Here is a 70767-nt window from a genome sequence, read left to right on the forward strand (position 1 = left end):
CTCTGAAGGGCACAGCACTTTACCATATCCTGGGAGAAACACTCAATGCACCAGTCGAGTTGCATTTGAAATGATCCTTTCCAGCCTGATACTGAGCTCAGCTTGGAGAAGGACACAGGACACAGGGCTATTGCTGGGGCTGGACAGACCACTGGGTGGATGGTGTGGTGCCCAGCCCTGCCCTGGGGGCCTTGTGAGGCTGGATCTTTTCATCTCGCCCCTGGTAGACTATACCCCAAACCTGTGGCTCGAGTTCCTTTCCTTCTTACCCCTCTCTCACTCGCTGTCCATACCCAGAGGCCTGGGTATGGCAAAGAAGGAATCGCAGCCTGCCCCGAGTGGCCGAAGTCCACCGAAGCTCTGCCGTCAGCCACCAAGGTCGTCCTTGCTGGGCCACATTTGAGGTCAAAACTGATGGTGTCAGCAATAGAAAATGGCAAAGCCACCTGCCCCAGGCCGTTTGCCCACCAGCTGGGCTCCGCCTCAGAGTGTGTCCTGCCAGCTCAGGAAGCCCAGGGGCACCTGCCCGGCAGGGGGTGGCCGTGGTCCGTCAGCAGTGCTGCTCGGCCTTCTCAGGTTGACTGTCCTCCTGAGCCAGCAGCGTGGAGGGAGCTGTGACCAGATGAGGATGACGTGCCCCTGCCCTCTCCGCTGCTAAGCAGCGCCTCCATCTGAACACATGGGCAGTTTTAAATGCCCCTTTAAGAAACCCAAGGTCCAACACAGACGCTCTCCCTGCTGTGACAATCCCCCGCAAGTCCCTCCACAGGTGACTGCCAGAGGTGCTTCCCACCCTCCTCTGCTGGTGGACATTCCATCTGTGACTCTGCAAGGTGAAGCTGACACTGGAAGGAACACTGTCCTCTGGTACCTGTCCCCCCAGGATGGGGGCCACAGGTGGAATGAAACCAGGCCACTCCTGCGGAGGCTCTGGGGGCTGGCACCCATGCTGGGGAGTGCGGGGAGCCCCACGCGCCCTCCCTAGGCCGCACCCTCCAGACTCCAGGAGCCAAGGCTGCCCACGTCGCCTGCCCCTCCCTTCGCATTTTCAGCCTGGCAAACCGGGTTGAATGGGAGAAGTCTTGGCTGGGCATTCCTGCCGCGGGGGCCTGTTTCCTGGGCAGAGCCCTGGCTGAGCCTCTTCTCTGCTCCTGGCTTGTTCCTGATGCACCCCACAGCCTCAGGGACCCAGGGGCTTGAGAAACCCTGAAGCCTCAGCCAACCCCGAACATTCTGCCTCAGTTGGCCCAGCTGGGAGGGCCTGGGTCCCTCACTGGGTCTCTTTATGTGCAGCAGGGCTGACGTCTCTGGGTCGGTGGCTGAGGTGGGCCCCGGGTCGCACCCTGCTCCCCCCACTTCTTAGCTCTGTGACCTGCCGCAGACCACCTGACTGCTCTCTGTCCCTGTCTATAAAGTGGGACAATAAAATCTACCACGGGATTGTTATAAGGGTTAATGGTGCCACCCAGGCAGCTCTCAGCCCAGTGCCCACCCCCCGGGGCAGCGGCACTGGTCCATGTTCACTGACCACTTCTCTGCTTGGACGGCAACCCTCAGGCCGTGGCTGTTGCCCAGAGGTCTCCACATGGTACCACACAAGCAGGGCGCTCGGTGGCCCGGGTGTCCAGGAGGTCAGTTGCGTCCAAGGTCTGTCCCTGCCTAGTAAACTCTTCTGGGAGGGTTCCGAGTGATTCTGTCTGTCTGGCCTCATTTCTCACATCTCTAGGACATTTCCTCAGCCCCCAGCCCCGTCCTGTGGAGGACCCCTGCAGGTCTGCACCCAGAGGGCCGAGGAGGCCCTGGTTCTACAAATGAGAACCTCCAAATAAGGAAATGACTCAAAGGGAAAGTGCAGGTGGTCAGTCAGGGATGACGGGCCTCAGGACCGCGGCTGGTTGGGGTTTCTTCCCGTGTGACTGGCTCCCCTGGTAAGGAGACGGCACCCGCCTCCCCCGTGAGCCTCGCAGGCCTCAGCCCTGTCTGCACCCTGCACACCCTGCCAGCCGGGAGCCCGGAGCTCACTGTGAGCCCCATGTCTCTCTTCCCCACTGAGAGAAGGCTATCGCTCTCAAGGTTCTGCTCATCTTCCCTTGCTCTTTCCAAACCCACCGGGCAGCCGTTCCTCCTCAGCCACGTCCACAGGCCCCCCCAGGCCCCGGACTTCTGCCAGAACGTCACGGCCCACCTGTGAAGACCCAGCAGCCTCCTGGGTCCCAGGGGACCTGCCCCTGTGTGGAGCCTCAGGACAACACCCGGCACCCGCACACCCCCAGAGCAGCGATTCGGCCCAGCACCCTGTCCCACCTGTGCCCTGTCTGCACCCAGAGGGCCTCACCAGCCCTTGAAGCTCCCAGAGAAGGACCTTGCTTTGAATCCAGCGTTTCACTCAGAGCTCAGCACACAGTGTTCACTTGATAGACCAAGGGGCGAAGTGAGTGAGTGGACACTCTCACCCATTCCAAGGGAGCGGGCTTTATTATTTAATAGCCTGGTTTCTAAAATAACTGATTTATTTCGAGGCCAGGATAATGAGTGGACTCCAAATCTCCTTTTTGGCTTATTTGTGGACTGTGAGGAAAATAACGTGATGCTCAGAGTCTTCCAGAGCATGTGCCCAGCGTTCATGGGCTCCTAAACAATAGTCGCCTTCAAAATGCCTCTCTGCCAGGTGTGGTATCACACATCTGCAATCCCAGCTACTGGGGAGGCTGAGGCAGGAGGACGGCAGCTTCAAGGCCAGCCTGGGCAGCTTAGAGAGGCCCTGTCTCAAAATCAAAACTAAAAAGGGCTGGGGATGAGCCTGGGTTCAATCCCGGGTACCACAAAAACACACAAAAGGCCTCTTCCACGCGTGGGTTCAGGACAGGGCGTTGCCAGCCGCACTGGGTGGCCTCCCCGAGCCCACATCCAGAACTCATTCTTCTTGTGAAACTGAAAGTCTGTCCCCATTTGACGCTGACTCGCCCCACACCTGGTACCCCCACACTTTCCATTTCTGTGGCCGTGACCCCTCAGTTCAGAGGGTGGAGACGCACTGCAGGGTCCGGGTCCATCTGGTGACCAGACTGTGTCACCAGCATCACGTCTTCACGCTCCATCGGCCACAGCAGGTGGGACATTTCCACCCCTTGAAACCAAGTCTCTCTGATGCCCCACCAGAGCCGTATCGTCCACTCACTTGTCCCTCGAGGGTCGCAGCCTGCTTGTGCCTCTGGCTCTGTGAAGGAGGCTGCTCTGAACGGTGGGCAGCGTCTCCGTGGAGCAGGCCTGGAGCTCCTTCAGGCACACGGGGGGTGGACACGCTGGGCCACGCGGCAGGCTGGTTCTGGGGCCGTGAGCTGGGGGGGCTGCCTGCTCCCCTCCGGGTGGGATCGGGGGCTCCAGCTCCTGTCTTACCTCCTGGTTGGGGGGGTGATTCACAGCAGCATCCTGATGGCTGTGAAGTACAGAGATCCTTCCTTGGACACCAGATGTGCTTTGTGTCTTCAGGGACAGAGTCTGTATTCTCACATTCTAGTCTCCTACTGTCCTGCTAGTCCCTTTGGGCTGAGGACAGCCTTCAGACACTGGGGACAGAGCGCTCACTCCTCCAGGCCGGGGCGACAGGCTCCCTGTCTGGCAGAGTGGGGAGGCTGCTCTCTGTCCCCGAAGTGGGCTGGTGGCAGGGTCTGCTCCTGGCAGACGGGGCCGGGAGTCTCCTGGCGCCTCCTTCAGAAGGGCACAGCTCCCTGGAGCCCTGGAGACACACCTCCCAAGGGCCCAGGTCTTCCTCCTGTCACACAGCAACTGGGGGACAGCAGCCTTCCACGGCTGCTCCTTCTCCCTCCTTGCCCTTCTCCTTGCCTGTTTTCACAAGCTCATATCTCGATCTTCCGTATGTCCAGCTGGGAGCTGCTATCAGACACTCGGAGAAAGCAGCCGTGTTCGGCCCTGCAGCCTTTGCCCATTTTCATGGTGCAAATCCTCCCCATCACGGCTACCAGCTGGCTCCCCAGGCCCTGGGCACCTCCCAGTGGCCTCTCCAGGACACTTCTGCTTCCCCTCCCCGCCCCCGCCAGTGGCCCTCAGTGCCTGGAAACCTTGTGCATGCTGCTCCCTGCCGCTGCCACCATGCAGACAAGAAGGTGGGGACAGCACTGGAGCAGCACAAAGGTTTCCTGCAGAGCCTTATGGGAAAGCGGGAAAGCGTCAGAAGGAATTGTCAAGGACAGACGCAGGGCAAGCCAGGGTGGGGCAAGGGGCCTGAGATCCTCTGGGAGCGCTGCTTGTTGCCCCATGGAAAGGACTTTTGAAAAGATTCTGCCGGAAAGCTCTCCTTAAAGGCCCCCAAAGGCCAGCTCCACCCGGCCACCCAGGAGAAAGATGAGAGTGACCTGAAGAGTGAACTGCTAGTAAGCAGAGAAGGACCCACAGCAAGGCCCTGGGTTTCTTGAGAACTGAAAGGAGGTGACAAGCCGTGGCAGGCAGGGGGCCAGGTGTGCTAGAGCTGAAGTCCAGGCTCCTCCAGGTTCGGGGGGCCTGATGACCACAACCACTCTGTGTCCACGTCTGCGGTGATGCTCCTGTGCCCGGAGGGTCCTGTAAAGACAGCATTGAACACAGGGGCCTCCCCTCGGGCAAGGCTGGTGAGGCAGCAGCTTTGGACGTGTTTAGGAAGCACTAGTTTCTGTCCCTCCGTCATCAGACTCACTGTGCCACCTCGTAAGGAGTGAGGAACGAATACATCTACAAATAAGGGGAATTGAGATTATTTGGGGAGAATTTTCTAAATGTAAAACTTATAAATGAAAGAAATGCTAACCCCAAACTGCAACATTATATACTTTATTCAACAAGTAACATGAGACCCTGTCGGGTTTCTGTCTTAATGTCCTAGTGGGGACGGCAGCGTGAATGTTGGGCTTCGTCTCCCAAGTTAACCCCACTGGACACAGCACAGGAGGGACCACGGGGAGGCTGCACCCCTCCAGCACCTCAGGAGGGTAACAACTGCCGCCGCCCCTTGCTGTCTTGCTTCTCGGTGGCCTGAGAGCGATGGGGTGGGCGGGCAGATCCTCGAGGCTCGCCTTGGTCACTGTGTCTCCGTGTGGCTCACCTTCGGCCTCTGGCCTGGCACAGGGCGCAGGCTCTGCGAGTGCTGTGACCCCGCAGCGTGTGGACCGGCTCTGCTCAGCAGCAGGACCAGCTCCGTGTGCACTGCTCTCGATCCAGGCTGGCACGTTGCTATCAAAATGAAACTTATCAAGAGAAAGTAGGTTTCCTCTGGAGCCCCAGGCAGGGCCTAGAGAGCCCAGGCTGCTTTCATATCTGGATATTTATACTACACTTTTTTTTTTTTACATATATTTTTTTTTTATTTTAATTCTAATTTTTTTTATTGGTTGTTCAAAACATTACAAAGCTCTTGACATATCATATTTCATACATTTGATTCAAGTGGGTTACTTTTAACACAGGAAACCCGCAGCCAGCCCTTGCCACAGCCGTGCCCACGCAGCCCATGCACGAAACGTGCCAGGGTTCTGGGTGCTTTTGCCTGCTAAAGCGCGTTAAAGATCTGCCTAATGAGGTGACTGTGCTTGAAACTCCTGAATGCTGGCAGAGAGACCCGTTAGGCCTGTCAGGAGACGGGGTGGGGACACGCTGGACACTCTTCTGGGAAAAGGATTCCTCAGGCGGGCAGGCAGACTCTGGTTCCCCAAGCCACCTCAGGGGCTGGAAAGCTGCCTCCGTGGAGGAAAGCCCGACCTCCAGCCTCCCTCTCCTCACTCCGACTGAAATCCGACGTGGTCCTATGTCCTTTTGTAAAGATGGTGACATTTTATTCTTCTGCCCCCTCCATTTAAAGCCATTAGAGTGCTTATTTTACTCCAAAACTTCTCGGGTTTTGTTTGTTTGTTTGTTTGTTTCAAACACCAGAATCCCACAATTTAAAGAATTGGCTGCTTGGGAAAGTGTGGTTATTTCTTTTGCCAATACCAAGTAGGGGTGGGAGGCCATGGTAAAAATGGAAGGGCACAAGCTAGGCACAGTGGCACATGCCTGTAATCCCGGTGGCTGGGGAGGCTGAGGCAGGAGGACCGTGAGATCAAAGCCAGCCTCAGCAAAAGATGGATGCTAAGCAACTCAGTGAGACCTGTCTCTAAATAGAATACAAAATAGGGCTGGGGATGTGGCTCAGTGGCTGAGTGCCCCTGAGTTCAATCCCAGGCACAAAAAGAAAAGAAAAGAAAAGAAAAGGGAACAAAGAATAAAAATGAAGGAGGCAGAATTTCCTGGAAACCTTGGTGACTCAGCAATTAAACCACCTGGCAGCTGTTCATTAGCAGACAGGCAGGCATTGGGCACCTCTGTCCTTCATGAGGGGGGACACTGCACCATCCAACCTGGCTGGAGGCCCCGGGCACTGATGGCAAGGGTTGGACCCTCTGCTCAGCCCACCCACTATCAATAAATGCCTGAGAGGGCTGGCCATTGGTGGCCCAGGTGGCCCCTGTCACCATGGCGGAGGAGCCTGGTGCAGCTGGAGGCTGCCATGTTTTTGCCTTGGTGTTGAGATGTGGGTGGGGCCTGCACTTCCCCAGGTGAGGAGCAGGAAGCCATACCTGAGACCTGAAGGTGAGATCTATGCGTCTCCTAGGGGCTCCTAGGCAACTTGTGTGCCAAGCACTGCACTCAGGCAGATGCCAGCCCAAGGCCTCTGCCCTCTCCACGCTGTGTCTAAAACGAACCCCGGCTTCAGAGTCACCACTTACAACACCAATCGCCAGAACAGAGGGGATTGCGGTGCCGCTCCGGTGGGACTGAATGTCTGGGGGAGGGAAGAAGACTGAAGCAAGACACACAGTATGTTGGGTGGGTCTCTAGGAGCTGGGCATGCAGCACTGAGAAGATGGGCCCCACCACAGAGCCACACTTTAGGACCTGAGGTCCTGCAAATATGGAGATCAGAGGAAATCCTAAGCACAGCCCGAACCAAGGAGCCAAGACAGCGGAGCAGGGCCGCACTTGGGTGGAGTGGCAGGGCCCTGAGAGCTGGCCTCCCTGAGCCTGGCAGGTGTGATAGGCGCCACAGGGCGCGGAGCATCAGGCAGAGCTCAGCGGTCCCCGGGCAGGGAAGACACACCTTCAGGAAGAACGGAGGCAGAGCTTGTGGTGGGGCCTTTGGGGGAGGGACCACGGGGGACACGTTGCCCAGGCTGGGGGAGCCCGAGGAAGGCCACACTTGGTAGGCGAGTGCTGTCCTCAGCCGGGGGTCCTGCAGCCCAGGGACGAGGGCTCACAGGGAAAGGAGAAATCCAGCGTGGAGTTGGAGCAGCTGTGCCGTCAGGGGTCACGAGGGGCACAGGGGTCACGGGGAGAGAGAGGAGGGCCCACCAGGCGGAGGCCAGGGGTCCCCCCAGGCCAGGCCAGCACTTGCAGGAGTTCCTGAGCGGCCTCCTTTGCTTCCAGTCCCACAGAGGACATGGTGACCCTCACAAGGACACTTGAGTGGGATGGCAGGGCAGGGCTGCGTCAGGTTCCAGAGTGGACAGGAGCACCAGCCCCGGCTGGAGGAGACCAGCCAAGAGGGGCTGCAGAGGGAGAAGGCGCGGAGGGGAGAGGTGGAGTTTGTTGTGCTTTTAATTTTAAAACAATTATTAATTATTAAAAAACCAGACCAATGCTTTTCTACATTTGGACACTGGACACTGGGGCCAGGGTGTAACACCTGCACGGAGGAGGGAGAGATGACCAGATGGCACCTGAGCCCAAGCAAGGTGGCCTGGCCGGGGTGGCTTTCTATCGGGGACCCCAGCTGTGACAAGCACAGACACAGGGGTCCAGGTGGGTCTTGGAAGGTGGCAGCGGTGCTCACATGTCCTCAGTGAACTGGCAGCCGGCGTTGGCGGTCACAAATGAGAGGGGAGGGGGCGTTGGCAGTCACCCGTGGGGGGGGAGGGGCGGGGGAGGAGCCAGTGGAAGGGGAGGGCAGAGGCTGGGGTGGGCGAGGCTGGGCACGGAGGGAGGACGCAGGCGCTGGGTGATGGNTCAGTCCCACCGGAGCGGCACCGCAATCCCCTCTGTTCTGGCGATTGGTGTTGTAAGTGGTGACTCTGAAGCCGGGGTTCGTTTTAGACACAGCGTGGAGAGGGCAGAGCTGGGTGGGCAGCTGGGCACGGAGGAGGACGCCAGGCGCTGGGTGATGGCGCCCTGTGCCACGCGGAATGCAAGCGGGTTGGGAGCTGGATCACGCAGGAGCGCCAGGGCACGGCTGGGGTGGGCGTTCAGACTAAGCCAGTTGCACTCCCAGCAGCAGGCTCCCAAGGTGGCCCTGCAGCCCCGCCTTCCGCCAACAGGGAAAGCAAAGACCAGAGCCACAGCCGGGAGCTTCCCTCGGACTCAGGTGTCTTTGGCCAGGGCTTCCAGAAGGTGGGACAAAGTCTGCACATGCACAGGAAAAGGGTCTGGTGGGCAGCTGTCCACCACCAAGATCAGAGGCTCTGGCTGATGGGGGTGACCAATGAGAGAGGGAAGGGGGCTCAGAAAGCTGGAGCAATGCCTGTTCCCACGGGGTGGCCTGGAGTCCCTGACTCCCAGCCACCGTCACCTCTGCCATGCTCTCCAAGGACAAAGGAAGAGAAAAAAGCCAGGCCATGGGGGCCAGTGAACAGTGGCTCTCAGGCAGGTGCCCTTGGCCCAGGCTCCTGATGTGACAGTCCTGGAGAAGAGCTCTCCTAAAGGCAGGCTGGCCCTCGGGCCTCTGGCCTTTGCTGGAAGCCCCTGTGCTCCCCCCACGGCTCCTCCGGACCCGGCAGGAAGGATGGTCACTCGCTCACCCATATGCCACACCTAGCCCCAGGCGTCCCCACAACGCAATCCTCCTGCCTCAGCAGAGGAAAACAGATTCAGATGCACCCGATTCTGGAAGTGAAGATGCTGGTATGAAATTTCCTTACATTTTTACTGAATTTTAGAATTTCATCTTCATTTACTGCTGAGTGGAGATGACATATAAATAGCTTTCTCTTAATTAGTTACAAGACCCCTAAAATTATCCCATAATATATATCATAAAATATATAGGTTCCCTATTCCTAAATCTCACTGTATATCATTTATCCTCATACGTACACATATACATATGGTGTGGCTGAAGCAAATACCTTAGAACCAAATAACAGCAGTAACAGTAAGTATATCTACGTGGCAATTTCCTAGTATATGAGTATTGTCAGTTATTTTAAATTAGTAATCTTTATAAAGAATTTAGACCATTGTTTAGAGAGTGCAGTGTAAGATTCTATTAATTTTATATATCTGCTTTACAAAATAAACGTTTAGATTTCCCCATTGAAATGCACAACAAGATTGTTCTCTGAACCGTGGAGCCCGTGAGCTCAGCAAGTCCAGTGCGGACGGCCGGAGGCCAGCTCCCACCACTAGAGGGCAGCCACGCCCAGGGCCGGGCAGATGTGGCCAGGCGCCTCCAGAGGCTGGGAACCACCCCGGCTGAGACCTCATCCGCCAGCCTGGAAAAGGGGCCAGCTCACTGTAGAGCCTGCATGTCAGGAAGGCACCCGAAATGTCATCTTCCATCCAGGAGTCCAGCCATCCTCAGCCGGTGGCAGGGAACAGGCTTGCTTAATAAAAGTGAGCGCTGGTTGGAGCTGGCGGGGAGCCTGGGAGGAGGCAGCCCACTGAGCCACCACCCTCCAGGGCCCTTCTTCACCTCCAAGGCAGCTTCCCCTCCCTTCGAAGTGAGCAGCAGAGTATTTTCTCAAAGTCTCTCCCTCACACAGGAACCACCCACAGATGAATGGATAAAGAAAATACGGCAGCGTACACAATGGAGGTTACTTAGCCATAGAGAGGAAGGAAGTCCTGCCATCCATTTGCAACAAATGGATAAAGAACATGAGGTTAAGCAAAGTAAGTGAGACACCGAATTAGAAGTTCCCAGCTGGGCTCGGTGGCTGGCGCATGCCTATAATCCCAGCGGCTCCAGAGGCTGAGGCAGGAGGATCGCGAGTTCAAAGCCAGCCTCCAAAACTTGGTGAGGGATTTAGCGACTCAGTGAGACCCTGTTTTTAAATAAAATACAAATTAGGGCTGGGTGTCCTTTAGTGGTTGAGTCCCCTGAGTTCAACCCCAGTACCCCGCCCCCCGCAAAAAGTATCCCATGTTTAAAAAAAAAAAACAAAACAAAATCTGAAAGAAAAGAGGAAGTACTGGGGGAAAGGAAGGGGTAGAAGCCAGGTGGCCATGATCAAGAAGCAATAAGGTGTGTTGGAAATGTCACAGCGAACCCACTAATCTGTGCAGTCAACACCTGCCAACAAACTTTTAAAAGGAAAAGAGAGGCCCTTTCCTTAGCAATCTGCCTTCCTGCCTTGCCCTTCCCCAGAGGACCTCCCACATGAGGACTCTGCCCCTGCTCGGGGCCATAACAACTCTGAATCATTTACATGCAGTAAAAATCAAAAATCACACTCACAAGGAAAAGGGGAGGGTTTCTGAGATCAGCTGACACACTTCCCAGACAGTCTCCCGCCTGGCTCCGATCACATGACTGACCTGAGGCCAGTAGGCTGGGGCAGAATGAGTTCCCCAACTTCCAGGTTTTGCCCTGAAAAAAAGGAACAGGCCACCTGCTTCCCCTTTCCCTCTTTCTGTTGGCTGGAATGGAAATGGGACGGGGGGGGGGGGGGGGTGGAGCAGCCCCTTGGCCGGGCGACAGCTGCGGGAGCAGCAGCACTTGGCTGGTTACCTTGGATCGTCTGGGGGACTACCTGATGCCCAAGGGGTTGGACAGACACAGGCCCTGCCTTTGGAGCTGCCATGGTCGACCTCAGAGAGCACAAGGGAATCTTGGACGAGCAATGCACTCAGGGAGAGGCGCACGCTGGACCCTGACATGGGGATACACGGCAGCAGGCCACGCAGCGCCCAGCAGAGCTACCCGGCAGGCGCGCCCGTCTCCACAGTCCGTGGCCTCTCATTCATCAGCCTGAGCACCGACAGTGAGCACCGAGCTTCTCCAAGAAGCGAGGAAGGTGGAGCCCCTCAGAGTCACTCTTCACGTGGGTCCCGAGGAATCACAGTGTCTCAGGTGTAGACACCCTGAACCCACCTGTCTGTACTGCAGGGTGGTGGGCAGGGGCTGGGCACCCACAGGCACCCCCTCAACTGCTTTCTGCTGCCACAGCGGAGGCCACCTTCCTGCGTCACCAAGAGAAGAGGGGCGTCTCTGCATTGAACATAGAAGTAACCCACTCCCCTACGGGCACCCATGGGAGAACCGGAGGGAGGAGAGGGGGACACGGGAAGGAGAGGCTGGCTAGGGTCAGGGGAGGAGGCTGCCCTGGGAGTCCTGAGGAGGAAGAGCCTCTGAGAAGCGCTGGGTGGCTGTGGTCTCCCAGGACCACAACTGTCCTTTGTCACCTTTCTGTAGGAGCATGCATCCGAGAAACTGAAGTGGGAAAGAATATTTGGAATATCAGGGAGGAAGAAGCCACATAGGAAGGAAGTCTCGAGTGTTTGAAATGAGGCTTAACATGCAACTTGCTCTGTCTGCAGAAGTCATGGTGCGGGCTGGATCCTGGCCCCCTTTCTTACGTTGGTAGCCAAGCCCCAGGATCTCACAGAGGGACTCTGTGTGGAGACAGGGTCTTAAGAACGTGAGCTATGTGGCCTCGGGTGGGTCTCACGCAGGGACCACCTGCCTGGTCAGATGCCAGCACAGCAGGAAAACACCGTCACCTGGCAGCGCCCTTTAGGAGCAGGCATGGGGCTGACCTGCTCAGGGGCGTCGCTCGAGACTCGCCTTCATCCATCTGAAAACAGGAACCACCCGGAAGAGCACATGTCCAGCCACACTGGATAAATGAGACGTCTCTGGGCCCATCGTCCACCACCAGGCTTGTCTTTGCAGACTGTATCAGCACACTGGTCATGACTTTGAAGGACATGGTGGCCCTGAATACCTCACTCTCTGGGCAGAGGATTCCTTGGGCTGAACACAGAAGCTGAAAGAAGTCCTACTTCACTAAAGCAGCTTTATTTTGCAAAGCCAAAAAGACAACTGAAATACAGACTTTGATGAATCTTAAAGCAAGTATTTTACATTATAGAGAGACGCAGTTAAAGCTTATAAGAACCGCATACCATCTCAGACACTGGGTGTGTCAGAAGTAAACATGTCAGGATTTTTGCAGTTCATGTCAGTACTTTTCTCATATGTGTTTGTATTTTTGGAATTCGGTTGATATTTTTCCATTTATGTTTACATAGCAATATAAAAAGTAGTTCTATGAGCTCTCCACACAATGGAAGAGAGTTGTTAAAGTCTGATTCCAAGCTAACCTCAGAATCTGGGTGAAGCTACTTTAAAGAAGTCAGTCTCAGGGGCCAACACACTTCTAACTCTACACTAAGTAAATCAAAGCTCTTCATCATCCAGTCCTTGACCACACGCCTTCTTCAATTCTATTAGGGAAACAGAAGAAAGTTTCTTTCTGCTTAAAAAAAAAAAAAAGTGTGCTATTCATAAAGTAGTTTAGAAATATCTAGCACTTCAAGCTGCCAAAATAAAATCCACTTTTATTACAATTTATCCAATGAATATTTTTTCTGCATGCTGCAAACTAAGGTAAGGCCTGGGGCCCTTACAAGGAAAGTTTATCATAGAGAACAGCATCTAGGGGAGCAAGAGTGAGCTGACGTGCTCCTGCCTGTGACACTGTGACCCAGTGACGGTCACACTGGCACCTACTCAGCCTCCGTCTTTCCCCGTGGCTGTTCCAGTTTATGAACACTTGGGTCTGTCTTTCTTCCACCTTTTGACCCCTGGCATTTCCTGAGTGATTCAGAGGGAAATGAGAATGTTTGCTACTGACAATTAGCAACAGAGAGCATCTGGGTAAGGAAATGTTCAGCGTCCACCTGACACGGGTTGCAGGGGCTCTGCTCGCTTCTTCAAACTCGTGGTCCTCTGTGCCACACAGGAGGGACTGGGATCCACGGCCGCTCCAGGAGAGTCTCTGAAAACCTTCACATTTGCAGACAAGTCACTTCCACATTTCCAAGGCCTGTTTGGTGGAACCCCAGCGCTGTGAGACCCGGAGCCGCCGGCCTTTCTTGTCAAGCACTTGGGGAAAGCTGCTGCAGAGTCCCCCGCCCCAGGCAGAGGGAAGGGCTGGGGGCACATGGACAGGGCCAGAAGCGCAGAGCCCGGCCCTGCCTGATTCGGGTTAGTTCGCTCACCGCCGTGCTTTGGGCCGGGCAGAGGATCTCTGTCTTCGCATCTCTCGGCGAGTTCGCCACTGGTCACATGGTGAAGGAGGACCCGTTGTCGTCCGCGGTCTCACTGGTCTGCCGGGAAGCAAAGGTCTCGGAGTACATCCGGGCGCAGGAGGAGCCTGCAGCCTTCGGCCTCCTCACACACCACATGTCCTTCATGATCTTCAGGAAGTAGTTCCTGAACTTCTGGCCCACAAACGCGTACAGCACCGGGTTGAGGCAGCAGTGCAGGAAGGCCAGCACCTCCGTGACGTTGTTGGCATAGCCCATGACCTTCTGGCCATGGCAAGTCCGGCCCGCCCTGCCCATCTGGGCAGCGGTCACAAGGAGTACCATGTTATGGGGGACCTGGCAAGCCAGGAAGACCAGGACCACGGCGATGATGACGCGGATGGCCCTGTGTCGCTTCGAGTTCTGAGCCTGCACCAAGGTCCTGGCGATGAGCAGGTAGCAGAGCACCATGAACACCAGGGGGATGAAGAAGCCGAACAGCAGCTGGAGCCCCAGCACCAGCAGCTTCCACGTGAGCGGCTCCGAGACCGACTGGTACCTGGGCTCACAGACGTCCCTGCCCTGCATGCTGTATTTCTGATTGAAGGTGAAGGTCGAGCTGGAGATGATGAGTGACACCACCCACACAGCCAAGCAGATGATCTTACTGTGCGCCAGCGTCCTGGAGCGGAGCCGGAAGGACTTGGTTGCCTGGACGATGGCGATGTACCGGTCCAGGCTGATGCAGGCCAGGAGCAGCATCCCGCAGTTAAAGTTGACCGCGTAGATGCCTTTCATCAGTTTGCACACGGCGTTACTGAACATCCAGGTGTCGGTAGCATGAGTGACGGCCCAGAAGGGAAGAGTGAGGACAAAGAGAATGTCTGCGATGGCCATGTTCAGGAGATAGACATCCGTCATGGACTTGGCCTTCTTATAAAAGGCAAAGGTGAGCACCACCAGAGTATTGCCCAGCAGGCCAAAGATGCAGATCAAGGAGTAAGCAACTGGCACGAAGACCCTGGAGAACTGCCGGACCTCCTGCAGGGAGCACAGCAAGGCTCCAGGGTCCTCCAGCGGCTCAGGGTAGTCGTCGGTTGGGTAGTAACTGTCAGTGGAGTTCATCAGCTCCTGCAAGGTGAACAGAGACAGCCATAGCACCAGTTCCAAAATCATGCCCCCTGCCCAAAATAAAACGGACTCTCACCTCTCCCATTGTGGTGGCCTTCTTGATCAAGACAGAAGACACAGGCCTGGTGTAGGAAGGGAAGTGGACGCTCAGCAGAGCCGGCTACCAGCAGGGCAACAGGAGGGCAGAGGTGAACTAGGGAGGCAAAAGGCACGGCAGTTACAGTGGGATTCTGGAGCCAGTGGTCCAAGGGCAGGCCTCCCTCCCCTGGAACCCAGCACAGCACGCTGTTGTACCTAACAGTGCCCACTCGGAGCCGGAGCCGGTCCCCAGGCTCCGCAGGGGGCCTCACAGCAAGTGCTGAATGCCTTCCGGGTGTGTGCAAGCAGCTTCAGGCAATACGTGAGGGAGTGGGGCTAACCACACATGGGTGGCCAGGGGCTGTCATTTTCTGATCCTGATCTTAGGGCATAACCAAGAGTGATATCAGAAAAAAACAGTTTGTGATCTACACAAAAATTTTCATGCAAAATTCAATATAATTACATAGAAGGAGATTCTACTGAGCACAATCTCTAAAACTAAGGATGTGTCTAGAAACTTGTGTTTTATGGTTCCAGACTTCACTATAGCTCAGTGACCATCACCCACGTGGGCCTTCGAGCGCTTCAGGAAGAATCTCTCGAGCTGTGAATGCAAGGGTCGTCCCGGAAGCACCCTGGAAAGACGCGGGCTAGGGAGATGGTGGGCAGGGACCCTCCCCCAGCAGACCTCTCAGCAGACGCCCCGTTTGACAAACACTGTCTGCTGGGCTGACATGTCGTCATCAGACATTCAAGTGCAGGAAGGAAGGGGTGAGGTGGCGTCCGTAGGCAAGGTGGTGGAGGAGGAGGCTCTGGTCTGGTCCCTGGAGAACGGGCAGGCAAGAGCCCAACTCCATCTCCCACACTCTTCTATTTCCTGATGCATCAGCTGCCACCCACCACCCAGTAAGATCCATCACCCAACTGCCACTCATGTTGCCTGCTTCCCTTCCCCGCCTCTTTCTCCTGCGCCTGCCTGTGGTCCCCCATGCTGCACCATGCCTTGCATGCAGTCGCTGGGATACCTAACCCTGGGGGATGGCAGGATGACATGGCCAGCCTGAGTGAGGTTCTGGGCTCAGTTCTAGACCTCAGTTCTCATGTGTGTTTGTGATACCCGGAGTCCTGCCTCAGGCCCGCGGCTGCTGCCCCTCAGTCCTGCTCCCGATGGAGACAGGGAGGCGTGGGGTCACTGCTCCAGGCAGTGGCCTGCGAGTACGGAGCTCTGAGTACAAGGAGCCCACAGGAGAAGCAGGGCATCCAGGCCCCCTGTTGCAAAGGCAGCTGAGGAGGGATTCCTATCGGTGAGATTATCTGATTAAATGGCAGCCAGAGCACCACTGCAGCCTGCAGCCTCCACCCACAATGGAGCACAGAGACCAACGCACCACGCTGCCGCGCAACCAGAAAAACCCACAAAATATCATCCGAGCCCTCAGCTATGAGCCAATAGGCATCACAGGGTTGTGGCCCCTGGCAGGGGGAGAGCTAGTGACATGGGAAATGACGTGAGCCCCACCAGTCCCACAGCAGAGTGAGAAGAGCCCCGAAGAGAATGGCAGCCTTGCTGAGCGGAGAGGAAGGAGCTGCATGCAGAACACTCAGGGTGCGGCTGAGGCATTTCTGCAGGAGGAAGCTACTCCACAGACACTGGACAAAGAGCTGCCAGAAGGGAGTGGGCAGACTTCACCCCCAGGAGGGACAGCTCCCCCCACCACTGGCCTGAGTGGCCACCCTCCTAACTCCGCGGCACCACACCGCACTCTCCAAAGGATGCGCCCCTGGGGTGTGGAGCTAATGTAGTTCTGCCCTGAAGGTGCCCTGGGCAGGACAAAGCTCGTACAGAGCTCCAAAGGACCCCTCCAATCCAAAGAATAGCCACATTCTAGAACAAGCCCAAGATTATGTAGAAAAATGCAATGAAAACCAACCCTCAATAATGAAAATTCACATATCAGGCGACCAAACAGAAATTTCCAAACACATAAAGAAAAAGGAAAACATGGCCCGTAATCTACGTGAGGAAACAGAAGAATGGCAGAGATGATAGAATCAGCAGAAAAAAAAAATCTGAGCAGCCTAGGTGCAGTGTGCAAAGGAAAGTCCCTCAAAAAAGTACTAGCTGATGGACTAGTCCACTTAGAAAAGGAAGGCCACCCAAGAAAAGACCTTCGGCTGGACAGCAGCAGCGAGGGCCTCGCAGGTGTGTCAGCTGAGGGTCAGTCACAGTTGGCTCTGACCTGGGAGCAGAGCAGGTGGGACCCAGGGGTAAGTCTCCTTGAGAGAGAGGTGACTGAGATGGCCAGTGGGAGGGCTGAGGGCCAGCTTCCACTGCCTGCCTCCACCCCACCCAGGAAAATGAGAGCCAGGGAAGACGCCAGGAATACTTATCAGAATATGCTAAAATTTCAGCTTGAAAACAACCGTCAGTACATGGGTTTAATTACAGGAACTAATAAAGTATTCTCTAAACACTGGGAAACATTTTGTTACGAGTTAACAGCTCTTTAAATCCAATCAGAGGGTTTTAAGGTTGGACTTCCTTTCATAAGTAGTGATGGCCCTCAGCCAAGGAGGAAAATGAAAGAAGTACTGCGCATGGGAGTGTGTACATGTGTATGTGTGCATGTTTATGACTGTGTGTGCAGGTGTACATGTGTGTATGTATGACCTCAGGCATGGAGATTTATGAGTATGTGTACAGATGTGTATGTATATGAATATTCATGTATGTGAATACATGTGTGCATGCATGTGTGTATGTGTATACATGCACTGTGTATGCATGGGTGTCTATGTATGCAAATAGGCTACATAAATGTGTGTATGCATGTGTGTTCATGTTTGTATATGTGTTTGCAGGTATGCGTGCATGATATATGCACAGCTGTTTTAATGTGTATGCAGGTGGATATGTATGTATGTGCAAACATGTGCATGCATGCATGGGTAGTTGTGTGTTCATGCATGTGTGTGCTTGTGTATGTGTAGGTGCATGTGCACGGGTGTTTGTGTGTACAAGTGAATGTGTGCATGTGTGCATGCATGTATAGGTGCATGTATATATGGATGCACATGTGTGTACTGTAAATTAGGGTCTAGCCCTATGTGAGTATTCAGATCACCACTTAACATCTATTACCTCTTTAACCTCATAAAAACTCCAAGATGAACTGTACCCATGTTGCAGATGGGAAGCCTTCAATTCCTCTGAGACTGCCACAGTGGTGCTTTGCACCCCTGCCTCTTATCCCCGTCTGATTCACTGTATCCACCAGCTCTTAGTGAAGTGATAGAAGTAAAAATAATGTACTTACTTTAAAACTCCTTACTGATGTCAGAATTTTTTAACTACATGTTCCATAAATAAATGTTCTGGATTCACTTGGGTCACTTGTGAGCTCCTTGTTACACTTTTATAAACATCAGTGGGGCCGAAAGTCTGGGCCAGCTTCCTTCTGCTTTTGAATGGGGGTGGTTAAGAAAAAGCCAGAAGGTTTTTTCCAGTGATTTGTTTACCATTCAAGAATAGTTTTAACTTCAACTTTACGTTTTGCACTTTCTTCCTGGTGCTGGTCCCCACAATTTCTATTTCCTGTCCTCCTTGGGCTTTGGAGGTGGCCCTGAAGCCTTCACTGTCTTTATGCACTCTTCCCTGGTCGGAGGTGTTGACCCCATCACCACCATGATTGTGGCATCTGAGCTCTGCCTGCATCACACTCCTGGAGACTCCAGTCCACCAGGTCCCTGGAAAAACTACCCTGTGGGCTCCTGCCAACCCAGCCTCGATTGCCAAGGCTCCCACCCACTGTCTGGCATGGCCTGAGTCCCTTACTGCTCCCAAGACATCTTAGCTGAATGTTAGTGTCTCAACATCTTTTCTGTGTGCTTGGTTTAGAAAGTCATAGCATTTCTAGGAGTGAGGTTGTATCTGAATGTTGGAGCCCCTGCTTAGTGTGTGCAAGGCCCTGGGTGTAGCCCCCAGCACTGCAAACCAAGAAAAAGAAAAGAAAAAATGGCATATCTATGCAGATGAAGCCCTGTAGAGACCTCCCGCATGAAGAAGCAGGGCCCAAATCATCGCCCAAGCTCCAGTATGAGGCAGTCACAGTAGAATCAGCCACTGTGCCCTTGGAAGAAGAGCAGGCTTCTGTAAAACACGCTCCTCTCTGAACACCATGGGACAGTGCCTTCAGGAAAGTGAAGTGTCTCCTTAGGTGTAAGCACGGCTGTCACACCACACCCAGGAGGGAAATCACTGCTCTCTAATGGGCCTGTTGTGGCTAGAGAGTCCAAGAAGCTGGGAAGGTTTTGAAGGATAGTAGGGGGATCTGGGCGTGCTCACCTCAGAAAGCGCTGAGATCCAGAGTGGGTGGCTGGCTGCACTCCCCTCAGGGACGGTCCAGGCCCAGCGGCCCCCGTGTGAGGACCATCCTGCCAACAGATGCAGTTTCCAATGCTCATTAAGAAAAGCACGGTGAGATACTAGAATCTCCGAGAGAAAACAGCTGAATTACCACTTCCTATTTAACAGCAACGCCTCTCTGCCCAGATGCGAATGGTTTAACCATGTACATCCCGAGGGTTTCAAGAGAATCACAGAACAGTCACATGACTTCTTAGAATCTAAGACAAACCATCAGTGCAGTGGGAGAGAGGGGGAGGCTGACTCTGCCTATGGAAGAAGAGAGTCACTTGTGGTGGTGAGCTTGCACTTGGTCTCCTGGGGACGAGGACACCTTGGCAGCTGCCTAGGAGGATGTGGGAATGTGTGGAGTGGCCGGGAGGCAGTGGGCTGGCTCTGGAGCCTAGATGTGTCCTGCTCCACCCCAAGAGCCATCAACCACAGAAAGAATGCTGGTGTCTTCCAGGCCACAGTTTCCCTTCTGTGGATCGAAGGCCAGTGTGGCCCCTACCTCAGGTGTGGGGGACAGGAGGTCAGAGCAGGTGAAGCCTGGGGCGGAGCTGGAGGAGAGCCACGCACACTGGCTGACTGCAGCCTGGTTGGGGTGAACACAGGAGTCCCTAAAGCCCGCGAGGTAGGCGGAGGTTGTCAGGTACCATCTTTAGAAATATCAGGGAAGCAGCGGATGGTGACCCACCCAGGAACTTGTTCTTAGTGGCAAACAGTTAAGAACATGGAGAAGGGACAGCAGAGTGGCGCGTGGCTCACCCTGGGTGGCTGCAGCCCGTCTCGGGGAGTGCTGGAGCTCCGCAGCCGACACCGGGAGGCGGAGCTGAGGGCTCACCCTCGCTGCTCCAGCCAGCACAGCCTCCGCCACCACCAGGCTCCTGCCCTGCACCCTGGCCCGTCCACAGCTTCTCTTGGGGATCGCCCCACGGCAGGGGTTCCCCTGTCCAGCCGGCTCTGGTCTTTCCCTGGCTTCTTGCCAAAGACCACTGTCCCCTCCGCCCGCTGTTTGCCTGACACAGGAAAAGCCCTGCTGTGTTTGAGGGGGTTGTGTGCCGTGGCCCAGGGTCCTTCTGCAGTTGCCCTGTCCATCCACTTGAGAAAAGTCCCTCCTTACCAAGTCGTGCTTCATTCTCTCTCTTCTGCGGGAGGACACTCACCTGCCCAGACCCTGGCGCTGGGTGAGAGGGAGGCCTGGAACCTCCCCTCGGGACTCAGCCCTCCCCCCTCCTCCTGTGGCCCCTGAGGCCTCAGCTTCTCGCTGGGGGTGAAGCCGCGGAAAAGGCGGTCACCCAGAGGCCTGCGCACCTCGCAGCGGAAGCAGCAGGCCGCGTGGGTGTTCAGGGACGTGGGCTGCCCCAGGCCGTCTTTCCTACCCCCGCCTCCTGCCTTCCCCTGGAATGGCCTTGGTCAGCATGCAGGTGGGAAAGCAAGGCCCGGGAGTCGCCTGCCTGAGGATGGAAAGGGATCAAAGCAGGGACATGACTGAGGACCAAGACAGGACATTAGGCAGAAAGCAGCTGAGGGAAGCAGGGGGGTGCCACCCGGAGGGGCTGCTGGCAGGGGGGCCCTGCTCCCTTCCCTGAAAGGAGGCTGCTGCCGCAGCTGGGCCACCAAGAGACGGGACGATGGGAAGGCCCCTCACCTCCTCCCACTGTGGTGGGGGGGAGCCCAGAGGACCTGGACTCTGCTGACCCTGCCTCCCAGCGCCACCTTCCTGGCCTCTGTGGGGCTCTGTGCCCGCCCCCAGAAAGCAAGCAGGTCCTTGTTTCCCCCGGGACCTGCCCACGTGGAAGGTCCTCCCGGATCCCGCTTAGCCCTCCTCACCTGTGAGGGGCTGAGCATGTGCACAGGCTCTGCGACGACATTGAAAGCAAGACACGCAGTCCGCGGTTAGACACTGCACACAGACAGCCCTCAGTCTGAAAACCTGGCTGTCACCTGAGCTGCCCACTCAGACAAAGGACGGGATGGCTGGGGGATTAATGACGGCCCTGGGGAACAGCTCTAAGAGGCGTGTCGAGGCACTCTGGGGCCATGCCCGGGCCTGGGCACGGCTGAGCAGGTCACCTCCTGGGCTGCACCCGGGCAGCCCCATCCCGGGAAGGCCCTGGAAAGCTGGGTGAACGCAGTCCTGGGCCATGCAGAGAAGGTGAACGGTTCCCCTGGGGTAAGGAGAAGCTGGTCCTCAGGAGGCTGTTGGAGGTGGGAATAAATAGATTGAGAATCTCCAGCAGCAAGTGTGTGAGAAACAGCTCTTCTGCCAGTGGGCGTGCTCACTGTGTGTATCCTGAAGGGATGCCGAGGGCTTAGTGGATTTTCAACTTTGTGACAATTTCAAGAGATGGCTGATACCTGAGGAGTGTGTGACTGTCAGAGTGGACACCCAACCATCCAGGGCCTGGCCCCTCACTGCCTGATGGCCCTGACCCACCACCTGCCACCCGCTGTTCACAGTATCTCTGAGCCAGATTGCAATCCTGGCAGCCTCCCGGCCCGTTGAACTGCATCAAAGGGGCCATCTGCCCTCCGCAGGGACAGGCACGGCAGGCAACCTGGCTGAGGGTCCTTGCCAAGTTCCCAGCCACAGCCTGTGTGCGGATGCCAGTGAGGTGAGGCACCCACAGCCCGGAGGAGCCTCAGAACCTCCCAGCCACCCTCTGGGATGCAGGAGGGACCCCAACTGAGAGCCCTGTCAACCCCCAACCAGCGAATCCTGCCACTGAGACCACATGGACTGCTGTTGGCAGCCTCCGGGCTGAGGGGGTCGGCCAACCCCAGCCCTCACCAGGCACTCAGCGCTTCTGAAGCAATGAAAATGAGCCGAGAGGAAATCAAGGCAAAGCCAGACTGCTTTCTTTGTGCAAAACAGGTGCACACCCTCCCCAGGGGAGCCGGGGCAGCAAAGGTGGGGAGTCAGTGGGAAGCAGCAGCTGGGTGGGACCTGCCTCTTTCCTCCAGGTGGACATCAGGGAAGACGGTTGGATAAGTCATGCCAGCGGATTCCCAGGAAGGAAGAAACCTGTTTCATAGAGGAGTCACAGCTGGCTGACTCTCAGATTTGGAACCCAGGGCCATTGAAAGCTACAGATCCTGTGTTCCCCGCACGGGGGCGGGTCTGGGGATGCTGACACCCTTCCTTGTCCTGCGCCCTTGGCTGAGGACTGTCCTCCAGGGCGGCCAGGCGAATGCCGCCCAGTGCGCCTATTGCAAATGGGGTTGACACCTGGTCACTGAGAACAGCACATACGTCACATGCTTAAAATATGTCACCTGCTTCTGGCCTCGCAGTCACTTACCCAGTAGGGAAGTCGAGGCCTGAACCCTCAGGGACACACACACTGACACACAGACACACACATTACACAGAGACACACACACGACACACAGAGAGACATACCGACACACACACAGAGACACACACATGACACACACACACACTGACACACATCCACAGACACACACACATGACACAGTAACACCGACACAGACACACACACATTACACACAGACACACATTACACACAGACACACATTACACACAGACACACACATTATACACACATACAAACACACACACACAGACGCACACGTGTGTGAGTGCGTGCTTGCATGAGCAGTGAGGCCATGTGCCATGGACCTTCTAGGTTGTGTCCTCACCCATGAGGTGCGGCTCTGAGGCAGCCTGGTGACAAGGGAAGGGCTGGAGCTGAGCTAGGAAGGTGACACAGTCCTGCCAGGGGAGGGGTCAGGAGGCAGACGGGGACCAGGAGCACGGGCAAGGCGGGTGGCAGGGAGGAACCAAGGCCAGCCGAGGGCAGTGGGAGGGCGGGCCGAGGAGCAGTGACTCTGCCACAGGCCCCTGGAGGTGGGCTCCTGCGGAGGCCGGGCAGTGTGGCGGGAAGCCCTGGTGGCCTGGCCTGGCCCTGCTGTGCCACTCACTCTGCTTCACTAGTCCTCATGGAGGGCCTGACAGCGCTGGGGTCCTCACTGTGTCCTGGTGCACAGCGGGAAGCCGAGCAGCATCCTCTCACCTGGTCATTGGAAGGGCCCAGGCCCCAAACCATGCTCTCTGGTCCCAAAGTCCAGCCATCCCTGCAATAAACTGGAAGAGGAAGTTTGGGAGGTAGTTCCAAAAGCCAGTCGGGAACAGGAGCGGGGAGAGTCCAAATGAAGCAGGATCCCCCAACCGGACAGAGGTGGGGGAGCCGGGCTGGAAACTTAAGTTTCTGACTTATATCTCATCCCTTTCAACTTAGAAAAGAGCTGTATTGACATAGAAGTGACATGTAGCACGAGCTGCCCACTTGATACCTTATTAGTGGGTCTCAGCAGGCGCATACTGTTACGGAGGAGAAGTCACGGAGACTCACGGAAAGTGGGGCCCCAACACAAGCGCTCCTGCCTCGACTTTCTGCTGTAATGGGAAGGAAATGGGCTTCGCTCAAGGACCCTGAGAAGGGAGGAGATGGAGGGCGTGTACCCAAGGCTCTGAGGTTCCCTCGACACCTCTCCAGGGCCACACCAGCCACGCCATTGCCCAGTTCACCCCTGGATGTCTGTCTCACCAGACAGAAAAGGGTAGGGGAGGAAAGACCCACGTGAGGCCCGAGGAGCGAGGAGCAGCTGCCTCACACGGCGTCCGGGCACACCACAGCCCCGGGGACTACTATTATGGGTCCTAAAGAGGCAGGGGACCTGCCGAGGAGCAGACGGCCGACCAAAGTTAGGGATGGGGACAGATGAGAACTGGCTGTGAGGACAGGTCCCTCAAAACCGATGCAGGGGCAAAAGGGAAGGGAAGGGAGGAAGTGGTTAAAGGGAAACCTGCAGAGGATTTGAGGATGGCAAAGTGACCTGCAGCAGGTTTCCCTGAGGACAGCCTCTCAGGGTGGGCATCCTGGGAAAGCTGATCTGTGGTGGCAAGAGGACCCTGCTGAGAACCCACACTGAGAAGGTACGCAAAGCCTTACAGAGGCACAGAGAGGTGGAGGACAGAGACAGAGATCATGGAGGAGGGAGACACAGAGAGGCGGAGGACAGAGGCACAGAGAGGTGGAGGATGGAGCCACAGAGAGGTGGAGGACAGAGGCACAGAGAGGTGGAGGACAGAGAGGTGGAGGACAGAGACAGAGATCATGGAGGAGGGAGACATAGAGATCATGGAGAAGAGAGCCACAGAGAGGTGGAGGACAGAGGCACAGAGAGTAGAGGACGGAGGCACAGAGAGGGGGAGGACGGAGGCACAGAGAGGTGGAGCACAGAGGCACAGAGACATGGAGGATAGAGACAGAGATCATGGAGGAGGGAGACACAGAGAGGTGGAGGACAGAGAGGTGGAGGACGGAGCCACAGAGAGGTGCAGGACGTAAGCACAGAGACTGTGAATAACAGAGAGATCACGGAGGAGGAGACACAGAGACCCCAGAGGATGGAGACTGCACTCTAACAACTACGCTCTCAGGAACCTGGAGCCCTGGTTTGGGATCCCGGCCCCTGATGGACAGCCCCCAACACTGAGAGGACATCAGAGCTCACCTGCGGCCAGCGCGTCAGGGCTGATGTTTCTCAGGCCTCCCGATTGCCATGGACTTCCTGGGGTGCAGAGACTCCAGGGGTAAAACCAGGGCGGTCCTAGCAATGGGCAGAGTGGTCCCTCTGGCCTCACAGAGGGGACGGAGTTGAGGATGGGGTGGGCAGCCCTGGCACTCTGCAGGGGAGGTCCCACTGGGGCAGAGGGAGAGGCTGTGGCACTGGGAACAAGACGGAGCAGAGAGCGAGGAAGACAGCTGCTGGAGTGGGAGAGCGTCCCCCGCAGGGCAGAGGACAGCCTGGCGCTCAGCTGTCCCTACTGGAAAACTTCGACAGGGGACACGTGGGCTGGGGCTGGATGGTGCAGGGAACCTGGCCCCCCAGCCGGGGAGGACGCACCTCCTCTCCTGACCTTCCTGACAGCCATGGGGAGGGCCAGGAGCCTGGCAGATTCTCTTACCTCGTGTGCCTGAGAGGGTCAGTCGGTCTGGGAAAGACAGAACTGGCGGAGAGAAAGTGCGGGCTACTGTGGAGGGGTTTCTGCAGAGGGCTTCGGGGGGTGAGCAGGAAGGAGCTGCCGACTCGGCCGCCCGCTGCAGCATCTGACCCTCCTCTTTGTTTCTGTGTGTTGCTGGGGATCGAGCCCAGGGCCCTGTGCATGCTGGGCAAGCGCTTGACCACTGCCAGGGGCGGGGCTGGGAACGAGGTCGACACGTCCACGGTGGGTCCCGCTGGTCCCAGCTCCCATCTTACCATGAGCCTGATTGAACCAGGGCTTAGGTTCTCTGTCTGACTCAAAGAGCAGGTCAGGGAGCTTCTGAAACTCGAGTTGGCCACGTGAAAACAGTAGCCCCTTTGAAAAATTTTCTTTTAGGTCCTCAATTTAAACTTCTAACTCTGACCACAACATCCCACACAGAGCCTGATTCTCACCAACTGTACAAATAAGCGCAGACACTGACGAGCCTGCCCGGAGTTCCGCCTGGAGCCAGGTGCTGGAAAGGCAGGGGGCGTTTCAGGGGTCGGACAGGAAGGTGCACCTTTACTTCCATGTCCCTGGGCTGGCCACGCGACCGACCCTGAGGCCTGCGGGTCCAAAGTGTGGTTTCCAGAAAAGGACAGGACCACTGACACCCTGGCTGCAGGTGGCCTGGCCTGGGGCTCCCCACCACTGACACCCTGGCTGGGGGTGGCCTGTGTCTCCTAGGAGCTGCCCCTGGCCTGGGGCTCCCCACCACCGACACCCTGGCTGGGGTGGCCTGCGTCTCCTGGGAGCTGCCCCTGGCCTGGGGCTCAGAACCACAACTTCAGGGTCTGTTCCAAGAACAGGGAACATGCTCTTCTGCTTCAAGCCAGAGACCGGAAAGGGCAGGAGAGATGCTGAACTGCTGGGCGGGGCCTCTGCTCAGAGGGGCAGCTGTGGGAGGGGAGCGGTGGACGAAGGAGCTCTGGGCACTCTAGAGCTACCCCCAGAGGCCCTGGTTTCCTTCGGGTTTACTTTAAAAAGTCACATCGCCTGGCTGCCAGGGCCCCGCTGACTGTCCAGAGCAGGGCTGGTTCACGCAGCGGGGGTGACAAAAGCCTCTTCATCTGCTCTGCCAAATCGAGACAGAGACAGCGAGGGGCGCACACGGCCGCGCATTCTCTGACTGCCCGGTGGGCTCAGAGCAGAGACTGAGGCAGATATGGGCAGGGCTGCGGAGATCGTTTCAGCCTCTCTTACAGATTCAGAAGACTAGAACCAACCAAAAGAGCAAAGGAAGCGACGTATGGCCCGTTCACTTAGTCATACACGCAGACAGAGATGTTGAGATTTACCAAATGTCAGCCTCCTGTCGGAAAGAAGCCGAGGGCCACCGTCCTTGGGTTGGGCCGTGCACAGGCGGGGCTGGTGTGGGACAAACCCACAGGCGAGACGCACCCGAAGCCCCTCTGAGAGGCCTGTGGGCTTGTGCCTGGCTCAGCCACCCACGGTCAGGGCCTTCCACTCCGCCCTGCCTGCTGGGAAAGGCCACTCTGAGTGACAGAGATGCTGCAGAAAGGAAAAGGGTGATGTGGGCCAGGTGACAACAGAGCCACAGCAGGCCTCACCCTACTCACAGCACTGCTGACGTGGCTCAGGATGGAAAGTGGCCTGGCTCACCCCGTGCTGGTGGGGATTGGAGCCGCACCACAGCAACCCACCTGACGGTGCCCCTGTGGACTGGGGTCCCTCTGCCCACAGGAAGGATGGAGGGACGAGCCTCTCACTCACCTCTGCCGGGGGTCAAGGCCTGGGTGGGGGCCGAGGCCACAGTGCTCTCCCACCCCTCCAGGCTGGACCACCCTGGGCAGGATCCAGAACACCTCCGCCAAGTACCCTGGTCACTCACGAAGCTGCACCTCCCCAGGCCACAGAGTTTCAGTGTTGGGGGGCAGCAAAGCAGTGAGAGAGCAGGGGATGAGGCCCCCATGACAGGGAGCCCCATCAGAGAAGGGCTAGGAGGAAATGCAGCCGCCGCCCCAGAGGCCGCCCACACAGAGACCCAGATTCCCCGGCCGAGGGCTGGGGGTGGCCGCGCAGCCGCTGGGCTGCTGGCTGCTAGAGTTCGCCGAGCGCCCAGCCACATTCAGGACTGCCAGGCTGGCCCCTGCCCTGGTCCAGGCTGGCCTTGTGTCCCCACCCTCTCAGCCCTGCTCACTGACCCAGACTTCTCCCCTCGCTTGTCGTGTCAGCCTCTCCTTCCACCTGCTCTCTTCCTGTGATCCCCTGTCTCTTTCCCACCGCCCTACTCGACTTCCTGCCCCCAAGCAGAACGTGGAGAAGCAGTAAGTGCGCTGCAGACACTCAGTCCGCCCCGCATGAAATCCCCTTCAGACTCGGGAACCCACGGCGCCGTGCGCTGAGCCCCAGGGAGGCACTGCCCACCTGAGGGAACCAGCAAGGCCTGATGGACCTCCTGCACCCGGGGAAGCCTGTCCAGTGGACCGCCCAGGAATCGGCTGCCCAGAGCGTTCTGAACATTTTAAAATGTGAGCCCCACTGGGTAAAAATCGTGCTGAAACTCGGGCATGGCTCCTGGTCATGGGCTGCCACAACCACAGGGTCCAGCCCTGCCTTGCCCTCCTCGGGGCCTGCAGGGACACAGGCCCTTCTCATCTGCAGCCAAGCACCAGAGTTCACGTGGGAGCCTTCAGCTCCGGGCACTGTCTGCTTCTGCGCTTGGCAGCCCCGGTGTGTGTGCTGGGCGTCCTGCGGTGGCGGGGCTTTCCACCTCAGCCCTCGATGGCAGGGCCCCCACGCTGCAGCTCCCACAGCACCTGACACAGCAGAAGACATTCCCACTCCCAACTCTGCTCTGAAAGCTCCCGCTGGGAAACCAGACGGCACCACTTATCAGAACTGCGCCTAAAATAAGAGGCGGTGTCTCTGGCGGCCACTGAGGGTCTCCCCTGGGAGAGACACACACGGCTGGGCGGGGGCTGGGTGTCTGTTTTAGCTGCGGTCTTTCTCAGCTCATTTCCTCTTTCTTGGCGGGTCCCAGAGGAGGATATTAGGAGGTAGCAGATCTCCAGGTAAGAAAGGGCTCGAGACACGCCGTGGTGGAAGATAGGTGCGAGGTGGCAGCCAATGCCCCGATGGTCACGTCCGTGGAGACAGGGTGTTCAAAGGCACACGCTCAGTAGCCCCAGTGGGGAAACTGATAACCATCTGTTTGCCACTTTCACTTGGGAGATGAAGTTATTAGAAGAACTGCTTCCGATGGATTACAGCACCGTGATTTCTCCTGAACAGACCCAGAGTGGTCCAGGGACCCAGTTCTCAGAGACCTGTCCCCACAGTCCCGGCTCCCGGCTGGCCGATCTTTCCCTACTTGCTCCCCATGTGGCAGGACACAGTGACTCTTCCCTCCCAGGGAAAGAGGAGGCCCAGACCCTCAGGGCTGCCCGCTCTTCCCGCCTCCCTCGCCTGGTCAGGCCTCCTCTGTGTCTCAGTTCCTTAGGTCCACCCAGCGCCTTGTCGTGCTGCCCGGCCGAGCCCCTGGCATTCAGACGGGGCTGTGCATCTGCATTCCTTCTGTTAGTCACGGTTCGTACAGACGGTGGCTCCCTGGAGGGACTGTGGCTTACCAGGCTCCTGGCAGAATCCCTACCTTGCCAAGTGCTGGCCACCTCAGGTCAGGTCACCGGGTGTTAAAGATGGCAATTGGTGCCAGCGGGGCATGGAATGACCCAGACTCCGGCATCCGTGCTGCTGCGTGTGGAGGGTGTGACCTGGTCTCCTAGCTCTGTGACTTGGCACCAAATGAGGCCGGGAGTGGGAGGGGGGAGTCTCTGGAAAAGTGCCTCAGGCACAACAGACTCTGCCAAAGTGAGCATCTCTCCTCTCTCCCTCTCTCTCCTTCACGTCCAGAGCAACCAAAATAAGTGCTCATTAAGGTCGGAATTGATAATATGCCCCTTTTCAATACTCTTTTACCTTCAAAGCACAGAATTTATGGAGATGAGAGAGCTACCTGAATTCCAAGACAAAACAAAACTTACCAGTCAAGAAGGAGATTTTTGATCCACCAGCCAGCAGCCAGTTCTCCTCTGTAATTTCAGACTTCTTAAACCTTGAGAGTCCTCTCACTGCTGTGGTGACCTGGCCCTTGGCAAGAGCAGGGCTGGGCGGGGGCTGCTGAAGTCCCTTGGTGTGTGCGGCTCAGGGCGCAGCGGCCTTCAGGAGCTGCCGCGGGCGGCTCTTCCCCTGGGGCTGGTGTGGTGAGCGCCGGGCCAGGCCTCACCCCCCACTCCATGCACACAAGGTCGACAAGGTGCAGGCAGGAAGGCGAGCTTATGTAACTAGGTCACTCGACGATTTCAGTTTTAGATGCAAAATTTTTTTTGTTTCAGAATTATTAGTCTGTGGAATATTTCTTGATTCTTCTTGGAAATTGCCAATTAAGTAAAATGATTGAAACATTCTCTGAAAACCTCTACATCATATCTCATGAGATGTACAATCAACTACCTACATTCCTATTCCTCAGAGAAACCCCCCAAACAGCCTAAGTCTTCATCAAGGCATGTGGAGGGGGACAGGCCAGACGCTGGCTCTCACTTCTTGCCTGTGATCCTAACCAGTGCTGCCAAGGCTAGTTCATGTCCATGTCATACAACACAGAAAGCTCTTTCCACACTCATTATAATTTCATTCATTCTTGGCAATTTTGGCAAAATAGACATCACCCTCATTTTGCATCTGGAAAGAAACTAGCACATAAAGATGCTGATGATTTTCTCCACGGAATAGAAACAAGGAGTAGTGGACCCAGAAAATAGACCTAGGTCTCTAAGTCCTCTCTACCTGTACCCCTTTTTTTTATTTCTTCAGCAAACGATTATTGAGCGCCTACTCCATGCCGCACACTGTTCCAGGCACAACAGATACGTGGGATTTACGTGCTAGTCATGGGGACAGACAATAAGCCAACTACATAAAAAGGCACATGGTATGGTGGATGGTGTCAGTGCCACAGAGAAGTGTCCAGCAGGAAGTGAGTAGGGCTCATTGAAGCTGGCACAATTGGGTTCAGAGGAACGGGAAAGCGTCTCTGAGCATGCTGCATTTAGAGCTCGGAGAGGGGCGGGGGGTGACCCAGGGGCTCATCTGGGGCAGGACGCTCCAGGACAGAGGAGCAGTGAAGACAGTGTCCCCACACAGCACACCCAGGGGAAAGGGAGGAGCTCAGCGAGGCCAGAGGCAGGCAGGCGCGGCCAGTGGAAGCCAAAGCCCCGGGGGCCAGTGAGATGGCTTCGCCTCTCCTGGGGGAGGCACAGCTGTGGGGAGGTGCTGAGTGACCTTCCCTGACGCACATCTGGGGTGATCTGCGGGCAGTGTTGACAGTGGGCCAAAGGGAACCGTGGGGAGGGGCCCGGCCACCAGCCAGGTGCGGCGATGGGTATGTTCAGAGATAAGGTCATCAGGCCTCGCTGGACCCGGACTTTGAGGAAAAGCAAGCACACAGAGGACTGCAGGCTCGGCCTGAGCCACCAAGGTGCGCACCGCAGACACAGAGTCCTCAGGGAGGGAGCACCGCACTCGGGGAGTGAGAGGCGCTGGATGTCCCAGGCGGAGGTCCAGGCACGGCTGCTGATCTGAACGTGGAGTTCAGAGCAGAGTCCAAGCCAGCGGTGTCACCAGGTTGCACATGGAGGGTCACCAGGGAGTGGCGTAGGTGGACAAGGGGCAAGCAGCCCCTCTGTCGTATTGATGTCGCCTGTGTACCAGTGACAGGGGCCCGAGAACTGACCACGGGGAGCACTGTGGTCCTGACACACCTTTGTGGCCTGGTGAGGGGACAAATCCGACCAGAAAAGAGACAAGGAGGGAGGGAACACTATGGGCACTTCAGGGAGTCCGTGTGGGGTAAGCAGAGGGGTGGCCACCATGGGGACACCACGGAGCAGAGGAGCGCTGTGTGCAGCAGAGTAAGGAGGGCCTGGAGGGAGAGGGTCCCGTCGGGAGGAGAAGGGGCTCCTGCCCACCCAGAGCAGCCGCGAGACAGGAGATTCCCCCACAGGGCGCGGGGTGCACCCAGGATGGCGCCCATCGGCTGGCTCCTGACTGATCCTCAGAGGACGGGAGACAGGGCATCGGCTGCAAGTGAAGGTGGACAGAGGGGTGACGCTTTCAAGGAGGGAGGAAGAGGAAAGAAGCAGACACCCGGGAGAGGGGACGCAGGAGCTGGCAGTCACACGTCCCCGGGCAGTGGGGATTTTAGGGGAGGCGTCTCTGCGGTCCTCGCTGTCTGCTCCAGGACGCGGCAGCCAGGGAGCACAGAAGCATGACCGTCACAGCACGGGTCACCAGCCCCACTGTGTCTGGATGGTGGTGTCCCAGGAGCACGCTGTGGCGGGATGTGTGTGCTTCTTGATGTCAACCCAAGCCTCTGCTTCTTTGACAACAGGCAGAGGTCTCCAAAGTCCAGAGCCATTTCTTATTTTATGCACCTTGTCCAAGCTGCTCCTCAGGACACTAACTGTTGGACTTGGCTGTGGCCTCTAAGCACAGTACTTCCTCTTTTTCTCAATCTTAACTGAGTGCCTTCTCGTGCTCTGGTACTCGGTGAGCCCAAGCTGAGAGGTGGCTTCCCTGGGGCGTTAGCATCGCCAGGCTCCTAGGGTGCCCACGGTTCCCACGTTTTCAGAAAAGCCAGAGCTGCTGGAGTTCTCAGGCACTCTCGGGGCTGCCATGAGTCGTACAAGTGATTTGGGTGACCTTTCCCTTTTTTAACCAAAGGCACTGTTTGCAAATGTCATCCCAGAGACCCCTCGAGGCTGGAATTGGGAGCACTTGTTCTGCCTAAGAAAATAGCATGAATTGGGAGCAGAAATGTCCACTGTGTGCTTCCAGTTGTCCTGGCCTTGGGTGAGACGCAGCCAGGTGACCAGTGTCCCAGACCTTCCATAGACCACTGTGTCCAAAGTGGAAAGAGACTTCAGAGTGACGTTGGACGCCAGGGCAGGGTGAGGCCAGTGAGAGTTGGCGCACTTGACACCTTGTGCCGCTCTCCCCTATGTGGGAGGCCTCGCAGGACCGGCTCTGCGGAGGACTTCTGGGGCCCCCCCCACACGGGAGGCTGGAGCTGACCCCCGGCTCTTCTCCCAGGTGGCTGGTTCGACTTTCGACCTCCTGAATGTTCGGTCATCTGAGTGCCCGTCCGGGGTGTACCCTCAGGTACTGGGTCACCTGTGCAAGTCCACTGATCTCCTCCTCCAGCACGGAAGTGCGGCGCAGCTGACCTAGGGGAGGGGACGCCTTTCACATGCTGGTCTGGCTCCTGCCCCCTCCAGGGGCCTCTCCTGATTCCCAGTCATGTGTTTCGGTTTTTAATTGACCTTTATTCTTCCGCAGGCACAGAGGCTACCCCACATCGAGGAAACGTCTCACAGGCCAGGAAAATGGGGGTGAGTTGGCACGATCCCGCCACCCCGCTTCAAGAGATGTCCTCGCACGTCTCTACTTGTGCTGGGCCAGCGGACCTTCGTGAAGAAGAAAGCACCAGAGGACGTGGACATGGTGCTCCTGCACACGCGGCCAGGGGAAGGCGCCGGGTGCCTCAGGCGCACCTATCGCTGGCCTGGCGCTTTCTGGGTCCCCAGTGCTGGAGCCACCAGCCAACACACCTGGCCAGGGCTCAGGGCAAGAGCAGCCACCTCTCAGTTCTCACAGGTCTCGGTCACTGGGGCCGTCCTGCTGATCTGGGCGAGGCTGCCTGATGCCAGCGCTTGCTCCCTGGTCCACTGGGACCACTGGCCTGGGAGGGCCCTGGCAGGGACAGCACACTGCCCCTTCTCCCCACTCCTTCCACGCAGGGACTCGAGAGACGCTGTGTGAACGTGGCACTGAGGCTTCCTGCTGTCCTGCATCATCCTTCGCTCAATCCTCACCAAGTGGGACTGCTGGCCTGTGCTGCCCTCTGGCACCCACTGTGGGCTCAGGGTGGACAGAGTCGCTCAGCCAAGCCCTAATGGCCAGCATGGCAAGGCTCAGTCTTTCCTCCCGTCCCCTCCACAGGGGACCTCTCACACTGAACAGCCGAGCACCGTCGTCTCCGGGTGCGGTTCCTAAACGTCCCTCACACCAGGCGTCACACAGGAGCCGCAGAGCGCGTCTTACTGTCGCTTTGCCTGTTCTGTCCCTCAGTGCTCCAGAGCAGCACAAGGCCAAATAAAATTCAAAGTCAACAAACAAGAAGAATAAAAAGCAGACGCAGGCCCCAAATATCTGCCGAGAAGAGCGCAACTGATGATAAAAATAAAATAAATGATCCCTGCGCGCTTAGCCGCCGCCGCAGGTCCCTCGTCCAGCCTTGGCCATGCAGCAGTTCCCGCCGGTCCCCCCCCCCCCCCCNTGGTCTCCTAGCTCTGTGACTTGGCACCAAATGAGGCCGGGAGTGGGAGGGGGGAGTCTCTGGAAAAGTGCCTCAGGCACAACAGACTCTGCCAAAGTGAGCATCTCTCCTCTCTCCTGTTCTGTCCCCTGCCTGTCCACCTCCGAGCAGGCAGGGGAGGAGGAGCCCTGAGGTGGCCAGTGGCACTGGGCAGTCTGGAGAAGGTCCTATAAAGACTCACTGACCTGCCGAAGCCAGAAGACTCCCGCAGGATGTCCCTGACACCCTCCGCTGCCCGACCAGTGGCCCTTGAACCACCATCATCAAATCCACGGTGACAGCCTGGTCTACACCCGCGGGGTGTGTTCAGCCAAGAGTCTCCATCAAACCAGGTCTGTCTCTCCCTGGGGGCACAGACGTGGCACCTCGAGGACTGTCAGGGGCCGAGTGCTCCTGGTCTGGTTGGTCTCGTGACTCCTGATGACTTCACCCAGGATCTGCATCTCTGGCAGGGATCTCTCAGGGGTGGCAGTGGACTCTTCTTTGGTGCCACGTGTCCCGTGGCTTGTGTTAAGTGTGATCACAGGAAGGTGACGGTGTATGCGCTGCTTGCCCCTCGACCCCATTCTCCACCATGTATCAGTGAGTATCTCTTGGGAGGCTTTGATCTGTGCCTGCCCTCATCAGGGCTGCCCCAGGTAAGGTCCCTGGAGGGTCCCTGGACTGCCCCTCCGCCCCTGCCTCCAGCGCTGGGCTGGCTCGGAGCTCGAGGCTCCTCCTCTGGCCGCTGAGGCTCTGTAGCTCTCCCGTAGGCGGCAGCAGCTTCTCTACACCACTGTGTGCTTTGACCTAGCAGGCGCTCAGGACCGGGCCCTGGGAGCATTCAGGCTGGTCACGGAGTCCCTGTGATGTCCCCTGACGTCCCCGTGGTCTCTGAGCCTTTGCTCCCTTCCTGCACCTCCCTACGTCTGGCCCTTTCTGTGTAGGAGCCAGTGTCTGGGCTCCAGCTGTCCTGTGCCCCAGGTGTCTGCCTCCGTGTCCCCTCAGCGAGGAATGCGCTTGTGTCCAGGTGTGTGCACACCCAACGCACACGCACGTCTGCATCTGGCTCACACCCGCGTGGTCTGCACACACCAAGGCCAGGCCTGCCCAGCCCTCTCCCCCCCCAGCCCAGCAAGGTGGCTTCAGCCAGTGCTCTCTCCCTCCCTGCTGACGCCCTTCTCTGACCACAGGAAACGCGTCTTCACCAGTCCTCGGGGATGTCCCTCTGATCAGTCCTCCCCCATACCCAATCTCCCATCACCACTGCCCCCATCCCGAGCAGGCGCCTCTCACCTTGCTTTGATCTGACACCTGCAACCCAGAATCACCCTCCCCAGCCACATGGGCTCTGACACCCTGCATCACCTGCCTGCAGTCACTGCTCTCCCAGGCACTTGAGTTTTTATTTTAATGTAAATGGCTGTAGGCACAGCATCTGTCCACGGTTGCCCAGCATGTGCACTGCCCAACTCCAAGAAGCACCATTCAAATCATAATTGTGTGACCTGCCAGATGTGGCCACAATCTCCACTGCTTTCTTCAGATATTCACTGACATATTAGCACTTAGGGGAAGCAGTCTAAATTTGCAAACTCATGGACTGTGCTTTCCTTTAACTACTGATCAACTTACACATTTCCTGCAAATACCTTTCACTTGCTTACTTGGCCGATGCTTATCAAGTGTCCTCTCTGTGCTCCAATGTGAGCCTTTTATGGAATTCGTTAGGCCCCTTCCAAGTCCTGGCTCCTGTCTGCCCTTCTCCAGCAGTGGGAGGCCTCGGGGCTGTGGCCTTTGGTGCTGGGGACTTTTCCTCGGGGTACACATGCAACAGGAGTGACTTTCACCCTGACTTGATACTCTGGTCGCTACCGGAAGGAGCTGTGTGTAGCCCGGAGAGAGCTTGCTGTTCCTGTCCAAAAATGCTTCTGTGTCTCTTCCTCCCTGGTCTCGCTCACCTCCTGGGGCACATGGTCTCACCAGACAAGCCCTGAGTGCGCCGGTGATCAAGGGGCTCCCAAGGCCCATTGCCCTGACCCGTGCTCTGCTCCCCCTCCAACAGCCTGACCTCCTCCCTCCCCTGAGACCCGCAGCAGCTCTGAGCCCTCCATCCAACTCTCGGGGTCTGAACTGTGTGGGCCCCATCACCGCGCAACCCGGGGGGACGGCAGCCTTCCCCTGTGATGTCCTGAGAGAGCACACCAGACACACGCACATTCGCACACTGAGCCAGCTGAGGCTGCACCTTTGGTGGGAAGGTGGAGACGCTGTGCTGGGCCCGGGGAGGCACCAGGAACAGGAGTAGGGCAAGCAGTCCAGGTGGTCAGCCCTGGCCCTGGGGACACTGAGAGGGCTACGCAAGGCCCTGGCCCCTCTGCAGTCAGGGACCTGCAGCCGTGACTGAGCACACTGTCCCCGAGCCAACCAGTGTTCCTCCTTCTGTGCCCTGCACTGAGACACCTCCCTGCCAGCTGCCCGTGCCTCTAGGCTATGACAAGGCCCTGTCTGGAGAGGCTTCGGCACGAGGGTCCCAGCAAGGTCAAGGTTGTCTGCATCTTCTCTTTGTCCCACTTTGGATGAAGAGCTCACGGGCACCTTGTCCTGCTAACGATCTCACTGCCAGCCAGCACCTGCTCACCTGACTGTCCATCCTACTGACCAGGACAGGACAACAGTGCCATCTTCTTGACCACGAGGATAGGCCACACCCAAGGACAGAGGATGCCTGAGCAGGAAGATCTGGGCTACTTGAGGGTCTGTGGAGCAGGGCATCCCCCAGCTGTGGAAGCACAAAGCAGGACTTGCAGGAGAAAGATCAAGTTAAGCCGGTTTAGGACTCTGTCACTTTAAATCCCCCACCATCTGCAGTGTTGAGAGGTGCAAAGAGAGCAGGCTAAGTGGCTTGACCCCACATGGGGTCCCCGGGTCCCCAAGCGAGCGACACTCACTGGGAGGCCCAGCACCAGGTGCTGACGGACGGACGGACGGACGTTGGCTTCTGCACATGGGCAGGAGGGGTCAGGACCTTCTGTGGGCTGGAGAAGGCCCGCGTGGGCAGAGGGTCAGGGCAAGGAAAGCAGGGCACGAGGGGCAGCCCGGAGGTGGCCTGAGGTCCGCTCTCGGAGACGAGGCAGCAACGAAGGCACGTGGGGCTGGGGACGGTGGGCACTTCCGCAGGAGGAAAGCCCTCCCAGGTGCTGGACACGGTGAAGTGCCAGACTGCCTTGTCCCTGTCACCTGACCCACGGGGCAGGGGGGCGAAGGTCTGGGGTGGGAGGCCTGGGGCGGAGCCATTCTGTCCTCCTGCTACTGGGCTGGGTGGGAACAATGTCCCAGACCCCTTTCCTAAGTCCACGCACAGGAACAGCCTGCCACGTGCCACGAGAGGGAGGAGTCGCCATGGGACACAGAGAACGCAGGAGCCAAGGCCGGGGACAGGTGGGCAGCCCCTGCCTGCACACTGCAGAGGTGTCCGTGTGTCAGAGGTGAGAGGTGGGTGGAGCTGGGGCTGTCTGGATGTCGTGGTCATGGAGGAGGGAGAGCAAAACCGAAGCAGAGACGATCCCAACAAGATGTGCCTCCAGGGGACAGGACTCTCAAGGTCTCAGCTTGTGTTACGCTCAGGTCTGGGCAGGCCCGCCGGGCCACCAGGGCCTGAGCGCCCGTGACCTGCATGGGGCAGCCCTGGCCCCTGGAACTGGCAGGAAGAGCGAAGAGAAAAGCCACACAAGCACTTCACCCCAAGGCTCTGATGGTCGGAAGAAGCGGGTCTTTGTGAGGCGGCGGGCACAGCACGGCTCCCGGGGGCGGCTGCCGAGTGGGCACTGAAGGAGGGGGTTCTGCAGGGCCGAGGGGGGCAGGACTTCCCTGCTCAAGGGAACGGCAGCCGCTCCAGATGCACCAGCTCTGGCTGCGGGGAGGGAGCCCACTAGAGAGCTGCCGATCACCACCACCGAGGCACCCACGGGTGCCGACGTTCACACAAGGCACTGGGGCTGGTGGGGAGGTTGGGTGCCTAGATGAGGCTCAGGGAAGATTTGTGACATTTCCTTTCTACACGAGGAACGCGTTCCCGTGAGAAGAGTGAAGAAAGTGCTGAGGCGGGCGAGCTGCACCCACCTTTCAGGGAAATGCGTCTGGTTTTTAGTGAGAAACCGCGCTTGCTTCCAGAGGCCACTTTACTTTATCTCGGGGAGGGAGTCCCCTCTCCTGAGAGTCTCCCAGAGGCCCCCAGCTCCTCCACGTATGAGTGAGTCTCCATGAGACGAGTTTGCAGGGTCCTGGGCTCTCATTATGCCAAGGACCAGGGATGGAAGGTGCCCGCAGAGCAGGACCGAGAGTGTCCCGAGTTCCCAGCAGAAGGTGGTGAGGACTGGGCAGGCCAGCCATGACCCAGCATCGAGAACCTTCTAGAGCACACCATATGAAGACCATCTGTGTGGGCATTTAGAAAAGATGCTGTCAGCACCCAGAGTGAGTCACCCCCAGCAACCTAGGCCCCTCCCCCACGTGCTCAGGTGTCGGTGCATCTGGGGACACCTGGCAACGGTGGTGGGTCTCCATTCCCACAGGCTCCTCTCCATCTGGGCACAGGCTTTCAATAGATGCGTCTTTAAGTCCCTCGGGATAAAGCGGGGAAAGGGGCCACGTGGCACAACCTGCGTGGTTCCTGCTGACTGTCCACTGTCGGCCAGGACGGTAGAGGAACTTCAGTGGGAAAGGAATCGGCCGGTGGGACGGGACGAGTGAGGGCTTGCTGCTGAACTTCCCTGGTCAGGGTAATTCCTGATCAATGACTTGGCAGAAGAAGGCAGCGGTGCTCACCAAGCTCCTGAATCGTGGGATGTGCTCTGATAGGGGCACTGCAGAGAGCAGGAAGGTCCCGCCTGACGGCACGTGTTGCAATCTGAGAGGAAGGCAAACCCACGAGGTGAGGAGGGACCTGCCCGGAACCACGGCGTCAGAGGACAGGTGACGCGAGTCGAGGCCGTGACTTCCGTCACACTCTAGGAGTCCAAAGAAACTGGAGGGGCTTGACTTGCAAAATCCTGTTATTTTAACTCAATGTATCAAAACACAACAATCTCGTCGCGTAATCAGAGTAGACCAGCACAGCGCTGACCAATGAGACATTTTACCTCTCTTGTGCTGTATTCAATCAGGTGTGGATTTTACAAGAAGAGCATATCTCAGTTCAGAGTCCCACACCTGACTGCTCCGTAGTCACACATGACTGGTAACCACCACACTGGACAGCGTGGGCAGAGAGACTGGCCCAGTAAAAATGATCTGATGAGGGTCACTGGTCCCTAGTGTACTAAGGTCCCTGTAATAGAAACTCCAACTTGGGGCACTGCTGGTCATATGGGGTAGCAATTATCCATCACCAAAAGAACACCCCGTAAGAACCCCGCTCCAGTGGCACACACTGACCCTGTACTACTGCGGCAGTCGGCAGAGACCTGGGAGGTTCTGCTGCTGCGCTGCGCTAGCCACTGTGACTGGCCCACTCGCTCCAGGCTCAGTCTAGAGGCAAGCAGGCACTGGCAGCAGGACTCTGTCGGCGGGACAAGGTCCCTGTGTGCTCTTCATCCTCACGCAGCCTGGCCACGCCTGGCCCCACGTCGGAGCCCCCTTACAGCCGAGGTTGCTCAGGTGGACCCGGAATCCACACACCATGGCCTGGGCCACATTCTGTTGACCACGGCCAGTCTCAGGCCAAGGCAGACTCCACCTCCGGATGGAGCACTGTGAAATCACACCCCGAAGGACAAGGATGCCAGAATCTACTCCCTGGGCCACCAGGACGCCATCCCACCCGAGGGGAAGCTCCAGACCAGGAAGCCAGAGCCCCACCGATTGTTTAGCTCGTCAGGTGATGCATGAGTCATTTCTAACAAGCACTTAGCAGGGCTGTGGGTGGCTTTAGGACTGTGATCGAATGGCCTGGCATGTGGGCCATGGCCTTTATAAAAAATTATTTATAGGAACGAGTGTGTTTAGTCCCCAGTGAGAAACTCAGGGGACAGCGTGGACGCTAACTCGGCTGTGCAGAGTGATCATGTGGAAGGAAACAGCTCGGGTCTCAGTTCCCCTTCTGGGGCATCGTGCGCACCAGGGGTGGTGCTAGGTGTGGAGACCAAGGCAGAGTCAGGTTCAGTAGGTACCAGCTCCTCCAGGGAGAGCTTTCTAGCATAGAGAAGAGATGACTGTCCAGTGATTCAGCCGTCACAGCAGGTTCTCAGTGGCCCCAGAGCTACCTTCTGACGCCATGAGCTGTCTCCCTGCCGTAACTCATCTGTTTATGGAGACACATCATCTGACAGCTCCTGCTCACGGACAGGCTGAGATTTACAAAATGCTCTACTCACAGAGAGGACGATGGGTTGAAACCAACCGCCATGTCCCCGGAGCTGAGTTGCCCTGTTCTACTGTGCAAAGTACAGGGTGGTTGAGTGACTTCAGATCACGTGAGACCACTGCATAGACTAGAAGTGAAACAGAGATCCTGGGGCTCTGGTCTGTGCTGTACTCAGAGTCTCCGTCACTATCTAACCACAAGCCCTGAGAGAACATACAGCGTGCCCTCGATTCCTGGAAGATCCATCCCCCTGCCACTGGTTAGGTCTCTTCACAGAGAAGTATCTGCCTTTGGGCTGCTACGAAACAAACTGCTAACAGCCGAACCAGAATCCAGCCCCACCAGATGCCGAGTTTTTGCGTCCAGATGAAGAGCCCACACTGACCGCCTCTGCTTCCTGCACACAGGACATCAGCCAACCCCCAGGAGGCACAGGGCGGGGCGGGGGTGCTCTAGGGGATGTGGTGTGACAGCGGGAAGGCAGGGGTGACACCCAGCCAGAAGCCACCTGCTAGACACAACAGAGATGGCAAGAAGCCTGAGGCAGGCCGGGCTCCCAGGAGGTGTGTGCCAGGGTCAGGCAGCACCGCGGAAGGTCCGGCAAGGTGCTGGGGCGCCGGCCCTGAGGCTGCCTGGGCTTGACAGTGAGTTTGCAAACCTTGGAGGCTCTGAGAAGGATCAGGGCACCCCTGAGAGAGAACAAACACCCTCTCCTGAGCTCTTTAGCTGGGTGGTCTCCACTGAAGCCCACTGGGACAGTGACCGTGAAGAAGCAGGGAGGCGGCAGGGCCAGGACCCGGGTCCCAAGGGAATCGCCAGGGTCCAGCCCTGATGGAGCACGCGGGGAATGACGTGAGCAGCGCGTGCACTTCCCTGGGAAAGCCTTCTGGTCTGCCCCCAGGTCCAGACTAACATTGGGCACCCTTCATGGTCCCTGCAACAACACCTGTCCACACAGCAGTGACAATGGAAATCACCTCCCACCCAAAACACACGGCCACTCCAGGGGAGGGACCACAGTCTCCACTGCTCTATGGATGGCACCTCTGGGAGCAGCAAAGGCCCTCAAGGCCCAGCTCCCAAGTGTCCCTGGAAGTCAGGGAGCGTGGTGTGAGCAGCATGGGGCCAGGGCAGCAACAGACACTGGCTTGTCTGCTGGTCGGGTGGGAAATCATCCGGAAATCACTCTGAACTAAAGGCTCTGGCCAGGGGGGGGGCCTATAAATGTCTATCTACCTGGCTTTTCAGGAGAAAAGGGCCCACCAATTTCTGTGGTGTAAATCGCCCCCCACAGCTGATTTCAAACGCCCTTCCTGAGGTCGTGGAGGAGGGCTGGGGATGGACAGGCAGCCTGGTAGCTGGGTCCAGCCGATGGGGATGCAAGGCCCACATGGAGACTAGCAAACGCAAGGAAGGAGCCCACCGCAGAGGACAGGGCTCTGTGGGGTGCCACTGGCCTGGAATTCCAGGGGCAGCTTCTGACAGACAGCGGCAGGAAATAAAGGGTCACTCCCGTCTCTGCCCACAGCCACAGAGGACCTCCTTCTCCCTCTTTTTAAGAGGCCCACCCTGCATCTAAGATGATCTGGCCTTGAACCCACAGCTAGTTACACCAGGTTCCAGGTGGGTGTGAATTTGGGGGAAAGACCCCAGATTGCACCAGCCGCTCAGGTCCTTCTCTGGAATTGCAGACAGTCTCCCCACTGGGGAACTTAGAAGGGTCTCCAATACCGCCCACACCTGTTCCTGCCCGCCCCTCCAGGTAGGCCGAGGTCAGCGCCGGCCACTCCCTGCAGCAGCTCAGCCCTGACTTGGACCCACCCTTGACCACTCTCTCCACATCCAGTCATCAGCAAATTCTCTGCCATTTCTTCTCAGGGTCTGACAGGTATCGCTTGTCCCAGATCGTGCACCTTCTCTCTCTCCATTCCCTCCTGACCACTGGACCCTGGCTCTCATCTGCCAGGAGGCCCTGCCCCACCTCTGACCTCCGCAGAGGGTTCTGCAGGACGGACCACCTCCCAGTAGGCCCTTCCCCGTCTCCCAAGTGTGTCCACCAGTCACTGGCCACCATGCTCTCTTAGGTTGGCTCAGCCCCGGAGGCAGGGCCTGGCCTCTGGCGGATGCTCTGCCAAGAACATCTTCCCTGACAGCCACGTGGCCAGCCCTCCCTTCCCTGGGGCCTCCCTTCTCTGGAATTCCTATTTGCAAGGGCTTCCCACTCCTCTCCCAGTCCTGCTATGCTGAATGCTCCCCCTCGCTTCCTGCCCCCCTCCACCTGTCTGCTGTCGGGGGAGGCAGGGCCCAGTGCAGAGGGATGTGACGGGAGGTCGTTCAGAGTAGGGTCTACTCACCAGCAGGCGCTCAAGAAATATTTCTCGAGTGAATGAATAAATGAGGTAGTGACTTACTTGAAAAACTAGCGTGTGGGTTTTTTGAAAATCTTATCTCCCTTTTGCACAATCTCTAGACCTAATCTTGTATCAGCCTGCAGTTGATGCACAGATCGGGCGAGGCTGCAGCAATCTGGGGCACACCACCTTTGTGATTTGTCATCCGAAAAGGGGAAGAGGTTTTGACTTGAAAGACCAAGAGGGTGGATGGCCTTCATGTGGGACCTCTGCATGGACCTCCTCCGTGGCTCCTCCGTGGCCTGGCGTTCCTTCCCACTGCTCCCTCCTGGGGACCCTGAGGCCTGCCACCTTGCCAAAACAGCTTGTCAAACAAAGCTCTTTGGTTTGCCAAAATACACACGGATGCTTCTAGCCGCTGGACCAATCCGTTTTAGGGAAATAAATGGAAGCCCACACTGGACCTTATTCCTTTCACACTTCCTTTTGCAGTTGAGATTCCCCCCTCTGGGTGACATTACTAAAGTGTGCAGACCTCAGAAGTCGGAGTGTGAGAGGGATGTGAGAGGGTGCGTGGGTGACCCCCGAACGGAGCCACACGAAACAGGCCTTCACCCAGTGATGGAGCTCCAAGGTCAAGAGCATGGACTTAGGGACCACATGGGCACTTGACTCCTGGCTCTCCACATTCGTGGGGTGACTCGTGGGAGTAGCTCATCTGAGCCTCCGTGTCCTGTGTGTGACTGTGGGAAACAGCTGCCTGACAGGTGGGGGATGGAGTCTGGAGACCGGGGAAGGAGCAGAGGCTCCCACCTGGATCCTGGAAGAGGCCACAGACACAGGTCTGGAGCACACTGAGCCAGCGGGCAGGAGACGCTACCAGATCCCCCGGACAGTGAGGCCTAGCTCCAGGCTGCTGCTGGTGGCCGGGCACCTGGGAGAGGCGTCTCTCTGGAGGGTTGGCAGGAAATCACTCATTTGGTACCATCGCTGTGCATCTCACAGCGCCTTACACACAGGACCCCCAGAATGGAGGAAGTGGGCTTCGGAGGTAAAAAGAGACGGGAACACAGAATGGCCCAGGGGGCAGGGCCGCTGACGGCCGCTGACGGCTGCTAGAAGGAAGCAGCCACTCTGGAGAAGGAGAGTCACCACCGCAGCCACCCAGCAGAGCTCGGACACTTCCCGTCCTCAGAGGAGAAAGAAAACCCTCTATCCGCTCTCCCTCGCAGGGACGGGGGCAAATCCATGCCTTGTTTCCTCTGAGGTCCTCCAGGGCCTGTGGACTCTAGCCCCCCATGCAGTGTGGTCCTGCCATGCACAGGAACGCAGTGGAGCCCAGCCTTCACCCACGGCTGACCCCTGTCCTTCATGAACACTGACAGCCTGTTCTGCTGTCATTCACCTCTACGACACTGAGGGTGACTCCCCAGCACTTGGCACCCATGTTCCACAGTGCCATGGGCACGCCACACCCATGGCCAAAAGACAACCAGGGTGCCTCAAAGATACTGCTGGCCCAGAGTCTGCAGTCCAGGGGAAGCGGGGTCTTACGATGACCCAGGAGAATCCCATGAAACCCCAGAGGACTGCAGAGCTTCCCTCTAACCCGCAGGAGACCCCAGAGCTCCCCTCTAACCCACAAGGGACCCCTAAGAGTCTCGCTCTAGCACACAGAGGACCACCCTACAGACGGGTGTGGTTTGCCACCTTTGCGTAGTTTTCATGGTCCCTACGTTCCTGGAGTGACAGTGCCGAGGTTTACCAAGGACATCCAGTCTGGATCCCTGTTGTTGCAGACCACCCCATAATGTAGCCCCTGTACTCAGAAGGAAGTGAAAAGGGGGGGCTTTCTTGGCTAGAAGGAAGCAGCAGTCACCCCATGATAAACAGGTATTCTTCCCGATGCTGGACCATCCTGAGGCACCCAGCTATCAGGCAAGGCAACCGGAGCTCCTGTTTAGAAGGAAGTCACTGTCCCCAAGTCACCATGGGGCCACGTCTTAGGGTCTCCCTCACTAGATCAGTCCTCCAGGAGCGGCACCCCAGCTGAGGTCAGCTCCCTGCTTAGCAGGGACCCGCTGACATGGCGGCTGCCAGTTCCACTCGGGGACCTGCCTACAGATCTGTGGCTTCAGATCTTTAGGGAGGGGCCCGGAAGGCTCAGGATGTTCTGAGTGTTTGGCAAACTCTCCGGGTGATTCCGATATTAACTCAATTTGGGAACCGTTGAATCAAGCAAGACTTCCCTTCAGCGGATGCTTGGACTGCTGATACTGGAAAAGAACATTCCAAACTTCAAAAGTCCACCGCTCCGGGCTGGGACTGGGGCTCAGCGGTAGAGCGCTTGCCTGGCATGTGCAAGGCCCTGGGTTCGATCCTCAGCTCCACATAAAGATAAATAAATAAAATAAAGGTATTGTGTTTAACTACACCTAAAAAATAAATATTAAAAAGTCCACCGATCTTATCAACAGATGTGAAATTCCCACTTAAGCCTAAGTGGAAGATCTCACAGCCTCGCAATGCCCGAGGGGCTCGGACGTAAAACTCCGTGTTTCAGCTACTGCCTACCATGCTTCTTTCTCCCCCTACCCTTGTGCAACTGTTTTCACGTACTTATGTCCACATGTTGGTTTTTGTGTCTTGCGGAGCTGGGGTGGACCCAGGTCCTGTGTAGGGCAAGTGCTGTACCAGGGAGCCCCTGCAGCCAGCCTCAGCAACCTTGTGATTCACTCAACAATCTTTTAAAGGATCAGTCATAAGAAAAATAATTTTAACCTGTGCTTTATTTTTAACTATTTCCAGCGCTCCTTATTTCTTTGAATAAATCCAAATTTTCATCTGCATAATTTCCCGAAAGACCAGAGAGCCGCCCTTCACACTCCCTGTAGCGCAGGTCTGCCAGAGATGAGTTAGCTTGGCTTAGTTTTTTTTGTGGTTTGGGGTTTTTTGTTGTTGTTGTTGTTGGTTTGAAAAAGTTTTATTTTTGCCTTCAATTTTTGAAAAATATTTTCACTGGATATAGAACTCTTTTAGTTTTTGACTTTAGCGCTTTGAAGATGTCACTCCACCGTCTTCCACTCGCACAATATCTGACCAGAAACCTGTGGCGATGATCTGTCTTCCTGGGTGTACAGTGCTTTTTGTTTTTGCTCCCTGGATGCTTTTTAATTTTCTCCCTATCTTTGGTTTTTAACAGGGTGAATATCATGTGCCTTCTGGTTTAGGGTTTTTAAAAAATTGGTTTTTTTTTAATTTATAAAGATTCTCTGTGCTTTCTGGATCTGGGATTTGTTGTATTCGATGTGGAAAATTCCCAACTACTGTCTATTTAAATATTTCTTCTGCTCTGTTCCCTCTCTTACTCTGGTACTCCTACTGTACGTTATCAGGTCATTGGACAATGTCCACCGCACTTGGATTCCCTGTTATATAAGTTTCCCTCCACTCTTTTGTGTATATTTCTGTAGATCTACCGTCAAGTTCATTTGTCTTTCTGCAGCTGAGACTAGTCTGCAGATAAGTTTGCCAAAGGAATCATTCACAACTGATTTCATATTTTTTACTTGTAGTATTTCTAATTATGGCTTGGTTTCTGTGTGTCAGCTGAAATTTCCCATCTGGTCATGCATGCTATATTAGATCATGTATTTATCAGTTACTTTAAGGTCCCTGTGTTAGTATGTATCACAGTGATTTTAAAGTCCCGGTCTTAGTGTCCAGCATCTGTGGCATCCCTAAGTCTGCTTGTGGTGATGGGTTTACCTGTTGGCAATTAGTTGGTTTGGTTTGGTTTGGTAACAAATATGAGGGCTGACTCGCCTTATCAAGAGGGAAGGTTTGGGCTGGGGCTGGGGCACATGTGAGCCCTGGGTTCCATCCTCAGCACCACATAAAAATAAATAAACCAAATAAAGGTATTGTGTCCCTATATAGCTAAAAATATTTTTTATAAAGGAGGAAAGGTTTATTTTAGGTCACATTTCTGGCGGCCAGTCCATGAATGACCGGCCCTGTGGCCTGGCGCCTGAGGTGAGGCAGCACAGTGTGGAAGTGGGGGTGCAGCCAAACCACCCACCTCTGGAAGAGACAGGAAGCCAGTGAGGAGGGGCAGGTCCACAATCCCGCCAAGGGCACAGGTCAGTGACCCAGCGACCTCCACTGGGCCCCACTGGTACCGCCGGTTATGGGTGCCGAGTTCTGCTCCCCCACGCGTTGAAGGTTGAACGTTAGAGAAGCAGCCGCACACAAAGCAGGGTTTATTCAAAAAGGGTCAGTAGACTTCTCCTGGGAGGGAGAAGGGGCCATAGCTGGTGCTGGGCCCGCAGCCTTCCCCCCTCTCCCCTCCATGGCAGCCAGTCCCGTGGGCGGGGAGACCCGAAAGGGCCAATCAGAAGCTGACATGGCAGGGGTCCCACCAGCTGCAGCGGTCGCAGGTCAACACATTGGCCCTGACGGACCTGCTGGGCTGGCCAACCTGCTGTCCGCAGCTGCAGTTTCGTGGCCCAGGCCCTCCAACTGCAGCTTCCCTCATCTGCACGGTTCCGCCCCGACTTCCCGGCCCCCACCCTTCCTGGACAGTGAACCTCGCTGGGGAGCATCCCCCCAATAAACCTCCTTTTGGTGCCTCCTCCTTGTTCCGTGGTCCCCGATCTTGCGCCCTTTCTGCTTTACAGCCGGTGGCCTGGTGTCCCCAGGAGCAAGGTGTCTGTCCTAGGCTTCCTTTGTCTCCTGCTCCCTTCCCTTCCTCCCTCTCCTTCCTGTGTAGTGACCCGGCCAGGACTGGCCCAGGGACGCTTGCTGGATGGCCAAAGGGTGGGAACAGGTGGGCTGAAGGGGGAAAGGCAGGATGGAGCGCCCAGGACACATAGGAGCGGCAATCCCTGGGATGGGTGACCTTGGCAACAGGTTGGAGCAGGGGCAGGCTCTCGATGAGGGTGGAGGGAGGAAGGGCTCTGAAGGAAAGAACACTTCAATCCCTCAGGGTGGGGTAGGGACAGAGGAGGCCAGGCACCCAAGACGGCAGGAAACAGTGTTATCTGGCTGCAGCCAGGCTCAGGGGGCACAGCCTGTGCTGTAATCAATCAATCCCCCGAACCCCGAGTTCAGGGAGTTTCAGAGTTTTATCCCCAGCATGTAAGGGGAGGGGCTCAGCAGTTCACAGGCTGCAGAAGTTCACATGAAATCAGCTTTTTCTCTCACTGTTCTGGGCAAGTTGACCCTTCAAGGACAACACCTGAGAAGGGGGGAGCTTCTTCTCCCCTCTCTTTCCTCCCCTGCCAGCTGTTACCATGGGCCCATTTGTAACTTATCTTAAAAATGTAGACATCTCTGTGAAGCCCAGCTCAAGGCAGAGGCCTTGTTTGCACAGTTCTTCAAACTACTATACTGGAGACGTTTGTGATAACTAGTAAGGGGGTGTCCAGCACCTGGAGTGCTGGTATCTTCTCGGCCAGTGGCCAAGTAAGCAGGGTGACACGAAAATAGGAAGTTTATCTACAATGGACTCTTTTGCAGAGACTCTTTTGCTGACAGTCCTAAAATCAGCCATGGTGAAGCGGGCTTTTCTGTGGAGAAAGGGGGTGCCACTTCAAGAGGACAGTCTCCAACTTCCCAGCCTCACTCAAAATTGACCTCCTTGAGCTGACCTGACTTGCCTTACCTTTCTAGACTGACTGCCTGTCTAATTCTGGCTTCACCACCTCTGACAGGTCCTCCCCTCTCAGTAAACAGCACCTCGGCTGGGGACAGGCCTGCACGCCAGGGGCCTGTGGGGACACTTCAGATCCAAACTGCAGTGCTGCAGGAAATATTCTATATGCCTTTAAGAGAGTGCGGAGCAGGTGGTTGACAGTCTGGTCAGGAGCTCAACGGGCTTGGGCTTTGTTTCTGCAGACCACACTTGCCTTGCATCAGTGTCCCAAGCCCAGGGTGACCAGCTGCTCTAGGTCACATGGGGCTGAAGTGCCAGAGGCCTTCCTTTGTGTTCCAAGCCCTTCCTCCACCTTTGTGCCCACAGGCCTGCGCCGTGTGGGACTCTCCTGGCTCCGGCCCTTCCCCAGGACACGACTGACCGCCGCTGCTTGCTGTGTTATTTGGTGTCAGGCTCATGGTGTGGAAGGAGGGGCTTCCATGGTCCTGAGTCTTACATGAGCCCCTGCGTCTGGGCCTCCGAGCTGGTCCTTGAGGGCATCCCTGCCCTCCCAGGCAGTCGGCTCTGCCTGTCCTTGTGGTTAGCCGGGGGTGGGGGACATCTGCCCCTCCTTAAGCAGCCGGGGTCTCATTGACCTTGTCCCAGGGCTGGAGGCTCTGCCTGCTGCAGAAAACACAATGGGAAAAGGACAACCCTTGTGTCTGTTTCCAGGGTACCGTGGTCACCACTGCATGCCTGGGCCACTGGGGGGCTCTGGTCTCGAGGTGCTGCCCTGGGAAGGCCCATAGTACAGAGCAGCAGCGGTCCGTTGGAGGCCCAGCTCTGGGAACTGACGCAGCAGCCTGTATGTGCCCCCGAGGAGGCTTTTCCTGCTCTGTCCCCACACACTTGCATGGCGGCCCCTCCTCCTCCCCGGATCTGTCAAGTATGGCAGAGGTCAGGCCACCCATCTCTCCCTGAAGGGCTCTTCCCTCTGCAGAGCCGGCTGACCTGGTGGTCTTGGGCCCAGGCTCTCTGGAGGGCTCAGGCAAGCTGCAGGTCTGGTGGCTCACCAGGCTTCCTCGGGCAGGTGGGGCAGTCCTACCTGTCACAAGAGGAGGCATAAACCTGAGTGGTCCCAGGGATGGGGAAAGAGAAGCTCCCTTTGCATCAGAAGCATGTTTCCAGAATGCCTCACCCCTCCTTCTGGGGCAGTGGTCCAGAGGGCCCCGAGCAGGCAGGTCATCGAGGGACGGGAGGAGCCTGTGCTCACCGGGCTGGGAAGGGGTGCAGCGTCCTGTGGAGGGGGGTGGGGAGGCCAGCTCTCAGGTGTGGAGCCAGACGTGACAAGAGCCGAGCAAGCGAGAGTCACAGAGCCAACCAGAGCAGACTTTGAGTCCAAAGGGCAGGACTGCCCCATGGCGCTGGAGCCTGCTCCCAGAGCAGGGGCTGGCGGTGCACTGCCCCCCAGGCCGCCCGACACTGCAGCAGGTGCTTCCTGCCCGATGGAGCAAGGCCAGCGTGGCCAGAGCAAGAGGCCGGGCACACCCAGCACCAGCGAGGGGCTGTGAGGGCAGACATGAGCAGCTCCAGGGATCGGTGGGGACCGCATGGGAAAGGAGGAGGCCACCGCTCCTCCCAGAAGTGCCACCTCAGCACCAGAAGCAATCTTCACTGGTCAGCTGCACAGCTGTCCACTTTCCCGTTTGGAAGGAATGGGGAGCTGTTCTCCAGACCCCTGTCTCCTGCGGCTTCAGCATGCTGTGGCCCAGATCTTAGAGTTCACAGACCCGACCCGACACAGCCTGGGCCAGCCCGGCGCCGCTTCACAGGGCCTCCCTCTGGGCATCCAGGAGCCGGGTCTGGGATCAGGCTCGTCCAGAGGCCCTGGGCTCCCTGCTGTCTCCCTGGGAGGCAGCCAGGATGAGCAGAGACGCCATCCACTAATGACCCTCTCAACCTGAATCTGAAACTGAGACTTTTTACAAGGGGCCACGGAACAGCTGGGCCTTCCCCAGGTTTGCAGCACAGCAAAGGCCCAGGCGGCAGTTCATTCTAAGTTCTGGGAACAAACACAGAGCCAGGCCGACCCTAAGCACCACTGGTGGGTCATCGTCCCCAAGTCCACCGTGTACAGACGAGCATGCTGCCACCAGCATGGAGTCTGGGACATGTTTGTCCCTCTTCCTTTTCCTTTCATATGTGTCCTCTAGTCCTCCCCTGACCCCTGGAATCCACCCCCCCCCCAGCTACAGGGTGGACTCTGGTCATTCCCATAGCCCTCAGTCCCCCAGGGCTCTGCCTGGGTGCTCCTCTGGAGGAAGCCACCTTCTCAGCTTCTCCCTCGGAGAAAATGTGCACCTGGGCACTGGCTGCTCATCAAGGAAGACTTCACAAGGACCAGTCCCCAGAGAACATGGGCTCACGCAGTCTGACTCATCTCAGGTCCCTAGACAGGAAAGCAGCCACCCAGAGAGACAAAGGCCCCGCAGATGCCTCGGTGGGAAGGTGGGAAGGTGGGAAGGATCTGCCGCCCCTTTCTCTGGCTTTCCTACTGGGACCTCTGAGCAGAACTCCAGGGAAACCTGGCTGTGGTGGGAGTGGCGGCACGTGGGCTTTGTTACGGGTGAGGGCACAGCCTGGGCTCCAGCCTTCAACCGCAGACCCATCTTACCTGTCACTTTCCCAGAAGATGCCGTTCCTAAAAAGCGCTTTAGATCAACACAGCACATCTTGTTTTGAAGCTCATCCATTCTACACCCCACACCGTGCAGGCACTCGCAGAACCAAGCACATGTTCTGTCCCCAGTTCAGACTTGAGACTCTCACCCCAGGCCGGCAGTGGACGAGAATTTCTCTTCCCCAAGGCGGGTCACAGCAGCTCTCTGCGTCCTGCCCTCTGCCTTTAGTAGGCTGTGAAGGCATGCCCTGACCCACCTGTCTACTGGTAAATGGTAAGATCCCCTCCTTCCAGAGGGGTCCTGCAGAGGCCAAGGAGGACCTGCGGCCAGCCCTGCGGGGACGCGGCCCAGCCGTTGGCATTAGCTCACACCCCTTTTGTTCCATCACGCTTCAGGACAGTTGTCCATGCTTCAATTGTGGCTGTGCGAGGAAGCCCCCATAAGGCCCGGGAGAGTGGGGTCAGGGAGCTTCTGGAGGGTAGCACCCCGGGAGGCCATGGGAACTCTGCACCTATCCCCCACAAATCACCCTGCACACCTCTCCATGTGTTCCCTGGGTTCTCCAAGCCCCTGGAGCCTGGAGTGGAAGCCGAGGAGGGGATCACAGATGCAAGGAGCACAAGGAAAACACCAGGGGCTGAGATGTGCCTCTGAAGTGAGTGGGTTGCCTCTGTCTCCGGGTGGACAGCAGCAAAATCAAACCGAACCAGAGCACACCTGGCTGGTACCCGCTGCTGCAGAACTGCTTGCTTGCTGGAGGGGAGAACCCACACCTGGCCAGAGGCCTGCGGTGCTGACCTGGTGCCAAAGCACGTACTGAGTCTCTGCGGCAATAGCCAGCCATCCTCAGTGTTTCCAGGTCTCGGCCTTCTGACCCCCTGGGCAGCCTGCACCTCCCACCTGAGGAGAGTCAGGGTCGCCAGGTGACGCGTGTGGTCGATCCAGGCTGGTGAACTGACTGCTCTTCTGGAACCGGAAGCCCCTGAGGTCTAGAGTCCAGCGTGCTCTGCTCTCCTTCTTCTCCCCGTGTCCCCAGAATGAAACCATGTCCACTGCCTCTGGGAGACGCCCAGGGTGGACGAGAGCACTGTTGAAACGAGGCTGTCTGATGCCTGGGCAGGACCTGCTAGGGGTGCTTGACAGGTGGACAGGCTGGAAAAGCCAGAAATTCCCAGAGATCAACAGTCGTAAAAGTGTCTCATCTCTTGGACCACTTCCTCAGTAGGGGCTGCAACAGGCTGGAAGTCCCCACAGTTCAGACGGTTCACAGGCTGGGAGTCTGTGCCCCCAAACGCACATGTTGAAAGCTTCACAGAGGTGATGGTAGGAGGAACCGGGGCCTTCTTGGCATGTTAGACCGCACTACGCATTATTCGTTGTTTTCTCATTGAATACCTAACAAGCTTTGTGCAAACCAGGTGCTGTCTTCATTGTACAAGTGCCGCAGTGGAGAGAGATGCACCCACCAGGCTCTCATACAGTCAGTCTGCATGGGAATCAGATTTCAATTCACAGTCTGCCCATTATGTCACGGATGCTCTTCTCCCGTGTCCTGGGGAGGTCATGCAGGGCTGGGTGTTGGGAAAGGGTTTGTGATAGAGGGAAGTTGTTTTGGAGGTCACTGGAAAGGTCAGGTGCTTGCACAGCTGCCTGTGAATGAGATTACAGGACACTGGGGGAGGGAATGCCCAGGGGGCTTGAAGAAGCCACCTGCTGTGCCATCCATCTGTCCAGCCAGGCCCAGGCAAAGGGAGCTGCTGTCTCCACCTCGCCCCTGAGTTAAACCACTGGAGCCTACAGGTTCTCCCAGGAAAAGTCAGACATTTCACTGCGTTTTTGGTAAACTGGGGAGGCTTCATCACAGAAAGAAAAGGCAAGTTAATAGCCAGTTTCCCCCAGATCCATCCTCCCTTCTTTCTGGACAGCTGGAGAATACATTTTCAGAAATCAAAGAATCAATTTAATTTCTATGTTGTTACTGGTAATTAAGACCCAAGGAGTTATTACTTGAGTATAGGCAGAAACGATCCCAAACTCTCAGGATCTATAAAATGCATGTCTGAGTTAGTGTACCTCAAAGGGCTTAAGGGTGACAGCACCGGAGGTGAGTCTCTAGGAGGGGAGGAGGAGGCAGGCCTAGCGCCCCGTCACCATGCCGCCACGTCCTTGCAGCGTTGACCCAGCTGGAGGCTGCCTCGCATCCCGCACAAACTGATGTCCATCTACCCAACTGCAAGGAGACATGATTTCTAGGACACCGAGAGATGGAGTCCAGCCAAAGATGCCACTGTCCCCTCAGGCACCATGCCTACCTGTGTCCAGACCTCCTCTGCCTTCTCAACAGCCCAAGCCACACCCTTCGCACCCACCCACCAGCATGGGTACACTTGGCTCTAGGGGAGGCACTGGGAGGGGGACTTGACTGTAGCTGCACTCTGACACGGGCCAGGTCCCTCCTTTGAAGACAGAGGTATTTTGACCTCTTTGTCAACTCCACTGAGAAGGAAAGCTGAACAAGGTTCACTACCCAAGTTTAACTCTCTTCTGACTTTAGACAAATGTGCAGTGGAGACAATTATCCTTACCTCATTCAAGGCAAAGAAAAATATGGAGAAAATAGGTTGATCCCTCTCTTTTCTGTTACAGAAAGAAGATGAAGTCAGCACATTTCTAGAAACTGAACCCATTAAGTAGGTATGGCTACTCCTCTTCTTGAGATGAAGAGACTGAGGGTCAGGCAGTGAAACCAGCAGGTGCACAGCCAGTGGCTACACCTGCTTCCTCTGCAAAGGAGCTGCAGCTGATGTCTTTGGCATCAGGAAAGAAAGCAGGTGTGAGGAGGGAAAGATGGGGGTGCACAGACCCTCGGGCATGAGCTGGAAGGACATGCAGACCAAGGGAACACGGGTCAGGTCTCAGTACCTCTGGGTGAAGGGGCCTCTGTCGCAGAGCTACACACACATGGGTGAAGAGTCTGGGAACCTGGTGGAGGTCAATGCTGTCTGAAGTACCAGGCCAAGGATGTCACACATGGAAAACAAGTCACCTGTGACTGGGAACAGGTGTGTCTCCTTCCAAATCTGCATACCTTTCATCTCCTCCTCTTGCCCGGTGACAGCATGTCCACCTTGTCTTGCTCCTCATCTCAGAGCAAGCAGTCACCCCGTCACTGCCATGCCAACGGTGGGCTTCTGCAGAGGTCCCCTGTCAGGCCAAGTCCCTTCTGGTCCTAGCTTGTTGACAGCCTTTAACATCAGGATGTTGCTCTGATCAAATCAATGCTCTTCCTACAGCAACGGACAGCACGTGCTGTTTTATTTGGGAATGTCAACACGTCAGGTTCACGGTTTTGCAGATGTAGAAAATGTCACATGAATCCAACTGCGCGGTCGCCTCGCACCAGTTCTACCTCTGCTGGGTGCCAGGCACAGCTGCCACTTGTGTGCTCCTGAGGGACGAGGACGCAGGGTCTTCTCTCCTTGGATTGCCTTGGCCTGGCTGTGTGACCCTGCAGTGCTGCCACCGCAGGTGGAGGAGTCTCCGTGCTCCTGATTTCTGTAAGGCCTCCTGAAGGCCTGCAGTGGACCCACTGGGGATCTGGAGTGTCCTTTTACTGGAAGATTTTTAGCCACACACTCAAGTTCTCTGGTAGCTGCGGACCCCTTGAATGGGTCTGGCAGTTTGTCTGTGAAGCCCCCCGCCCGCTTCATCTGAGTCCACGTGGGTAGAGCTGTGGTCTCCCTCAGGGTGCTCTCGTGCGGGGTCCCTGCGAGGTCCTCTCTGCCATTCACATGTTAGCAGTCGGTGTCCGCCTTTTCCTTGTCTTGATAGAGCATCTCACTGGTGCAGAAGTTTACTGATATTTTCAAAGACTGAGCTTTTGACATCATTGATTCTATTGCTTTTATGCGTTCAGTTTCTTTGTGCCTCTCATCGACTTGGCATTGTCTTTTCTTTTAGAGTCTAATATGAGCATCGAAGTCTACGTTTTCTTCAAGCCGTGCTTCGGTGCATCCCACACATTTCGATATGTTGTGTTTTCATTTTCAGTCAGCACCAAATAGCCTCCAGCCTCTCAAGACCTTTAATAATGGACGGCAGAAATGTACTGTTTAATTCCCAAGTGCTCAGAGATCTTATGATAGCACAAGAATACTGGCTTGTGATACGCTAATAAGAATACTTTATTAATTTTTAGTTTAATACTTCACATCATTTGGTATTTAGATGTGGCAAAAGGTCTTTCATAAACCAGGAGCTGTTTATGTTTATGATGCACTTGACAAGCAGGTGCGCTCTCCCTGTCTGGGGCACTGCTCTACAGAAGCCACCTAACCCAGCTGGACCGGCTGCCGTCTGGTCCAACCAGGTCCTTGCTGGTTTCCATCTGTGGTCCTCGGGTGACTCAGACTATGGCTGAGTCACCTTCTGTGACTCCTCGGGTGAACTGGTCTTACTCCCTGGGCTCCGTGGGTTTCTGTGTGACTGGCAGCTTTTGCTAGGTGTCTTCTTGGGAACCACTCTTCTGAGCTCACGTAACTGCCCTTACTCTGAAGTCTACTTTTTCTGATACTTATATAGCCACTCCAGCTTTTTTAAAAATTCTGTTTTAATTAGTTATATATGACAGTAGAATGCACTATGATACATCATGTATATGGAGTATAATTTCTTCTGGTTATACACGATGTAGAACCCCACCAGTCATACAGTTATATATGCACATAAGGCAATAACGTCTGATTCATCCTACTGTCTGTCCTTCCTGTGGTAAGCCATTCTTATAGACCGTGGCCACCATTAGAAGATGGCGCCGGCTTCCACTGTGGCCTGTGATAAACAACTCCTTTTATGGAGAGTTGGCGCGCAATCCCTTACCACCCTATGAGAGAGATCCACGTGGCGGCTTAGGATTGGGATGCGGGGGGCTTTATTAAGCTGTGCTTGGGTGTGTCGGGGGCGGGCGCTAGAAGATGATACATGACTCAAGGCCTGAATAAACTGCTGAAAGACGAATCCTGTGTCGTGTTTTCCCTTGCCGGCGAGGGGTCGCGACACTTCCTACCCCCAAACCCCTCCCCTCCCTTCTACCTAAAGTGCCTCTGTTCTTCCCTCCACCTTGGGAATCAGCATCCGCATATCAGAGAAAACACTTGGCCTTTGGCTTTTGTGGCCTGGCTTATCTCCCTTAGCATGGTCTTCTCCAGATCCAAGTATTTACTGGCAAATGCCATGATTTCATTCTCCTTTAAGGCTGAGTCTAGCTTTCTTTTGATTAGCGTTTACATGGTATGTCTTTTTACCCTTTTTTGTTTATTTAAGTCATCGTATAATTTGTACACCATTCAATTCACCCACTAGAAGTTGAAGTCAATGGGTTTTTGGAATATCCAGTCATGTGACCATCATAACCAATTTTAGAGTATATTCATCTCTCCCAAAAGAATTCCTACTCTTAAGCACCCTCCATGGTATGCTCCCAGACCTGAGCAGCAACCACTGACCCACTTTCTGCCTTTACAGAGGACCTGTTCTGAACTTTCATATAAATGGAATTATGTAATATGCGGGCCTTGAAAATTTCTTCTACACACCTGTCATAAAGTTTTCAAGTTTCATCCAAGCCGTAGAACGTATCAGTTCTTAATTCCTTTTGATGGCCAACTGATCACATTGTATGGACATCACACTTTGCTTATCCTGCATCATTCATGGGTACTTGGGCTGCTTCCACCTTTGGCTACTATGAATAACACTGCTCCGAGTACCCATGTTCCAACTCTGTGTGTGGACCTGTTTTCATCTGTCCCCAAGTACATACCTACAGGTGAAGCTGGCTGGCCACACGGTAATTCCCCAGGTCAGCGATCCAGGGGACCATTCAACTGTTTTCCAAACAGCTGTGTCATTTGTCTCCCCATAAACTGCATGCCAGGGCTGGCTTCCCCACACCTCACCCACATTTGCTAATAGGACTCTCCATTCCAGCCACCCTAGGGAGTGGGGAAGTGACATCCAATCATGGCTTTAACTGTATCTCCTTGATGACTAATGACATTCACCCATCTTTTCATGTTCTAAATACATAGGTCCTTATTTGATTTGCATGTGTCAGGGTTGTCTTTTCACTTTCTTGATGGTGTCCTTAAAATCAAAACAGTTCTTAATTTTGATGAAGCCAAATTCATCTATTTACTTTGACTCCTCAGGCTTTTGGTAACTCATTGAAGGATGTGTTGCCAAATCCCAGTTCACAAGGATTTACTCCCATGATTTATGGGTTTTAGTTTTTGGTCTTTTATTTGAGTCTTTGACTCATTTTGAGTTGATTTTCGTACCTGGGGTGAGGAAAGTTCCACTCTTTGGCATGGCTCTATCCACTGGGCCCACTAGCATTTGTTGAAAGGACTACTCTTTCCCCATTTAATGGTCTTGGCACCTTTGTCCAAAATCAGATGGCCATGGATGGTTTTCTTTATGGATTCTCAGTCTCTTCCATTGATCTAGATTTCTGTCTTTGGGTCAGTACCACTCTGTTCTTGATTCCCACTGCACTGTTCTAAACTTTAAAATCAGAAAGTGTGAGTCCTCCTACTTTGGTCTTCATTTTCAAAAACGGGGTAGCTATTTTAGATTCTTTGGAATTCTATATCAATCTTAGAATCAATTTATTAATCTCTACAAAAAATATCAGTTGCTGTTCTGTTAGGGATTGTTTTCAATCTATAGAAAATTTGGGAAATACTGTCATTTCTAACAATGTCACGTTTCCTGATCATGAACATGCGATGCATTTCCTCTCAGATCTTTAATTCCTTTCATCATGTTTTGGAGTGTTGGTGTTTAAGTTTAATACAATTTAGTGCTGAGGCCCATTGGTGCAGGGCTTTTTCTTTATTGTTAGTTTAATGATTAGTAATTCAATTTCTTCACATATTATAGGTCTATCTAGATTTTCTATTTTTTCTTAAGTCAATTTTGGTAGTTTATTTCTAGGAATTTTCTCATTTCCTCTAAGTCATCTAACAGTTGCTAACCCAGTATTCTTTTACAGTTCTTTTTATTTCTATAAGCTCATAAATAATGCTCTTTTATTTCTAACTCTAGTGATTTGAATCTGTTTTTCTTGGTCAGTCTAGCTATAAGTTCACAGTTTAGTTGGGGTTTTGTGTGTGTGTGTGTGTGTGTTTTCAAAGAAATAGTTTCTGATTTTGTTGATTTTCTCCATTGTCTGTTTTCCATTTTGCTAGTTTCCAGCTTGTCTCAGATTCAGTGTGCTCTTCTTTCCGGTGTCTTGAGTGGAAGGTCAGGTTATTGATTGGAGAGCTTTCTTAATATAGGCATTTGTTGCTATAAATCTCCCTCTAAGTCCTGCCTCAGATGTATCCCATGAATTTGGCCCGTGTTATCTTCATTTGCTTCCATCTGGAGTACATAGTGTTTTATGATTCCCTTAGTAAGTTCTCCTTTGACCCACTGGTTATTTAGGAGTCTATCTTTAAATTTCTACCTATTGACGAGTTTCTCAAAACAAATTTTTCCTACTTTTTCTAATTTTATTCCAAAGTGGCTAGAAAACATACTTTGTATTATTTCTCTCCTAAATTGCAGAAGTTGAATTTGGGACTAACACATGATCTGGCCTGGAGAAAAGTTCCATGTGCACTTGAGAGGAGTGTACCCTGTTCTTGGGCAGAGTCTCTTCAGACGTCTGTTGGGCCTCGTTGGTCTGCAGTGCTGTTACAGTCTTCTGACCTATTGTTCTTCTGCCTGGGGTTCCATCAGTTACTGCAAATGGGATGCTGAACTACCTGCCTCTCCATTCACTTCTGTCAATCGTTGCCTCCAGTATTTTGGTGCTATGTAAAAAAGGAGACGGAGAATTCCATCTTTTACTTACGTCTGTTATTTTAATCCCAGTGAGTTCTTACAGACTGCACAGTACTGGGCTCTCTTTTATCAACCTTCTCTGACAATCCCTTCTTACTGGGAGGTTTGGACTGTTAAGATTTAATATTTAATTCATGTGCTTGCCTTCAGGAGTATCATTTTCCTCGTTTCTCTTTACCGCCTTCTTTTAAGCATTTTGTGACATTCTATTTTTAGCCTTTACCCTACCTCTGTGTAAAGTGTGTGCAGGGGAGGCTCGAAGGGTAACAGCTGACTTTCCACAGTGTACGTAGGATACTCTACCTCTGCAAGTTGAATGAAGAAACTATCACCGACAGGTCTCTTGACTCCGATAATATCCACTCCTAACACTTCTGACACCAAATACGTAATTTTTCAACAACCAATTCTCCCAACTTTCCTGATACCAACTGGACAACCAAACGAAGAAATTAGAAATGCCCAAATCCCTGGAATTTCCTGAATAACAGTTGTGAGAGAGACCTGCTATTCCTACTGAGCTGCTTTCAGCCATTCCTCTCGGTTTGTGCTAACAGGTTGACTCTTGGTAGCTTCAGAAAGCAGGCTGGTTACCAGTGAAACTACGTCTGATTGGAGTTAGACATTTCAGCCTCACCCCACCCCATCCTCTGAGAGTGGATGGAAACTGAGCTAACCACCAAGAGCAAAAGATTTAATCAATTGTGCATATGTAATGGAATCTCCATAAAAACCCTAAATTAGGGGCTGGGGCTCAGTGGCAGAGTACTTGCCTAGCATATGTGAGGCACGGGGTTCAATTCTCAGCACTGCATATAAAAATAAATAAAGGCCCATTGACAACTAAAATACATTTTTTAAAAATTAAAAAAAAAAAAAAAAAACCCTGAACAATGGAATTTGGAGATCTTCCAGGCTGGCAAACACATCCAGATGCATGTACGCCAACTGCATGTGGACAGAACTCCTGTAGTCGGGATTCCTCCGGGGCCTGCCCTATATACCTCTTTACCCAGATATTCATTGATCCCTTTATAATAAGTGTTTTATCTGAGTTCTGTGAGCTCTTCAAGCAAATCGTTGAATCCTGGGAGGGGGGTTCATGGAAATTCCCAATTTATACCCAGTCAGAAATACACGAGGCAAGAAATTTGCAATTAGCATTTGAAGTGGGGCAATATAAGGGAGCTTAGCCTGTGGGTTCTGACGCTAACTATCCAGAGTTAGCATCACAATAAAAGTGAAGAATAGATATCCAGTTGGTGCCCAGAGAGTTGGAGAACTGACTGTTTATATGGGAAAAAGCTCACATATTTTGTGTCAGTGTTAGAATTAAAAATGATTCACATGCATCAACATACAACATGTACATTGAAAACCCAACAGATTAGCTGGTTGTAACCATCAAATCATATTTTTTAAACCCAAAAGGCTAGTCCTACATTTACTCATACAATTACTATTCCTGATGTTTACTATTCTCCTCTGGTATCATATCTTTTCCTTTACCGATTCTTTTAGAGCAGGTCTCCTACCAATGGATTCTCTTACTTTCCCTTAATTTGAAAATATTTTTATTTAACCTTCATTCCAGAAGAAGATTGCCAATAGAAATAGGATTCTGGTGGACATTTACTTTAGAACGTAGAGCTTTCACAATTTCTGGACAGAGACCTATGTTCATCTGAATGTTTGCCTCCCTAATAAGTCAACGCCTTGCTTTAGTGTTCACTAGACATTTTTATCAAGTTATCAGCAGTTTATGATGTATCTAGACATAGATTTCTTTTCGGGTTTGCTATAGTTCTCAAATCTGTAAATTTATGCCATAGCTCAGTATTTTTCAAATTATTTTGATTTTTCTTTCAAAACAACATATTGAACACCTACTATAAGCCAGGACTGGGTCATGCTGCAGATACAAAAGTCTACAAACTAGATACACCTCGTCCTTTGCCATTGTGGAACTTATTATGCAGGAGGGAAAATGGCAGTAAAACCCAATAATTTTAAAGGGAGGTAAAGGTTGTAAAGGAAATAAGTGTGGTGGTGAAACAGAGAAAGTAGGGCAATTGCGGAGACCATTTGTCAACACCTCCTCTACCACATGAATTCAGCATTAGTTTGTCAAGTTTCATTGTCTTACTCCTACGAGGACTGAAAGAAATACATTTATAGACTTGGAAAGCATCGACTCATTTACAACATGGAATCTTCTTATCCAAGTACACAGTACCTCTATTTATTTAGGTATTCCTGGGTCTCTTCCAGCAGAGATATGTAGTTTTGTGTGTGTTCCAAATAGAGTAATCCTGCGAATCAAGTTTGATGACACACATTTTGTTTTTCAATGGCAAATACTATAAGCTTCTATACTATCTGGATTCTATATGTTAGAATGCTTCTAAAACTGTCCACTGACATTTGCTATAATTTTTTCATAGATCTCTTGACCTGAATAATGGAATTAACGGTATATTCATTGTTTTCTTAAGAACACAAAAAAATTATATTTATTTGGTCTGGCTATCATTTCTTGGTAAACAGAAACTACTCTCAGTGATACAGGAAAAGAAAGAAGAAAATACCATTTTCACTAATGATTCATATTTACTTTTATTAATTTCCTCCATTTGTCTCTAAATGAAAGACTTTCTAAATAAAGGAGCTAGCTTCACCTCTTCAAGTAATTCAGTAAGTCTGAATTCCACTAATAATTGTACAGAAATGTCTGTTTATCATTGAATTAGTTTTCAGTGCTGTGACAAAATTCCTGAAGACAGACCATTTAAATGGAGGAAAACTGATTCTAGTCCATGGTTTCACAGGTCTTAGTCTGTGATGGTTTGGCTCTATCACCTCGGGTCTGTACAGAAGTCAAACATCTAGTGGGAGCAAACAGTTGACAAAGCTGCCCACGTTGGCTGGTAAGAGGGGAAAACAGGACAGGAAGGAGCCAGGGTCCCCAAGTACCCTAAGGGTGTGCTTCCAATGACCCAACTCCCGCCACTCAGCCCCACTTCTCACGTATCCACCGTGCCCAACGGCCCCATCAGGGGACCATCATCTGGGGATGTTTAAGATCCAAACCCTACAACCATCTTTTAAACATGTGGCTCATGGCATGAAGGGATCCTACCGTCCTGAGACTCGGGTTAGTAATGAGCTCCACATGCAGGGATCCGACAGTTCCACCAGTCACTGTGCTGGATTGTGGTTTAGAGAAAAGCAAACAAGGAGGAAACTTCACAGAGGAGCTTAGTTTGTAAACACGAACAGGGCGTAGACCTCCATTAGTACTGAAAGGGTGACAAAAGGTGACTGAAGGATGTCACAGTACATACTCAACCTGACGTCTCATGGTTTCAAAGGAAGATTACATTGGCTATGATACAAGTCAAAATCAGCAGCTACACACACCAGAACTCTCTTTTACTTATGTGAAAGTACGATTATGAACAGCCTTTGGGGAGGGCACTCTGCTGTACACGGTCATTCTAAGTCCAGGCTTGTTCCCTCGTGTGGCTCCACCGTCCTCTAGGGCCTTGGGGTCACTCCAAAGGGCTCAAGTTAGGTTGAGTGCTGACAGGTGGCAGCCTCTGGATGCCTAATGCAGCCCTTTCCCTTGTCCCCCTCAGGAACACTGGAGGCCTTAGGCAGTGACAGACATTTAGGATGATGATCTTGGTCAGTGGAAGATCCTCAACTACCGAAGAAGTTACACCATTAAAGAAAAACCATTAGGAATATTAGGGGCTGGGGTTGTAGCTCAGTGGTTGAGCACTTGCCTTGCATGCGTGAGGGTCCAATCCTCAGCACCACATAAAAAAATAAATAAAGTGTTTAAAGAGAGAGAGAGAGAGAGAGAGAGAATGAACTAAGGACCTTACATTTTAATTACGATTTCAATATTAAGTTTCCAAGTCTTCCATTTAGAGACAAACTGTCTAGTGAGAATGGCCCAACTCTGAGTCATCTTGTCAGCTGGGTTTCCCTGGGGCAGGGAGGCTGGATGAGGACTGCTGGTGAGGACCTCTACAGTGCGGCTGCTATTACATAACAGAACTGACTCTCGGTGTGCACATTACTTCTCAAACCACAGAAGCAGACCACAGTGGAAACTCAGCTCACCCGGAGCGTCGCAGCAAGATGGCCTGCAAGGCTTCTGACTCGGGGGCCTTCTGCAGCGGCTATCTCTACTGCTACTTCAGCCTACACAGTTAAGGAAAAGTCACTGATGTCAAACTACACACGTCTGTGCGAACATCAGATGTCGGCCGCCCTGGTACATGTGATAGTGCTGACCATGCCGTGACTCACGGGAAGAGTCGGAATTCCTGGGACGTTAGATCTTGAGGTAAGAGTCTGCTCAGGGTTGACACTCAGTCCTACAGGGAGGCTTCCTGGGAGATATTGTAAACATTGCTCCTCTTTCAATACAAAAATAAAGCTGTGAGAACTCTGAAGGTCTTCATCAACTTACATTTTGAAGATGATTTAGGGTGCAGGATAAACCTAACCTGTGGAAACAGCCAGGTGAGCATTCACACCAATGCATGTATCCCATATGTGTTCCAAGATCCTCAACATGGGCAGGAACGTCTGCCGGTTTAAGCTATTCTTGAAGCAAGGAACTGGGAGTAATTTTCTTTTTGGGGGGGGTCTTTTTATTTTTGTTACCAGAGATTGCACCCAGGGGTGCTTAACCACTGAGCCACATCCCAGCCCTTTCAGATTTTGAGGCAGGGTCATGCTGACTTACTTAGCACTTGGCTAAATTGCCAGGTCTGGATTTGAACTTGTGATCCTCCTGCCTCAGTCTCCAGAGTCATTGGGATTACAGGCACCTGTCTAGGAGATTATTTTTTCCAAATCAGTATAGTTGAGAATATTTCCTCCCAGCAGGCCTTTTGTGACTGATAAATCCTGAAAAGTCACAGCTGATGGATGTGGTGAGAGAATGTGTGTGGCTCACTCCTGACCCACGAACCTCCCGGCAGCAGGATCTGCTGATGGTCTGTTCTGAAGGCAGCAGCCCAGAAGCCAGGTCACGGCACCAGGTGCACAAGGGCGAAGCCTGCTGGGGGCCTGCTGCCCACAGCCCTCCTCTGCCCAGTCCCTCCCTCTCCCCGCTCAGCCTCTCCCTGCAGCCCGAGTGCCCAGGGCTCACTTTCTCCTCTGCCCACCTCTTCTGCTCCCTCTCCATCTTCACACGACCACGATGAACCAGGTGAGGCCTTTGTTTTTCTTATAAATTTAATCAATTTCCCTCTAAAAATCTTTAGTTGCAAGTCTCCTGAGCCCTCAATTTATTTACTCAGATTAAAAAAAAAAAAAAAAGGTTCTCTAGGAGGTAAATGCCAAATATTTCTTTAAGCCTGGCCATATTTTGTTTTTTCTTTTTCACATAAGTGGAAGTAGCTGCAGATAAATCGCCTTCAGAACCCAAGTGGTATGACTTGAAAAGGCAAACTGAGTGAACGGCCTGTTTTCATGGTCAGTACTACTGGGCGTATTACAAGTGTCTTTTGAAAATACCTAAACATGAACCCAAAACCGTGATTTTTCAGTACTCTTTGGAGGGACACTTGTAAATATGACTCTTGGTGACTGCTCCTGCCAACTCTGACACAACTTCCCTGGACAACAGCGGGTAAGGGGTCCTCTTATGGAGCCCCGAGCCATCTGTCCAAGCCACCTGTCCGTGGGTCCCTGGAAGTCCCAGGTGCCTTCTTTATGAAGTCTCCTGCTCCTTCACCAGGGAAGGATCTGCCAGGCAGCCTGAGGGTTGCAGCTCCAGCCGAGGGCAGTGTCTTTGCCTGCCCAGCAGAAATGGCTCATTCTCAGTCCTAGGAGGTGGGCACGGGACACCCTTGGTCCAGGAGCCTCCCACAAGCCAGATGTTTAAGGAGAATTCTTCTTTTTAAACCTTAGGGAGCAAAGCATCAGTCCCTTCCCCTCTCCACAGCCCAGGACACAGCCTGGGAGCATCAGCACCATGCGGAGGGCACAGAAGGCCGGCCCCCTCAGCACACCAGCGCTAGGCTGCCAGAAACCCACTGCCCGTGACCCACTGCGACGTCCCGTGAGCATTCACTCGCTGTCAGGCTTACTTGCTATCTTGCCTATGAGACACACTTTTCATGACCATAAATTGATAAACTGTTTGTCCGAAGCTCATATACCATCTATTTCATCATGTAAAGCTAAGAATACTTAGGTCCCTGACTTCCTAGGGAATCTAGCCTTTAAGAAAAAAACAATTGATTTTCGGGTACTGTGTAGGTCAACAAAGCCATTTGGTCACTCGTGTGTGTTGCTCCCCCTTCACTACAGAGCAGAGCCCTCTCCAGTGAGAGGACAATGAAACAAAACTGGTCAATCTAGTAAATCAGCGGGTCAATGCTCACCTTTCCACAGGGAGATCACACACAGCCACGAAAGGCTCTTGCCCCAAATTTACTTAAATCCAGCTGAAGAAGCCAAATTGTGAGACACCCCAGGAAGCGGCACAGCACATGGTCACATGCCTAAAACTGGGAATGACACAAAGCAGTCATGATACAACATGCACACACGGGACAGGCAGAGGAACAGCAGCACGCATCCAGGGGAGAGGGGCCACGGCTGCAGGAAGAAAGGCTTCCGTATCTCACTAGAAACAAGCAGGACAGACTTGAGTGGACACACTGAGAAGTATGTGTAAGCCCCAGAGTGACATTAAAAAAACATTAAAAACAGTAAAAACAGTAAAGAAATTAGAAAATACACATCTGATCCAAACAAAAGTAGTAAAGAAGCAACAAAGAAAACAAGACTTATAAAACAAAAATCAAAACTGCAGACATAGATCCAACAGTATAAATAAAAAATAAATAAATCAGACATTCCAGAGACAACCTGAAATTCAAAGACATAAATAGGTTGAAAGAAACAGGTATATCATGCCAACAGGAGCATAAGAGCAAGAATGCTGTGTTAATATCCAACAAAGTAGACACTAGAACAACAACAAAACAACTACTAGAGGGTTGTTCAGTGATGATAAAAGGGCCAAGCCTTTATGAACACATAACAACTACAAACACATGCACACTTAGCAACAGAGTTCTAAAACACAAGAAGCCAAAAATGACAAAGGAAGAGGTAGAAATGCCCTATTTTTTTAAGAAAAAATAATGAATAGAACAATTAGGAATAAAGGTCAACAAGGAAACAGAAGATTTGAACATCACTACAAACTAGGTTAGAAACCACCACCATAGGAGTTCACCCAACACCATCAGAACACACACACACACACACACACACACACACACACACAAACACCCGCGTGCGTGCACGCACGCCCAAGTGCAAATCAATACCATAAGGAGACTGCCTTAGATAGACTGCCTTAGACAGAACTGCCTCTATCTAAAACGAGGGAAAAGAGTGAGTGCTGTAAGGAGGTGGAGAAGTGGAAGCACCAGGAGTCGATGTGGGAATATAAAATGGTACAGCTGCTTTGGAAAGCAGTTTGGCAAATTCTGAGAATAGAGCCATCAAACATGTTAAAACCCCAATGTGTGTATGTACCTGAAAGAAAACGCGTCTACCCAAAGTTGTGTGTGGATGTTCCTGGCAGTGTTTCCTAAGAGCAAAAAGTGGAAACACCCATCCGTGGGAAAGCAGAAAGCCTGGCGAGCTCACCCAGGGAGCACCACGTGGCAGAGCCTGGCGAGCTCACCCAGGGTGCACCACGTGGCAGAGCCTGGCATGCTCACCCAGGGAGCACCACGTGGCAAAGCCTGGCATGCTCACCCAGGGAGCACCACTTGGCAACAAAGAGACACTACAGATGTCTTGAAAACATTATGCTAAATGAAAAAAGCCAGCCACAAAACACCATAGTGAGTAATTCTATTTATATGCAAGAATGGGCAACTCTGCAGAGATAGGAAGTGGTTGCCTGGAGGGGAGGTGGGAGGGACAGTGGAACTGGGAGTGACTCATAGGGGTTTCTGTATGGGATAATAAACATGTTTCAAAACGGGGACAATGGGGCACAACTCTGAGTATGCTACTAACCACCGATTACTTCAGTGGTTGAATCTGTATGTAAGGACTGTTATAAACCTTCTCTTAGTAAAGTCATCGACTCAATCACTAGAAAGTGTTGTGATCTGCGTTGTGCCCACTCTGGCCCAGGATGCGCAGCTGTGAGGCAGCTTACGGCTGCCCGTCCCGTCTGTGGTGAGTTATGCCACCACCTGGGCATGGGACGATGGGCTTAGAGAAAACATCTTGACATTTCTGCATAGTCAGGGCTTTATGGACAAGAAACAGTAGAACATCAAAGGCTGGGCCTTAGAAGTCACCCAGAGGCCAGTAAGGGATTCGCCCCTCTGGTGACCTGGGCTTCCGCATCAAAGGGTTTGAGCCCCAGCACCGTGCGTCTCACCTGACAGCTGCCACAGACAGACTTCAGAGACCCAGGAACAGAAGGTGACCCCACCTGACACTCCATGCAGCTCGTCTCCCACAGGGCCTCAGCCTCTGGCTGTCACCTCTTCCTGGGACAAAGGTTTTTAAGTATCTGTCTACAGACAGTTTGCTTCCTCTGGAATGATTGATAAAAATGGTTCTTGATTACTGAGAGACTTTAAGAATTTAATCTATATTTACAACTCGTTTTTGGAAATGTCACGTGAGTGCTGGGAGTCCAACTTTTGGAAGGCACTTTTTCAATTCTTTTCTCACAAGAGCTTAGGATTGAGGGCACTTACACCTTCTTTCAGTGACTAATAACTTTTAGTAAAACATGTTCTTTCAATGCTATCCATTAACCAACCTTTCCTGAATGTCCTCAACATGGCGAGCTATAGTTTTGTCATCTCTAGTATTTTGTCAGCGTTTTTACAATGTGTTTCAGTATATACACCTCTCTATTAATCAGCAAATAAAGAAGCCAACTGATTTGTATTCAAGATTCAACTCATAGATTACTATTTTTGATCTACCTGAAAAGTGCTTTTTCACCACTAGTTTCTGAAGTCAGCATAGCTTCTCCCTTGTGGCTCTTTTGACGATTCGACAGGCAGGACTGAACAAGCAAGCTCGATGCCCAAGCCCAGGCTTCCCTCAGTCCTGGACAGCAATTCTCCTGTAGATGAGACCTCGCCAGGCTTCCGGGCATTAAGACCCTCGTTGGTGTAGACTGTCACTGCCTGCTGTGATTTTCCTGTCCTGCTGTTCTCTTTGTTAGCGTGCTGGATGGCTCCCTACACAGTGGCACTGACTGCCCCCAGGACACCACTGGCAGGTCCTAAGAACACACACGCTCAAGGTAGCTCAGGTGGTGAGACTTTGAGCGGAAGTGACATCTGAAGCAGATCTTGAAAGAGGAACAGAAATTCAACAGAAACTGGCTCATCATCCAGGAAGCATTTGTCTCCTCGACCTCAACACCAGTGAAGACACCACATCCTGTGACTCTTGCCTTATTAAAAAGAATACCCACTGAGTACTGACCACTTGGCAAGAACAAGGAATGCTAAACTCTCTACAGTTACCTAAGCCACCAGAGCAGACCTGTAAGGGAAGACGTATTTAGCCCCCCTTTACAGATGAGGAATGCGAATAGTGACAGTAAGTGACTTGCCCACCATCACCAGCCAGTGAGTAACGCATCTGGGACTCTCATCTCACGTCAGTCATTCTGCTGCTCTCACAACACTCTGACTCACGGGGGACACCTTTTCTTTCCAGGGTAGCCCTTTGCTCTTTCCATGTGATTCAGGGAGGGGTGTCAATCATGAGAAGACCTATCAGCCCATCAATTTTCCAGGGTCATAAAATTCAAAGATCATCCTTCCAGTTGGTTTACTCATAGATCTCTTTCCAGTCCCCACCAGAGCCCACTGTCACTTATCTCTAGCCAAGTGACTACATAAGGCAGGCAGCACTTGCCCGAGTGATTTCTTCAGTCTTCATTACTAGGGCTCACGGACTGGGCTGCCAGACAGCCAACTCCTGGAGACTGAGTCTTAGGTGCAGATGAAGGCCTGTGGGAGCTGGAATGGGAGGAGGAAGGTGCAGGAAGCCCACAGCAGCTCGTCAGAGCTCAAAAGCAGCTCTGAGAGCTGTGGCTGGTTACCTTTGGTGAAGGGTTCTCTGTAGCTAAGGCTCAGGAACGGAGAAGATGGGCTAACCTGAGCCTTGAAGTAGGAAAAACGAGTTGCCCAGGAGTGAGGTGTAAGGGGCACGGGGTCAGAGGACGGCAATGTGCTCCTCCAAGCCCCACAGGCCCACTGCAGGCTCTGTGGCCCCACAGGACTCAAAACCTACACCCGACAGGAAGACAGAGTCTCAAACCTGAGGACTGCGAGGTGCCTGGAGGGAAAGGGAACTTACCAGCAATCTTCACTCTGAAGAGCCTCCACTTAGTTTTAAGAACTATGTATGATTTAGAACAAGAGGAATGACAAAGATCTATGGCCAATATTCTGGTAACTTACAAAGCTTTTAAACAAAGTATAAATGTTTGAAAATTAAACATTTATGTAAAAATCGTTTCACATCAACCTATGAATCTAACATGCCAGAAACAAGCCTCTAATATCAAAATGCCAGGAAGCCTCTTGTTTGCTCTTGTCCCAGCGCCCTGACGCCAGCTTCCACCGCCTCGCCTCTCCGTTTGGGTTTCCAAGGAAGCGGATCTGGCCAGTAGAGCCTTGTGCTGCGTGGGAGGTCCTGCTCATCTGCCTCCCCTGGAAGCAGCAGTGGGTGCAGCCCAGCAGGACTGGTCTCAACACAGTTGTGACATGAAGGACCAGTGTGATCTCACTATGTTGAGACCCATCTTACATTGAGAGCAAGGCCCTTTGTGATCGCGGCATTATTCAGGCACCGCCAGTGCTTGCCCAGGCACTTCCCATCCTCACCCACTAGGGCTCCTCTGTCAGCCACCAGAGGTCCTCTGGCCAAGTTTCCTGCTGCTGCTGCTCTCATCCTGGCCATTTGGATAAAAATAGAATGCTTTGAACTTATCTTTGCGGTTCCTTTTTTTTTTTTTTTTTGTCATCCCACTAGTCAGCCCTACTACTACTAAATCTTAGCCCAATGTTTTAATCAAAACTCCCTGGAGAGCCTGAAGCAGTGGCACACACCCACAATGCCAGCTGCTCAAAAGGCTGAGGCATGAAGGCATGAAGACTGTTAAGTCCAGAAGCTCAAGGCCAGTCTGGGCAACAGAGCAAGACCCCATCTCCAAGGAATAGTTTAAAAAAATCATCTTTCACTTTTCCTAGCAGCCAAATTTAGGTACCAAAGGGGGAAAAAAAAGAAAAAAGTCATTGCAGGTCTTTATATAGTATAATTAGATCTGTTTTGGTCTGGGCTGCTGAAACTTACTTGTCTCCCAAAATATGCTCTTCTCCTAGAAGTACCAAGGGACAAGTAATTTGAACTGTAGGAGGGCAGGAGTGGAACCAGGGTGGACTGATGGGGTGTTAGTGTCTTGTCACTGTGACCAAAAACACCCTGCAAGAACAACCTAAGAGGAGGATCATGGTCTCGGAGGTTCCAGTCCAGGATCAGCTAGCTCCACTGATCTTGGCCTGAAATGAGGAAGAACATCATGGAGGAAGGGTACATGGGAGAAAGCTGCTCAGCTAATGGCAGCCAGGAAGCAGAGAGGAGCAGGCCCCCAGTGACTCCTCCTCCAACTAGGTCCCATGTCCCAGCAGTCCCTTCAGCTCTCAGTGGACTCACCTATTTGGCCAGAGCACTCGGGGTGCAACCACTGCCTAAAAGGCTCACCTCTGCACACAGTCCAAATGAAAACTGAGACATCACAGAGACTCCCTTCCCAACTCAGTACCCAACGCAGGGCTACACCTGGTCGGGCGCACTCTTCTCCAGGAGAACTGCTTCTCCTTTCTCATTCTCCTCCCATCCCCCACCTTGTGGTCCAGTGACCTTGAAGGCTGCCCTGCTCCTCAAGTGCCCAAAACATCCACACCAGAGCCATGCAGAGGGGATTGTCTTCAACTCTCCACCTGGGCATTGGTGAACAAACTTCAACGGAACCAGACCCATCTGTCATCCACCTATTCAGCATTGAAGCTGGGGGCCTCTCCAAGCTTGGGATAGGGACAGCCATCCCCCCACAAACTCTGTAGCATCATACTTGAGAGGAAGCTGTCCAGCCAGAAACTCCATGCCCCTACCCATCTGCCAGTGCTTACCATGGATTTTTGCAACATAGATTTGTTGAGCACAAACTAGGGGCAAATGCTACTCTAAGTATGCTTTTAAAAAAAAAGTCCTTGTTCTCACAGAGCTTACTGGACAATATATAATAAATAAGCAAGATCATTCAGATATGAGAGATAACTAAACACAAGGATAACTGAGACAGAATGGGGTTTCTCCTTTACTCCAGAAGGCACCAAAAACGAGCAAGACAAACCAGCCTTGTGCGATTCTGGGAGGATACAGATTTAGGGTACAGAGGCCTGCATGGCCTGTGCTACTTGG

The 70767-nt window shown here is 53.9% G+C and overlaps 1 protein-coding gene across 2 annotated transcripts; it reads right to left on the reverse strand.

Moving 5' to 3' along the window:
* Positions 1 to 12024: 12024 nt before the first annotated feature.
* On the reverse strand, positions 12025 to 29193 carry Ccr6 (C-C motif chemokine receptor 6). 2 transcript variants are annotated; one of them, XM_048805822.1, is made up of 3 exons: positions 28952 to 29193; positions 14480 to 14596; positions 12025 to 14403 (listed from the first exon to the last, which is right to left on the reverse strand). In XM_048805822.1, exons 2-3 carry the CDS (start codon positions 14486 to 14488, stop codon positions 13309 to 13311), a joined length of 1104 nt encoding a protein of 367 aa, XP_048661779.1. In that variant the 5' UTR covers positions 14489 to 14596; positions 28952 to 29193; the 3' UTR covers positions 12025 to 13308. The 2 variants fall into 2 exon arrangements, with proteins under 2 accessions (XP_048661779.1, XP_015354173.1); XM_015498687.2 differs by lacking the exon at positions 28952 to 29193 and adding an exon at positions 18830 to 19009.
* Between the last annotated feature and the right edge of the window lie 41574 nt (positions 29194 to 70767).

The sequence above is a fragment of the Marmota marmota genome, unplaced genomic scaffold (assembly GCF_001458135.2).
Source record: "Marmota marmota marmota unplaced genomic scaffold, marMar, whole genome shotgun sequence".
Lineage (NCBI taxonomy): Eukaryota > Metazoa > Chordata > Mammalia > Rodentia > Sciuridae > Marmota > Marmota marmota.